The 72,089-nt window shown below is 46.1% G+C and overlaps 2 protein-coding genes across 3 annotated transcripts; both read right to left on the reverse strand.

Moving 5' to 3' along the window:
- Positions 1-19,955: 19,955 nt before the first annotated feature.
- Positions 19,956-35,465, reverse strand: LOC142922496 (fructosamine-3-kinase-like). 2 transcript variants are annotated; one of them, XM_076063306.1, is made up of 6 exons: positions 35,371-35,444; positions 33,934-34,325; positions 27,148-27,239; positions 22,886-23,008; positions 21,873-22,030; positions 19,956-21,132 (listed from the first exon to the last, which is right to left on the reverse strand). In XM_076063306.1, exons 4-6 carry the CDS (start codon positions 22,940-22,942, stop codon positions 21,114-21,116), a joined length of 234 nt encoding a protein of 77 aa, XP_075919421.1. In that variant the 5' UTR covers positions 22,943-23,008; positions 27,148-27,239; positions 33,934-34,325; positions 35,371-35,444; the 3' UTR covers positions 19,956-21,113. The 2 variants fall into 2 exon arrangements, 1 of the variants encoding a protein (XP_075919421.1); XR_012940096.1 differs by lacking the exon at positions 27,148-27,239 and having other exon boundaries at positions 35,371-35,465.
- A 24,628-nt stretch (positions 35,466-60,093) lies between these two features.
- Positions 60,094-64,074, reverse strand: LOC142922497 (uncharacterized). Its single transcript, XM_076063307.1, has 2 exons — positions 63,759-64,074; positions 60,094-62,202 (listed from the first exon to the last, which is right to left on the reverse strand). The coding sequence occupies exons 1-2, from the start codon at positions 63,884-63,886 to the stop codon at positions 61,485-61,487; spliced, it is 846 nt and encodes a 281-aa protein (XP_075919422.1). The 5' UTR covers positions 63,887-64,074; the 3' UTR covers positions 60,094-61,484.
- Positions 64,075-72,089: the final 8,015 nt, after the last annotated feature.

The raw sequence follows: 72,089 nt of genomic DNA on the forward strand, positions 1-72,089 counted from the left end.
CTGCTGATGAGACACTGAGAGACGAAGCCTGTTTCAGGGTGCTGCTTGTGTTGAGTTAATGTTGATGATGAGATGCACTCTTAGAAGCTTGTGCGGCTGAGTAGCACCACTCGCATTGTGTGCGTGGAGAAGTGGCGATGTGGAGGCTGTACAACTCGGATATCTTGTTCCTTGAGCTGCAGCAGCAGCTGTAGTTATGCGTTTGTCCACTAGAGGGCATCACGTGCCTTGTGGAGAACCTGCAGTGCCCCTACATCCTGTAGCCCTAACCCTATAGCCCTGACCCTATAGCCCTGACCCTATAGCCCTGACCCTATAGCCCTGACCCTATAGCCCTGACCCTATAGCCCTGACCCTATAGCCCTGACCCTATAGCCCTGACCCTAACCTAATACTTTTGGTGTCCTTCCCCGGCACCTCCGATTAGCACGGTTGGCTATGTACGGTGCGAAAGAAATTCAGCCTTCAATAGCTGCCCCCAGACATGAGTTATCATTTGTGGTCAATTGGCTTCTGAAAAATAAGCTAATACCTCATTGGACTTTACCTGATAATATTTTAAAAAATTGCTTAGTTTATTCTTTTTTTAGTGATTTGTTTACTTTTCCTATACCTTGCACTCCGATCTTTTTTTTTGTATTGTTTGTTGCTGTAACGTACAAAGCCGTCCCTACTGGACATCTCTGAAAAAAGCTTTATAGCTCATCGGATTCCTCCAGTATGATTACATATTCAGATTTTGATTCTCATATACATATCTGGGGCAGCTCGTGTTGGTAGTGAGCCCCGATGAAGGCCAGCAAGGCGCTCGAAGGGGACGGAATGGTCAGAACAGTGTCTGGTCCTCAGACTCACCAGAGACACTCACCAGGGACAGACTCACCACATATCGACACACTCACTCACCCACCCACTCATCCACTCACTCAATCTCCCACCCACCCACTCACCCTCACCCACCCATCCACCCACCTACTCACCCATCCACTCTGACTCACCCACCCACCCACTCTCACTCACCCACCCACTCACTCACTCATACACACACTCACCAACTCACCCAATCACTCAATCATTCAAATACCACTTACCCACGTACTTATTCACCCACTCACTCAATTACCCACTCACCCACCCACTCAACTACTCACCCACCCACTCACCCACTCACTCACCCACCCACTCACCCACCCACCCATTCAACCACCCACTCACCCAGCCACCCACTCACTCACTCACCCGCTCACTCACTCACCCACCTACTAACTAACCCACCCGCTCTCCCACCCACCCACGCACCCACTTGCCCACCAGCTAACTCACCCACTCACTCAATCATCTCCCCACTCACCCACCACTCATTCACCCACTAATTTACTCACTCACACATCCAACCACTCCATTACCCTCTCACACACAGACTCACGAACTCACCCATTCACCCAATCACTCATTCAAAAATCCACTCACCCCTATACTCATTCACCCACTCGCTCAATTACCCACTGACCCACCCAAGCACCAAATCATGTATCCAGTTCCCCATTCATTTAATTAGCCACTCAACCACTGATTCATTCAAACTAACTCACTGACCCACCCACTCACTCATCCACCCACCTAATCATTCACCAACTCAACCATCCACTTACTCATTAACACATTCACACATCCACCAATTTACACACTAACCCACTCATTAAATTACCCATCCACCCATTCAACCACCAACCATCCACTCACCCAGGCACCAACTAATCCAATTACCCATCCACTCACCCACATATCCACACACCGATGCACTCATTCATCCACCACCTACCCACCCACTTACTCAATTTCCCACTCACCCAAGCAGTAATGTGATGGTTTATAATGTGCAGTCAATGGCAACCGCGCTGAGACCATTAATTCACCAGACTTGAGAACCTGCTTTAATCGTAGGTGAATGCCTGGATTCAACCCCATTTTAGTGCTCTGACCTCTGAGCCACTGGACCATCTCTAAACAATCAACACCCCCCCCCCCCCATGTTAAATATATAAGCAGCCTGTTTAGTAAGAAGCATTATTGGAATACTTTGCCAAGACAATTGGTATTGTGGAGCAGTCCTGCAATTGCTTTCTCATGCCTCTGCTGGCAAGAAGAATTTACACAATAGAGACCTCTATAAAGGCGTTTGAACGATATTTTGGTCTATTCTTCCATACTCGTCAGATGATTTTGAAGAGGAAGGAGTACCCACACTTTTACCTACCACACGCAACTTGCCACTCGATTATGGTGTACCCAGTTGTACTGTTTGGCGGACAGAGGCAGGGGAACTTCAGATACTCGACCATTTGTTTCAACTGCTGTGCCAGAAGGTGGAACCAGCAATCTCTCCATTGCCAGTGAAGTTTACGAGCCATTGCATCACAGCAGCCCCCTCCAGTATGCAATGCTAAACGAGGGTCTCTCTCTCTGCGTGCACATCAGGGTAATATTTAATGAGGTGGTATGGACGTCTCGCTGCTTCGTGATGGATGTGATGGCAGTGGGAAAGTGGAGCAATGGAACAGCGGGGCATTAGGGCAGAGTGGCATCAGAGCAGTGGGGCAGCGGAGCAGAGGGGCAGTGAGGCAATGGGGCAGTGGGCAGAGGGGCAGAGGGGCAGCAGGACAGCGGAAGCAGCTTGGCAGAGGGGCAGTGGGGCAGTGAAGGGGTGGATGTGTCAGACGAATCGCCTGATGATCTTTTCCCACCACTGCTTGTACACGTTCTGAAGAAGGGCCATTGCCTGAAACTTCTCTCATGACATAGTTGTCATTGTACCGCCGCACACACAGCCGGGACACTGCACACGAGCCAAGGCACATTGAACCAACCCAGGCAGCGCTCACAAGCAATGCAAAGTTACATTGTTTCCTCATAGGTTTATGTCATAAAGTTTATAATAAAAACAACAATGATAATTATTACATAATGCATTGGATTGATGCTAACTCTTAACAGAGTTAGTCTGTTGGCAGCAGTCAGTGTCCAGTACAGTCCTGGCATCTGCTGCTCAGTTTCCTTCCCCGGCTGCGGTCCCAGTGGCACCTCCATCACCCCAACTGTGCGGTCGACCGGCCGCAACCAAACAGCATCATGCTGCGGAAGAGCGCACGGATCGCGTTCGCCACACGAGCCAGGCCCTTTCGTTCCTGCACTACCACCGCCTCCTGCCACTCGGTCTCCTCCTCTGTCTCCTCCTCTGTCTCCTTCCCCGTCGCCTCCTCTGTCTCCTCCGTCTTCTCTTTCTCCGTCTTTTCGACCTCCTGCATCACCATCTCTTCCACCACACCACCACCACCACCACCACCATCTTCTCCTCCATCTCCTTGTCGTCCTCTTCGTCCTCCACCGCTATCTCCTCATTTGTCTTCTCCAACTCCCTCTCCACCTTCTCCATTTCCTCTTTCACCTCCTCCTTCACTTCCTCTTTCATCTTCTTCTCCACAACCTCTCTCTTTTCTTCAACGGCCTGCAAGGATTGCTGCGCTGACTCCGCTCTGTGAAGAGACGCGCATGACACCGTTCAACCTTCCTGCTATGGCAGACATCGCAGTCGTCTCCTTACAATCTGTAGGTGGACTGTGTGGCGGATTAATTCGAATTTAATAACCACACAAAACATCACAATCAGTGAGTACGCTTGGCATTGCAGCTGTCATTCTCTCAATGCAAGGCTAGCACGAAGAAAGGTGCTGCTGAATCTAACACAGACTGCTGTAGTTTCACAGTAGTGGCTGGAATTGCTGTGTAAATCCAATGGAATAACTTGCAGTGACATTTGTATATGTGTGCTATAATTGATCCCTGGCACACAATGGCATACTAATTTCCAATGACATCAGGGGAGATTTTTAACGTGTGCTATGAAGGAGAGGGTGTGCGTGTCTTTGTGGTTTACGCAGCAGCACTAATACCCAGGGCAGGACGCCAGAGCTGAACTGTAAGCAGTGAGTGATGAACCCGCTATCGCTGGCCCGCTTCACCCATGCACGATTGTGGAAAAATATCCATGGTGATTTGTGGTCGACTAAGTTGCCCCCTTTGACTTTGATGGCATCTCAGAGCGCTTTACACGTGATGAGCCACTCACATCTTGCATTTCTCGTCTCAATGCATTTGAAAGGGGGCACCCCCCTCCTCCCAATGGCAGCTATCCTTGTGCAGTAAAAATACACTTGGTAGTTGGCCAGGAAACGGGCATTAGTCTGGCAACAATATAGTGGATGTAGGGTTACATGGTGAATATATTACCGCATTGTTACGTGGTCTCAACCAGAAAGCAATTATGAAGAACATTTCTATCGCCGAATGTACATGTGGGGTTTGCATTGTCTGTGTGTTTGTGCGGGTGGCAGAGCTGGAACATCTTTGCCTCATAACTAGAGGGATCTGGGTTCGATTCCCAACTGGGCCACTTTCTCTGTGTGGAGTTTGTTCTCTCCCCCTGTTCTGGGTGGGCTCTGCAGCTTTCTCCCCATAACTGAACCCACATAAGCAATGCAAATCACTCAATTAGGATCGCAAACAACAGTCATTTTGTTCCCGATTACTAACAAAACTTGGCAGGACCCTGCTGAAAAAAGGTCTTGAGACTCACTGATGCTTATCCTGCGTAAACAATAATAATAAATACACACAGGACACACGCAGAATTGCTTACCCTGGCTCAGCGGCTCCTTCTCTAAAGACATCTTCTCCAATGTGCAGTGTGATTGGGCCCTGCACAGGAGTGGTAGTGGTGGTTGTAGCGGTAGCGGAGGAGGTGGCGGCGGTGCTGGCGGTGGTGCTGGCAGCGGTGCTGGCGGTGGTGCTGGTGGTGGTGCTGGTGGTGGTGCTGGTGGTGGTGCTGGCGGTGGTGCTGGTGGTGGTGCTGGTGTTGGTGCTGGTGGTGGTGCTGGCGGTGGTGCTGGTGGTGGTGCTGGCGGTGGTGCTGGTGGTGGTGCTGGCGGTGGTGCTGGTGGCCGTGGTCCGGAGGCAGTGGTGCTTCAATTTGGTGAAGCGCTTCTCCTCCTAGAGAGGCTTCACCTCGCCGAGGTTATTCACCTCCCGAATGCTCCTCTGGTTCTTGGGGCGCCTACACTTGAGCTGCTTCTATTCGTGCAAATGCGCAACGATAAGCACAGGAACATTCAAACATGCACACACATGCACAAAATAATACCCACACGCACGCAAACATGCATTTCCACCCATACACAAATGCATACTCACACACCTATGCATGGACGCAAACATGTATATTGACTCATCCAAATATGCTGAGCACACACCAAATATGCTGAGCACACACATACACAATCACCCGATGTTAAAACAAACCTTTACCAATCAGTACTTTTGAACACAGCATTAATGTAGCCCTAACCACTAATTCACCTAAACCCTACAAACTAATGATACATGTTACACCCTCATATATTCCCACAGACACCTATCGACCCCACAGACCTCATGAACCCCATTGAGGCCTTGATCAACTGCGATAATTTAATGGCGATTGTTATTAACATTCATCACGGGCAATAGGTGCCACAGAATGTTCCATTGAAAGGATCTAGCTGCCCATAATCTGGAAAAATCTAACAGCAGCGCTCATCGTGGGCAACTGGAATAGCACCTTCCAATGAGCTCACAGACAGAGGTCGCGTCACTGCCTGAAAAAAAGGCCAATTGATGTGCATGCACGAGTGGGATATGGCGTGACATGGTGGCAAGATGGGGTGATGTCGGGAGATGATGTGGTGGTATTTAGATGTGATGTGTTGGAATGTTATGGAGAGATCGTGTCATGTGATGGTGTAGACACATGGTGAGGTTCTGTGATGGGTTATTGACTGGATGGTGGGGTGGTATGATGGGAAAGGTGGTGTGGAGAGATGGTTTGGTGATGTGATGTGTAGTCATGTTGTAGTTTTATCGTGTGGTGGCATGGTGTGCTATCGTGTACAGACGGTGTCCTTGACCCTCACCGACCACATACACACCTTTTGGTCGCCATTCTTGTCACCTTGGTTCGGGAAAGGGTCAACTCTGTCCATAATGTCCCCCCACGTGGTCGTTTGGAGCTGCGACTTCCGGACTACGGAGCACAGACATTTCATTCAAAGGATGAGTGATGGGTTAGAGAACGAAGCACATGGAGATTTCACAGAACTCATTCTGAGATCCCTCTAGTTACCTCTTATCACACTACAGGCCCTGCTATTGAGAAATATTCATCACATGGCATTAACACTTTACATGTCATATTTTTGTGAGCATGTTGAGATCATTCATTCCATAAACTTGAGACCCTAGTTTAATTATAGGTTGCTGAAACCCAGAGCTTAATAAACGTTCTCTGCCATGCTGGATCAGTGTCTAATCCCTTACCCACCAAGCCAGTTCTGCTGAATGCCATTATTATGGAGTTCTCCTCTGCATTTCCTAGTTATTTGTGAAAAGTAAGTTTATAGCTCATCAGAATTCTCCAGAATATATAAATATTCTGATTCTAACAAACTATTTTATGTAGGTATATGTAACTTACTCTCATAGTGCTCCAAGATATCAGCCCACTTAAGTTGTCTGTCCATGTTGTAGGTGTTGTGTCTGTTTGATGGTGGTGGCCTGGAGGGGTTAGAACAAGGATCAAATTTATCAACTCAATTAATCACTCATCCTCTCAATTATTACCATTTTCCACTCACAGTACCAGTCACTCACTCTTGTGCATGTTGATTTACAAGCCCCTTCATTTACTTGCTTACTGCCAACTCACTCACTTGTGCACCCGCTCACTCACTCATTCACTCACCCACTCACACATGTTTATTCCAATCCACTATTCCATTGAACATAATCGTCAGACTTAACCATGTTCATGTAGAACCCATTTGTATTAATCCACTGGTTGATAAAGGCCTCTCAATGCCTCATGGATGATGAGGGTTATGTAACCATACTTAAAAACGCTGGTCAGTGTGGGTTGGTGAAGGTCGGGGAGACTGCAAAAGAAAATATTTTTCTGCACTGCCCTCCAATGCTCACAATGACTATTACACCATTTATAGCACGTGGTGGCCACCCAATGCTAGGACATCCAATCACTCCCCAAGCTAGACCCTGCTTAGCTTCTGAGACCTGATGAAATCAGGAACATAACGGGTAATCTATTCAGAGGTCAACCAATCGAATTACCTGAGTAATATCCCTCGCCCAAACATCAAAATACTATTACTCAAGCATAACCCGAACACCTGATAGGCAACCCTAACCCGTCATACCGAACACTAACCCTTAATACACAAACCCTAATACACAACCGTAACTCTAAGTTCTAAACCGTAACTGTATCACACTTGCCCGTATGGCAAACTCCAACCTCTAATTATAACTGTGAACTCTAACCCTTCACTCTATCCCCAAACACTAAAACTCAGCCTGTAGCCCATAACCACAACTTTTCACCCCTAATTATTAACAACGATTCCTGATCATTTTTAAAACGCCCGTGTCGGGCTCACTTTTCAGATGTGATGAAGACCAGGCTCACAACTGACGAGATTAACTTTACTTTTATCACCGGTTGTGCATCTTTTAAAAACTAGAATGCGAAATAATTGCGTCCAGTTGCACATTATTTAATTGTAAATGCATTTACATAATTTTGCTTTACAAACAATGTTTTCCATCAATTAAATAATTGTTGAATAACAAGACAAAATGCAGGAGTATCTGCATTATTATGAAAAAAACTATTGTAACATTTACAATATTATAGAAATAAAAGAGAAAATAATAAATTGTGTCAAGCAGACGATCATACACTGTAACACGTAAATTAACAATTGGGAATTGTTTAATGATTAATGTTCACCTCTTTTGCATGCCGTTTCTATTTGAAACTAATTCTCACAACAATGTAAGAAATATCTACATCAATATTAATTCTACCGTCAAGAATCCAAAAATCACAATATCCACGACATTGTAGTTTGATTTTATAATAACATTTGTTAAAATTATATATTTAAACGTATTTGTTACAACACGTTACCATAAGCTGAGCTAAACCCCCAAACCCCTCATGCTCATGTAGTGAGTGAGACCCCCACACCCTTGAAAGCCTCAATGAAAACCCCATTAACACGCAAACAATCCTTAAACCACCCCTTTCAGGCTCACCGGTTAAATGATGTGCAGGCTGACAACTGCTGAGAATAATTTCAGTTTCATAAACAGTAGTGGAGGCTTTAATAACCACGAGGCTAAATAATCTCACGTTTATTTTAGCTGAGACAAGAAACACAGCGACCAATAAACACAGCTCTTCAATATGAATGACACGTGGTGCATGACGTCATAGATATCATGATGTCAAAGGTACCACCCACATGACTGTGACATCACAGACTGGAGACAACTACGTCATCAGCCAGGATCTGACCTGAACAGCAGACCCCTTCCTAATGTTAAATGTAATGTAACTCAGATTATTTCGGGCACAATTGTCCCAGTAATAAGAAAATGATGATTGTGTACATTTTATTCGTAATCTAGATGACTTAAACAGGCTCGTTATCAACGTTTTGAATGGTTACACGGTTACGGTCTAAACAATGTTAGAAACAGCAATATATGAAGTGATATTCCAAGTTACGAATCTAATTGTCTTAATTTGATGGCAGACAATCCAATTACCACAATATTATGAATATTTGAGTCTAGTTTGAGGTGACAATGTAAAATTATATTTTTAAAATGGCATCTTATGAAAAAAACTATTGTAACATTTACAATATTATAGAAATAAAAGAGAAAATCATAAATTGTGTCAAGCAGATGATCATACACTGCATTACAAATTAACAATTGGGCATTGTTTAATGATTAATGTTCACCTTTTGCATGCCGTTTCTATTTGAAACTAATTTTTACATCAATAATCAGTCACATAAAACGACGATGTCAGAAATATCCACATCAATATTAATTCTACCGTCAAGAATCCAAGAATCACAATATCCACGACATTGCAGTTTGATTTTCTGATAACATATGCTAAAATTGTATATTCAAAAGTATTTGTTACAACACGTTACCTTAAGCTAAGCTAAACCCCCAAACCCCTCATGCTCATGTAGTGAGTGAGACCCCCACACCCTTGAAAGCTTCAATAATAAACCCGATTAACACGCAAACAATCCTTAAACCAGCCCTTTCAGTTTGATTTTCTAATAACATTTGCTAAAATTATATATTTAAACGTATTTGTTACAACACGTTACCATAAGCTGAGCGAAACCCCCAAACCCCTCATGCTCATGTAGTGAGTGAGACTCCCACACCCTTGAAAGCCTCAATAATAAACCCCATTAACACGCAAACAATCCTTAAACCACCCCTTTCAGGCTCACCGGTTAAATGATGTGCAGGCTGACAACTGCTGAGATTAATTTCAGTTTCATCAACAGTAGTGGAGGCTTTAATAACCACGAGGCTAAATAATCTCACGTTTATTTTAGCTGAGACAAGAAACACAGCGACCAATAAACACAGCTCTTCCAATATGAATGACACGTGGTACATGACGTCATAGACATAATGATGTCAAAGGTACCACCCACATGACTGTGACACAGACTGGAGACAACTATGTCATCAGCCAGGATCTGACCTGAACAGCAGACCCCTTCCTAATGTTAAATGTAATGTAACTCAGATTATTTCGGGCACAATTGTCCCAGTAATAAGAAAATGATGATTGTGTACATTTTATTTGTAATCTAGATGACTTAAACAGGCTCGTTATCAACGTTTTGAATGGTTACACGGTTACGGTCTAAACAATGTTAGAAACAGCATAATATGAAGTGATATTCCAAGTTACGAATCTAATTGTCTTAATTTGATGGCAGACAATCCAATTACCACAATATTATGAATATTTGAGTCTAGTTTGAGGTGACAATGTAAAATTATATTTTTAAAATGGCACCTTATGAAAAAAACTATTGTAACATTTACAATATTATAGAAATTAAAGAGAAAATCATAAATTGTGTCAAGCAGATGATCATACACTGCTACACAAATTAACAATTGGGAATTGTTTAATGATTAATGTTCACCTTTTGCATGCCGTTTCTATTTGAAACTAATTTTTACATCAATAATCAGTCACATAAAACGACAATGTCAGAAATATCCACATCAATATTAATTCTACCGTCAAGAATCCAAGAATCACAATATCCACGACATTGCAGTTTGATTTTCTGATAACATATGCTAAAATTGTATATTCAAAAGTATTTGTTACAACACGTTACCTTAAGCTAAGCTAAACCCCCAAACCCCTCATGCTCATGTAGTGAGTGAGACCCCCACACCCTTGAAAGCTTCAATAATAAACCGGATTAACACGCAAACAATCCTTAAACCACCCCTTTCAGTTTGATTTTCTGATAACATATGCTAAAATTGTATATTTAAGAGTATTTGTTACAACACGTTACCTTAAGCTAAGCTAAACCCCCAAACCCCTCATGCTCATGTAGTGAGTGAGACCCCCACACCCTTGAAAGCTTCAATAATAAACCCCATTAACACGCAAACAATCCTTAAACCACCCCTTTCAGGCTCACCGGTTAAATGATGTGCAGGCTGACAACTGCTGAGATTAATTTCAGTTTCATCAACAGTAGTGGAGGCTTTAATAACCACGAGGCTAAATAATATCACGCATATTTTAGCTGAGACAAGAAACACAGCGACCAATAAACACAGCTCTTCCAATATGAATGACACGTGGTACATGACGTCATAGACATCATGATGTCAAAGGTACCACCCACATGACTGTGACATCACAGACTGGAGTCAACTACGTCATCAGCCAGGATCTGAATGTAATGCAACTCCTATTATTTAGGGCACAATTGTCCCAGAAATAAGAAAACGATGATGGTGAAAATTGTATTCATTTTCTAGATGACATAAACAAGCTAGTTAGCAAAAGTTTAAATAGATACACGCTTGCGGTCTAAACAAAATATCAGGGAATATGCGAAGCAACGAATCTAATTGTAATTTGGTGGCAGAAAATCAAATTATCACAATATCATAACCATTGTAGCCTAGTTTGTGGTGAAAATCAAATTATCACAATATCATAACCATTGTAGCCTTGTTTGTGGTGAAAATCTAATTATCACAATATCATAACCATTGTAATATAACCATAACCGTTGTTTCTCTTCAACGTGAATTTACCGAAAAAACTAAGAATATGAATTACTGCAGTCACGAAAGCTTTAAATCAAAATTCATTGTAGCCTAGTTTGTGGTGAAAATCTCACATAATTTTTTTTTCATTTTATTTTTATAGCACTACTGTAAAATGTACAATAATATAGAAATAAACGTGAGATCCTCAGAAATTGAGTCGAGCAGACAATCATACACTACAACACATAAATCAACAGTTGCAAATTGTTTCATAATTAACTGTAACCTTCTTTGCATGCCGTTTAAATTTGAACCTTTTTTTACATCAATAATCAGTGGCATGAAACGAGAATATAATAAATATTCGCAATAATATGAATTCTACCGTCAATAATCCAAACATCACAATATCCACGACATTGGAATTCGATTTTTTTTAAATAAAATATGCCAAAAAATAACCCGTACCCATGACCCAAGCCGAAACCTACAACCCCTCACTCTTATGTACTGAGAGAGGCCTTCACTTCTTTGAAACACTCAGCAACAGACCTCATAAATATCCATGAAATCATATTCTTTGGGTCTTTCGGTAGTCACGTAGATAAGTTGAAAGAAAATAATTTTTAAAAATAACAAAAAAACTACGACGTTTTGATCGTCATCAGGAGGAGAAAAGAGGAAAGCTGCTGAGGCAAAACAGTCTGCGACAATTCTGTAAGCAGCCAGGCACTTAAACGAAGGGCAGACCCCTTCCCAATGTTGAATGGAATGCAACTCGTATTATTTCTGGCACAATTATTCCAGAAATCAGAAAACGATGACTGTGGACATTTAATTCATATTCTAGATGCGAGTGGGGACCGGTGGCGCAGCGGTGAGCGCAGTGTGAGAATGTGGAGATTGGTGGCGTAGTGGTTTGCACATTGTGTGAGGGGGGAGTGGTGGCACCGCGGTTAGCACACCGAGTGAGTGGGGAGCGGTGGGCACGGTGGTTAGCTATAAATGCTCCGATACGTGTGGCATTGCCTTTGTACTGTTCGCCTTTTGGCGATCTCTGGTCTGACACTGGTGGTGAGACTGGGTCATAAAGAAGGCTGTCTCTGGTGTAGGCCAATCAGTTTCAAAGACAATGCAAATATTATCAGAGCATGTTTGTTTGCATATTCACCACAAGTACCGTGTGTGGTTAATGCAGACTTGATTCATTGCAACAGGTTTCTAATTGGTTGTTTGAACATTTTAACACCACTTCCTGTTTTACTGCCAGAAAGGGTAAAACCTTTTGTTATTTTTCACACTGATTCTGGAAAAAGGTCCCATGATACAGCTTGTTTGGCTGGATGGGGCTAAATGGATGTGTCATAGGCTAGAAGAGAGATGGAATGATGTGGTACAGAAGGATGTGGATGGAGCTAATTGGACTTTGATGACTTGTACCAACAGTGTCTAAATCGGCCTCTGTGGAGGAGGTTTTCATATAAAGTCTTATAACTGTTTTCACAAGATCCCTAATCTCAAGCAAAAAGCCACCAGACACGAACATGTGACACATTTCAATGTTTATTTACCCGATTGCTACTAAGCATGCATCAATTTCCAATTGCAGTCCACAGACACATTATGGTTTGATGTGGAAAATAGACTGTTGCAGAGTGTGAATACGATCTTCAAATATATATATTTTTGAGAGCAGCTTACAGTCTTTTACATGATGAAGGATCATTGCCATTTATCATCCCGACCAGTAAACCATCTTAACCAATCAAATATGCTATGATTTTTGGAATACCATGAAACACTATTAAAGTGTTCATTTTTGTACATATTTTCATGAAATGTTTCCAATAGATGTTTATATAGTTTTCTTACACGCGTCATGTAGTTCACTATAATAATGGTTTTGATATCACGCCATTTACACAGGAGCGTCTCAGATAAGGGGCGTCTCAGATAAGTGCCATGCAGCACATTTCATGAGGTTATCTAAATTAAATTTTTTGCAGGCTCCTTGTGCAAACCAGTCTTGTTTTCACGTCGTTAGTAAAGCAAAACTCACAAACTCATGGACTGTGTTGACCGGGGGAGGTGAAGATAATCACCAATAACCTTGCCATGGACATACTCTAAGACAACCTCTGTAAAGGACGTTCTCCCTGTGGAACTCATCATCCCTTCTGGATGCCCCGATCATTGCAGTGGTCCCCTAGAAGGCCAATAGACCCCCTCTGAGTACCCCGACTGCTCAACATCCATGGCAATTAATGTATGGGAGATGCGAGTTGATGACCCAGGTGAAAATAAAACAAGAATATAAATGTATCATACGTAGTTTGGAAAACACTCACTTTGCTATCATGTATAATCAGGTTGGGCCAAATATTTAGACAGTGCATTCATTGTCCATTGTGTCAGTTTTGAAAGAATTAAGCAACATTGAAAAATAGCAAGCTCTGTCTTCATCTTCTGCCAATGCCAACATCATGCTCATGTTTGCTTTGCCAGGCCCGTTGACATGTGTGGCAAACCCAAAAGTTAAAAACGCTATTGACAACGCATGTAAAAAAAAGACTTTCCTGATTTGACCCAAAATCCGTGTTCACTTGGAAATCATTTTTGCATTATGGTGCAGTTAAAATATAGTATTCAGCTCATTAAATTAACCTTTAAACATTAACTTTAAATCAGTTTTTGAAAAATATATTTATTGCCTTAATTAATTATTTTGATGTATAGTTCCCATAATATTTATATCCCTGGTCTATAGTATTCTGCTTGTGCAGAAATGTGTAAGAGACTACTGCATGTTCTGGTGAATCCAGTCCATGAACTTGGCGACGGTGCGCTAGACACCTGGCTGGTAAGCCCGTGCACAGCCAACGCCCCAGCTGGCGATTCCAGAAAGGAACCAGCGGCCGTTTGAGTCCTGGCAAACAAAGGGCCCCCCAGAGTATCCCTGCAACAGACACACACGACACCAATGTTAGAAGTTTACTGACTGACAAGGAGGCATGATGGAGCGCTGATTACAATGACCCAGTATAGGAAATGGCATGTCATGATACCAAAGAAGGCATATCAGAAGGTCCAATAAGTAGGTTTAAATGTTCAGTGCAAAGAGCAGTAGAACTGAGAGGCAGGCTTGAAATGTTGTGGGACTGGGATCCTGAATGAGGACTTTGTTGTGGAAGGCCCATTCAGGACATGGCATTAAAACTCCGCTCTCCTCTTACTTAAAAACAAACAAATGTCACAAAGGGTGATTAATGCACTCAGCAGTGACTTATCTGTGTGCTCCAGTTTCCTTCCACATATATACACTCACTAATTGGCTGGCAACATCTGGACATATATAGAAATGCAGGGCAATTGTTGGCGCAGGCTCACCTCCCTTGCAATATTCCAGCTTGGTCTTTGGCTTCTCAGCAATTCTGAGATGCAATTATCATGAACGACGCTATATAAAATGAATCGCTATATATACTTTTAAATAGCTTAGCAAATGTGCTAAATTATCAGTGACAATTTGCTTCATTCGGAAAAGCCACATAGATCAGAAGGCTGGGAATGCGTTCACGTCATGCTGAACAGGGAGCTGTGCGAGTGACTCGAAGCGTGGCTGCCCCTGTGGCGCCCCAGCTGATGCCCGCATCGCTCGTGCCACTCTCCTGGACCACCGAGTCGTGGAACTACCCGCGGGACCCTGAGTCAATGCGACTCGTGTCATTGAGGGAGTGGCCGCAGGGCAAGTGAATGTCGGGTGCCCACAACTTGATCGGCATTATTTTCTATTGGCAAGCTTTAGGCAACCCTGTGATGAATTTGTATGTTTGTCTATAGGATACATTCATCATAGTAACAGGACTTTTCTTACCAAAATTTGTTCTTAATTATCATGGGAACTCAACACGTTCGTAAATAACAATGACCTTAAAATTAAATAAAAATGGAAAAATGTAGACTTTTGGGCAATGGCCCTTTTTCATTGTACAAATGGGAGACGGACCATTGCCCGAAACGTTGCATATAATGTTGTGTCTATTGAGGCCACAACATTACTGACTAATGTGTTGAGCTTTTTAGTTAATTGTTCTTGGGCACCACTGCCAACGCAGCAACAGCATTGCCAAATAATAATGTATCATCGGGTTAACTTATTAGCACTCTATACTGCTCAGTCTGGGTCAGCGAAGCATTGAACCAGTTCAGATTTTGCTTTCCACTGATACTAGCCATGACTGGTTATCAAACTCATGTGGCTGGCTTCCACAGCAGAGCAAGCTGAACAACACTGCCATTGCCGTGAATATTACATGTTTATATTATTATTATAACATACGATACTTGTTTCCTACCACGTGTGTTGATTTCGATTTAAAGCTTTCGTGACTGCAGGGATTAATCTTCTTGGTTTTTTCGGTAAAGTCACGTAAAAGGGAAATAATAAAATAATAATAAAAAAAACATAATAAAATAAAATTATCACGACGTTTTGACCACAACACAAGCAGCCGTCCTCAGGGGAAGAAACAGAGCTGTCGGAAAGACAGTGCTCCAATGAACACTGCTAAGCTTGGCAGCGTATTTTAAGCTGGATGGGAGGAGCAGAGCGCCTTGACAAAGGAGTTTACATATCAACAGAATAATTTTGCATTGAAGTAGCTATGTTAATGTGAGAGATTAGCAGGATGTTAAAGTCAGAAATTAGCATGTAACTGGGAGATTAGCATAATGTTAATGTGACGAATTAGCATGTAACTGGTCACGGAAGTGGCTATGTTAAAGTCAGAGTTTACATATCAACAGAAGAATTTAGTATACATTGAGGGAAAAAAGTATTTGGTCCCCTGCTGATTTTGTACGTTTGCCCACTGACAAAGAAATTATCAGTCTATAATTTTAATGGTAGGTTTTTTTGAACAGTGAGAGACAGAATAACAACAACAAAAATCCAGAAAAACGCATGTCAAAAATGTTATAAATTGATTTGCATTTTAAGAGGGAAATAAGTATTTGACCCCCTCTCAATCAGAAAGATTTCTGGCTCCCAGGTGTCTTTTATACAGGTAACGAGCTGAGATTAGGAGCACACTCTTAAAGGGAGTGCTCCTAATCTAAACTTGTTACCTGTATAAAAGACACCTGTCCACAGATGCAATCAATCAATCAGATTCCAAACTCTCCACCATGGCCAAGACCAAAGAGCTCTCCAAGGAAGTCAGGGACAAGATTGTAGACCTACACAAGGCTGGAATGGGCTACAATACCATTGCCAAGCAGCTTGGTGAGAAGGTGACAACAGTTGGTTTGATTATTCGCAAATGGAAGAAACACAAAAGAACTGTAAATCTCCCTCGGCCTGGGGCTCCATGCAAGATCTCACCTCGTGGAGTTGCAATGATCATGAGAACCGTGAGGAATCAGCCCAGAACTACACGGGAGGATCTTGTCAATGATCTCAAGGCAGCTGGGGCCACAGTCACCAAGAAAACAACTGGTAACACACTACGCCGTGAAGGACTGAAATCCTGCAACGCCCGCAAGGTCCCCCTGCTCAAGAAAGCACATATACATGCCCGTCTGAAGTTTGCCAATGAACATCTGAATGATTCAACTCGCCGTGTTTGGAGGAAGAATGCTGCCTATGACCCCAAGAACACCATCCCCACCGTCAAACATGGAGGTGGAAACATAATGCTTTGGGGGTGTTTTTCTGCTAAGGGGACAGGACAACTTCACCGCATCAAAGGGACGATGGACAGAGCAATGTACCGCCAAATCTTGGGTGAGAACCTCCTTCCCTCAGCCAGGGCATTGAAAATGGGTCGTGGATGGGTATTCCAGCATGACAATGACCCAAAACACACGGCCAAGGCAACAAAGGGGTGGCTCAAGAAGAAGCCCATTAAGGTCCTGGAGTGGCCTAGCCAGTCTCCAGACCTTAATCCCATAGAAAATCTCTGGAGGGAGCTGAAGGTTCGAGTTGCCAAAAGTCAGCCTCAAAACCTTAATGACTTGGAGAAGATCTGCAAAGTAGAGTGGGACAAAATCCCTCCTGAGATGTGTGCAAATCTGGTGGCCAACTACAAGAAACGTCTGACCTCTGTGATTGCCAACAAAGGTTTTGCCACCAAATACTAAGTCATGTTTTGCAGAGGGGTCAAATACTTTTTTCACTCATTAAAATGCAAATCAATTTATAACATTTTTGACATGCGTTTTTCCGGATTTTGTTGTTGTTATTCTGTCTCTCACTGTTCACATAAACCTACCATTAAAATTATAGACTGATAATTTCTTTGTCAGTGGGCAAGCGTACAAAATCAGCAGGGGATCAAATACTTTTTTGCCTCACTGTATATATAAATAAATAGTGCATATTTAGTGTATCATTGAGTGCATGTTTACGTGCTCTAACCCAAAAATCTCGATTATGGACTCAAAAAACCGCTGGGAGACTTCTCACTCAGACCCATAGCAAGACGATATCTCCCCAATATTCAAATTGTTCAAATATCCCCCGAACCAGCCCAGGATAAATTTAAAGATCATACTCGGCATTCTGAAGGTCCACCGTGTCCTGACAATGATCACGTTGCCATGTTTACGCTTCTTACAAATATTTTTGCCCTGTTGAATCGATCACCAAACCCAAGTGACGGTAATGTTACGGTAAAAAAAACTCAGTGGGTGACCTCTGGGCACAGCATGACCTTGCAAACAGACGACCAATCGAGTGAAATAAACATGGGAAACGCACCTCGATGAACAGGCTGACTTCCCTGTGTGTTCGGACAAACTCGCAGGCAAAACGAACATGTCCCTAATGCCCACGTCCTTCAGGAACTGCATCTGGAGGTGTTGGCACACCAATTGCATCACCTAGCAAAAGAGGAAAACAGCAGGAACGACGTGAATACATCATCGCCATGCAGCAGTCTACGCCCGTCAATTTCTCACAGCGGTAGTAAGGTCCTTAGGTGTCTGGGAGCACAAGGCAGGTGCAGGTGGGTGAGTCATAATTTCCATCCCTGACGCCAAAACTTATTTCAGGCTGTGCAAGAGATAATGACATGGGTTAATTGTCACACAAGCCAATTAGAAAGCTGCCATGCTGTTAATGGTTAGTAAACTGAACTCACAGACCAGAGGTCGCTAAATGGGTACACCACAGTTAGCTGATCGGCAAGTCGTGTGTGATGCAGCAAAGTGTGGCTTTCAGCCGACTCTTCCAACACATCTGGTCAACGTGGAAAAGGAATATGGGACCTTCCTGGTGTGGACTAATCAGTTTCAAAGACAATGCATATATTATCAGAGCATGTTTCCATGTTCACCACAAGTACGTGTGGTTAATGCAGACAGGATTCCTTGAATAAGGATTCTGTTTGGTGTTTTAACATCTTGACACCTGTTGTATTGCCAGAAAGGGTAAACCCTATTGTTATATGGAAAAGTAGACCAAATACTCGTAAAGAGTTCGCTCTCATGAAGGTCTTTTCACCAGTGGTGGTGTGACCAAGCAATTGCAGAGCTGCACTTTTATATAAGTCAGGTCAGAGCCAGATACACATTGGAGGATAAACATCCCACGGTGGCTGGGCAATTGTTGTGCAATAATGTCAGGTCAAACTTACTTAGAATATTTACAGGTGCATTTTATTCATACCGTATATATTAATGCACACATTGTGTAGTGGTATTATTATTAAACTCACCTTTAATGACGATGACCATAAACATGATTAAGAGTGTGACTATTAATGAATGTGCAACTGTACGATGTGGACGTAGCGGAGGGGCCCCCCACGGTGAGCGGTGACGCAACGCGCGCAGTGGCCCGCGTCACGTGGTTGACACCTCACGTGCACAGAGCGAGGCAGGCAGAGCCAGAGGGGGGGGGGCATTGCCTAGGCGACGTTGGCGTCCTCGCGATCTACTCCACGGTCAAGCTGCGTGTCACTTGGTGACCCCCCCACCGCCTCACTGCGCAGTCAGAATTGGGTTACAAACAACTTGAGGGGACGCCGCCGCGTTACCGTCTCGTCTCGCTCAACCGCGCAGTTCAAGAAAGTAGTTCGGCGTCGACCGCTCACAAGTCGCCTTATGGCGGTGCGCGTTCCCTAAATGAAGGCAACCGCGTTATAGCGTGAACACGCGGGACAGACCCAGTTGTCGTGTGCGGGTCAACTCCCTGAGATAAACTTGCTGCCGACTTCATGCGTTGTATACGCCCAGTGCTCAGCCAATTGTTGTGAGTGTCGCTCCTCTGCCCTCTGTTGTTAATGGAGGGAGACTGCACCCAACTGCCAAGTATCATCCTTCGCGAGCCTCTTCAAAACGCTCATCTTGACACCGCTGCAAGCAGACATCGGCCTTGACCTCACCCCACAACAGTGCAAGTTTAACTGCTCAACATTAAAACACAACGATGGGGTCGCTTGCACCAATCGCACAACATCACAGCATTGACTCTCAACTGTTACTTGTGTAGAGGGGGTCACATGTGTCACCATAATTGTCCTAATCGTGCTGCGAAATATTTTCCTTGCCATATTACCTGTGACAAACAGAATGAGTACAACTGGTAAGTTAAATAAAACCAGAGGTGGGCAACCTGTACTTTAAAATATTATTCATAGCAGGCAATTTGAATACGACTTATAGAAACACCGATGCAGCTATACACAGGCCAGATTGTCCGGATATTCGGTTGACACTAATAGGGTTTATTTGCCAGTATTGTAGATTATTTGAATTACATTTGTTTGGGCGTCAGGGTGGTGCAGTGGTCACGCCCGTGCATGGCATCTTCTGAAGGAGTGCCTGGTTTCGCTTTCCTAATTCTGGTCCCTTTCTCTGCATGGGTTTACTCCCATAGCAAAACAACAACAAAAACATACACTGTAACTGGTACTAGCCAAACATCTGGGATTGTTTTTGTTATACTGCATTGCCCAAAATGGCATTTGGTGATAAAAAAATTTGGCAGGAATTGATGCACTAATGCAATTTGAACTCTTACATATTTTTATTTCATGACTTGCTTAGCGTTCATATTCTTGGTAAAGTCACGTAAATAAAGTCACGTAAATAGAAAACAAGAAATCAAATTCAAATTAAATAATTAAATACATAAACCAAATAAAAAATAAATTGAAAATAATAAAAGCAAAAAACCCAGGACGTTTCAATCGCAACACAAGCGGTCTTTATTTTATTGTTTTTTGTTTTCTATTTACGTGACTTTACCGAAAGAACCAAGAATATGAATTCCTGCAGTCACGAAAGTTTTAAGTCAAAATTTGCTTCGCGTTCCTTTACTTTGCCCTCCTATCTGTTTGTACTGTTGTTTGTTGTTGTAACTTTCTGACTCGCCCCGACTGGACATCTGTGAAAAAAAGAGCTTCATAGCTCATCAGATTCGTCCAGCCTAATTAAAGATTCTGATTCGGACATTAACTGACCCAGTTTTCGCGTGGAGATCACGGCCAGGATGTGGAACAAAGGGACCCCCGGTCACACTCACGTGGAATGCCTAGGGCATTGCACAGCATTTAAATGGACTAGTTTTGTGAGATTGAGTGGTGGCTTAGGGAAGGCCTTTATTCAACAATGTATATCATGGCCGATAATAATTTTTATAGTCATACACCATAGCCCACGATTTCCTGCACCGTTCATTCACTTGAGGAGACTGCGCATGGTGGAGATGGATGACCCTCGGTATCCTGTCCCAAAGTGATTCCAGTGGTTCAGGTAGTGGAAGAGTTGCTAGAGCTTCTGGCTCTTGCCGAAGCCTTGTGACTTTGGGATGAGAGCGTGGTAGGATGAGTGAAGCGTGGTAGGATGAGTGAAGCGTGAAGCTAAAGCTCCTGGAACATCCTGTACCCAAACAACACCAAACATTCAAAATCTTACAATGCTGCTGTTCCAGTATGAACAACATAACAATGAACAACATTTTCACAAATTCAACGTAATGCAGGAAATTGAGTGGCTCGAGGTTAATTTCAATGTCAGAGCACCGAGCCAATGCCATTGAGGTCCTCCGTTCAAAATTCAGTGAGCCATCTATCAACAAACGTTCCTGCGAATTGAGGGCAGGAATGCTGTGGTCTCAACTTAGTCACCAATGGCTGCACAGTAAACATCATGTCAAATGTGTTTTTGTTCACTGAAGCATATCCCAGCTCTGAGGGTTTGAATTCCATTTGACGTGTAATGAATTATCTTCAGCTTGGATTTCTGGTAAAGCACATCAGTGGCAACTTGTCTTCCTTGTTCGACAAACTGTGTTTCTGGAACATTCAAGCATCCTCAAGTGCCGTGGATAAGTAAGAGTTTTATCGTTCCACTAGTGTTTTGTGCACCGTATCAGCTTTAACAGGATTTGCCCAAAAAGCCTTAGCAAGGAAGGATGAGTCTTTGTAAGTTAGCAAATAGAGAGGGTGGAGACCTCAGCATGTAGACATCTCAACCACAACTCTACCTGGTCTCTGTTATTTATTTAATGAGCCAGCCCTTGCCACACTGAGGTTATACGAATGAACCTTGCATGCCACAGACAGGGCAGTGAACGGCAGTTGCTGCTATTGTTTTGGTTGTTTGTAGTTTTTTCTTACCCAGCGATGGCAAGCTCGTACTCCGAGTGCCCATAGAAGGAGGCTGGGTCAAAGATGACGGGCCCTTCATTAATCTCTGCAGCGTTCCCAGTCCATAGGTCACCGTGGAGCAGTGCCGGAACCACCTCTACGTCCCGGAAAAATTCCCCCAACCGAAGCTGCACACCACACAAAAAACAACACCACTTTATTCATGATAACGTTTTTTTAGAGTTAGATCGCATAAATTTACATGCGTCGTACACCCACTCCAATTGCCATTAGGCAATTGCCAGAAGTCAGAACGCTTCTGGCAATTGCTTGATGATGCTGGGTGTAATCACCAGCGAAAGGTCGTACTCGTTTGAAAATGTTCTGCGTTTCATCTCTAACACACCAGAGTGCCGAAGCAATAACATAAATGGCACGTTCTGTTCATGTCAGAAACATTACTAATGGGCTGTGTTGGGTGGATGTGGGTGTACGACGCATTTACACTTACGCGATCTAAGCCAAAAAAAACTTTATCATGAATAATATTGGTCGCGAAAGCCTGCGTGTGAAACACGTTACCTTTAAAGTCCCCTCGAAAACCCACTGCGATCAAATGGGTTTCCCATATGGCTGTGCACATGATGAGCTACACTGCTGCATGTATTAACTCTTTCCTGTTCCGAGATGACTGCAAGTTGCGGGGTGCATCCCGTTCACCGCTGAATCTCGTGTACGTCATCGGAACGTAATAGGAAGTAAATATTAAATAACTTTATCGGTACCGAGGATCCCACAAGGCCGTGCGGGAAAGTGTGTAGCACAGTTTGGTACCAGCTATAATAGAGTGCTGTCCTGTCGCTACGGTGCTCTGCGGCTAGTACAATGTCTTTAAAAACAACGGCGCTATGCCTCTCTAAATAAAATTACCGCTGAACCGCTTGCGCGTTCCGAGATTCGGTGGTGAACGAGACCCATTCTGAAATGAGCAGTCGTCTCGGAACGGGAAAGGATTAAGGGCGAGAGTGAAACAGCTTACGAACCTGAAGCCGAGACCAGAGCTCGTGGGTTTCCCGTTCACCGTAGTCCTTCTCTATCATGTCCAGCTGAAGCTGCAGTCGCTGCCGTGAGAAGAACGTCACCCAGTCCTCCTGCCACTCATTCAGCTGGTGGCATTAATATAGTTTTATTACGGACATTTAAAAACATAAGCAAATAATACCTACTTTATTTGGCCAATCCTTGACCTAAAACAGTGATATTCACTCATTTTCGGAGGGGGGCCACTTTCGCGAATAAGACATTATCAGTGAAAGAGCCATCTCACATTTGAAACCATTGGGGGGTTTGACAGCATGATGGGGTGTTTTCACTTGTGTGTATTGTCGGGGACTGCACGTCAGAGGTCGCAGTAAAAAGGACACCAGGGACTGCCACCGGCCCGCGGGCCTTGCAATGAAGAACACGGACTTAAGATGTCACCCAGAAACGTTGAATTGTACGTACAAATGGCTGGGTAATTCTTAAGACATAATTCGACACTCATGTTATGTACCGATTATCATGCTGTAGTCTTTGAACATCTCATTTCAGCCACCAATTGATATCCTCATAAAAAAATACAACAGCATTGATCCTAACGATAGGTTCTGCGCTTAATTCCCGCAACTCCGCTTAGCACGGTTGGCTATGTACGGTGGAAAGGAAGTTCAACATACATTCATACAAGTCTGTCAAACCCGGCTCTGAGTGTAATTGGTAATTAGCGAAAACATAACTAATTATGTGAACACTGGTTATGCAAGATCGATCTCTGAGGGAACTTCAGTGACATCTGGTGGTGTCAGTTGTAACTGTGTGCCCTGTTATCAATGGTACAACTGTGTGCAATGGAAGAAAATATATGCATTTTTTTATCAGATATATTGTTTTATAAATTTGTGTACTTATGCAAAATTCGTGATCTGATCCCATCCGTGAAGGATGTCATTCCTGATTTACAGTACCCCGGGGTTTACAAATTGAGTTGTACCTGCGGTTATTGCTACATCGGTGAGACAAAGCGACATGTCTCTGACCGAATTCGCGAGCACAAATCAGATTTGAAACACGGCAAAACGAATTCTTCTGCCGTAGCTGATCACTGTTACAACGCTGTGGGGGATCACGATATAATTTTTTCCGATACCAAGGTTCTTTGCAAACCCACGGGCTTTTATCAGAGATTTGTTCATGAAGCAATTCAGATCTACAAACACAGACACAATTTCAACCGAGAGGATGGTTTCAAATTAAGCAACCATTGGAAAGATATTCTAAATCGAACTAAACATTAAACTAATTTCAATGGTACAGTATATTTTTCGAGTAGTGGTACCCCAAACTTTCGCAGCTCTTATAAATTCCCATTTTCACACCATCAACGGGTAAAATCCCCCTCCCTCCTTTCCCCCCCCCCCCTCGCCAAACTGCAAGTCCACCGGCACGTACACCACCTCTTTGCTCGCACACAGGTCCGATGTCTGAGCGTGGTTGTGTTTCGCTAAATTCTCCTGTTTGATGAGTACTAGGTGCCTCGGTGAATGTATATACTCTGACTTTAACATAGCTATTTCTGTGACCAGTTACTAGCTAATCACTAAACTATTTAAATGCTAAATTCTATGCTAATTTCCTTTGTCAAGGGGCACCTCTGCGGATGTGTATACTTTAACTTAGCTATTTCAATGAGCCATTTCAATGCTAATTTATATGCTAATTCCTTTGTCAAAGCCCGTGGTCTTCTTCTTCTTCTCACACAGCTTAAATGTCGTGATCTAAGCGTGGCTACTTCCACTCCAGCGCTGTCCTCCAGACAGGCTCGTCCCTTCACCTGATGAAGGCCGCTTGTGTTGTGGCCGAAACGTCGTGATTATTGTTGTTTTATTACTTACCTACATGACTTTACCGAACAGAACCAAAGAGTATAAAATGTACGCCAATCTAGTTCTTCTTAAAATGTAACCTTAAACCAATGTTACCATCATCAGTGGTTAATAGACTATTACACAAAGGACTCTCATATTTCTACGATGTAATACTAATTAGACTGACATCTGAACAACAACTGATTTCACCGCTCCATGATAAAACTAATTTAATCAAGTAAACATTATTGCCGTTCCTATAAAACTTTGGTCACCTAGGCTGTCCTTCAACAAAAGGGTATATTAAATCTATAATATAGTTTTTCTGGGTTAGATCGCATAAAAATAAATGAGCCGTTAAACCCACCACCACCTAACAGCCAATTAGTAAGGTTGTCACGTAAACGGAACATGCCAATCCGCTACTTGTACAGCAAACCGAAGTGATGGAGAGAAAATCCACAACATTTACAATCTGAGTATGACGTTTCGCCAGTAATTACAACTATCATCATTAGGTGGACAGCCAAATTCGTAGAGAAATCCTCCTGTTTCATTCCTTGGAGGGATAGATGTGATGACGTCACTTGTGAGCCCTTCACGAATTGGAATGTTCTGTTTACGTGACAAACCTTACGAATTGGCTGTGTCGGTGGTGGCGGGTTTAACGACAGATTTATATTTCAACGATCTAACCCAAAAAAAACGATATTATGGATGATATTGGCCGCGAAAGCCTACGTGTTCAACGGGTATATTAAAATTTAAATGGGCTACAACCAGTTTCATGACTTTAAAGCGGAGATCACATGTGGGATGTAACCACAGCATATAGCCGTATGAAACCCACATACTCTACACCTCCTGCCCAGGGTCCATACCTGTTGGGAGAAATTAAAGACTGAAATTTTTATCAAAATCTGTAAAGCACATGAGAACCTTAATTTAGCAGTCTCAAACTGACTGGGAGCCCTGTCGTGACGGAGCAGCTGAACAATGCACAAAATCATCAACGCATATACAGATATATACCAAGGGTGACCAACTTTCCTGACCCTACCAGCAGCATATCATAATCTTCAGATGGCCGCGGGAGCCACAAGAGATAAAGATTAGCCATACAGAAGTTGACTCGTGTCGACTGGCTGTGGAATTTTGAGTTTAGAAATCTCAGTGCCCTGGGAGTACTCATGGCCTGCCTCCGATACCAGATTGTTCTCACTTCATATAAAGTTAAATTGAAGAGTTACAAATTAGCAGCACCTCTACAGAGCCACACTTGAACTGCCCAGGAGCCACATGCAGAAGCCGAGCAATGGTCTGGCCAACCATGGTATTTTCTGTACATTATAGACTTGTAAATCTAGCGTATATAAAAAATTAGCTGAAAACATTTATTTGAGCATTTACTCTATTGCCCTTTAATGAATGAATAGCAAAACTACAAGAACTCTCTCCTAAAGCCTTCTTTTGGCTAGCAGACCTTGACATTTATCTCCTGAACATATTGCGATTATATTCTTGGTTGTTTCAGCAAAGTCACGTAGAAGGGAAATAATACAAATAAAACATATAATAACATTTTCACGACGTTTCGGCCACAACGCAAGCAGACGTCCTCAGATGAAGAAACAGAGCTGTCGGAAAGACAGCGTCTTAATGAACACTGGGCAGTGAACACTGGGCAGTGTTCATTAAGACGCTGTCTTTCCGACAGCTCTGTTTCTTCACCTGAGGACCGCTGCTTGCGTTGTGGCCGAAACGTCGTGAAAATTTTATTATATGTTTTATTTGTATTATTTTATTATTTCCCTTCCACGTGACTTTACCGAAAGAACCAAGAATATGAATCCCTGCAGTCACGAAAGCTTTAAATCGAAAAATAATGCGATTAGCAAAAATATAAAGGGACGCAATGTTGAATGCTCTAAGTCTCCTTTGCAGAAGAGTTTGCCCTGATGGACTTAAATACAGATACTTTTAATAGCCATAATTCATATATTACCCAACATAATTCATATTCTGAAAAGTACATTGCACACACATGAACAATACAGTTCCCTTCATCACAAAGATGGCTAAAACAAAGAGATGAATGTGATTAGGTGTGGAAAATCATGACCGCTGGCTGGTTGGTTGTGTTCATGTATGAAATAATGACAGCATGTGTCTATCTCATTCACTAGCTCAATCACTTGATTTTTACGATTAATAAACAGCTGTATGAAATGTGTGTTTGTTTACACACACATCGCCTGTTTACACATATTCATTCGATCCGATTAGCATGCCTACTCTCAGTGCGAAGGAATGTCAACATAATACATAGTTGACATGATGCTAGGGTTGGATCGGTGGGCCTAGTTTTCCACATGTTTTACATTTTCATGATTCAATACCGATAGTTTTCTCTTCCTTGTGAAGCCTCTCTCCAATCTTCCTGTTGTGAAAGTGCATTTCAGCCAGATGCTGCCCCAACAAGCCTGAGCCCCTGTCAGAGTGTACAACACAATAGACCTGTCAAAGAAAACATTAACTTTATCATGCCAACAAACCCCAAGTAATAATTCATATGCAAACTAAAGTACATCATATTTGTCCAGGTGGTCTGTGGCCGAGAACCTCGCTTGAAAATACGAATATATCAGTTCACATTCTGGTTTGGGTGACTCAAAACAATATTCTTCTGGGGTTTATACAATGAGTGTTACTTCCTGGGAAGTCAATCCTATGTAGACTATAAATGAAACCATTTTTTATTTTACCAGAGCTATTTTTCAGAACCGACCTGGCCACAAATGATAGCCTAACGAAGTGGCTTATCACAGGGAAATTTATAGCAGCCAAATGCTCAAAATACTCATGTTTCTAAATGTGCAGGGAAAAACTAGAGAAACTGGAGAAAAACCTGCACGACCACGGGGAAAACATGCAAACTTCAAAAATACAGCAGGCGTCAAGGTCGGGATCGAACCTACGAAGTTCAATATACCAGGCGAGGTAGTTAACATCTCCTAGCCACCATGGCGCCCCATTCTCTGACTTATCCACCCACCCACCCACTCGTAAAGCCACCCACCCACTCACTCACCCTGCCACGTACCGAATCTCTAAACCAACAACTCAACCACCCACCCACTCATCCAACCTCTCACTTACTAAACCAGCCACTCACCAACCCACCGACCCACTCATCCACCTATTCACTTAAAATAGTTCAACTACAATTGAATTATTTAAAATTCACCAGGTAAGGCCCACTGAGCTATATAGATCCTTGTCGGAAACGACGTGGCAAACAAATGATAGCTCAAAGAAGTGGCTTATCACGTGGACATTTATAGCAGCCAAAGCCTCTAAATGTATATTTCTAAATATGCATGAAAAACTCGGAGGTCCCAGAGAAAAATCCATGCAACCACAGGGAGAACATGCAAACTCCAAATATACAGGCGTCACGATCGGGATCGAACCCACGATGTCTTATACAAATGGCGAGGGAGTTAACATTCCGCTACCCTGGCGCTCCACTCTGACTCAGCCTCCCACCCACCCACTCAAACACCCAGCCAAGCACTCATGAACCCAATCACCGTGGCACCCACTCAATCGCGAAACCCACTCACTCATCAACACACCCAGCCACTCACTTAACCACTTACCTACGAACCCACCTGCATACCCCCCACTCACTAACTCAACGACCCACTCACTCAACACTCCACTAACCCACCCAATCACCTATTCATGCCCCAAATCACACACTGACCCATTCACCCACTTAATCTATAACTTATGCACTCACCCACCTACCTGCTCACCAGCCACTTATCTACTCACCCACCCACTCATCCTGCCACCTACTCAACCTCTAACCCACCCACGCACCGAACTACCCACCTACCCAATCACCCATCCAATAAACTACAACTAAACTATTTTGTATTTTACCAGGTAAGCCCCACAGAGCTATATAAAACATTTTAGAAGTGATCTGGTTACAACTGATACGTGAACGAAGTGGCTTATCAAGCTGACATTTCTTCTAAACAAATCTTGACTCTAAATGCGGAGGGATAAATCTGGAGGACCCGGAGAAAGATCTACGAGGACACAGGCAAAACATTAAAACTCATAATATACAGGCAGCAGGGTCAGAATCGAATACACGATTTCCTGTATACTCAGTGAGGTAGTTAATATCTCACCATAGTGGCACCCCGCTCTCTGACCCACTCACCCAATTACACACTAACTCACCCACTCAACCTCCCACATTAACTTACCCACCCACCAGTCACTCCCCCATTCACCCAACCACCCCCTCACTCACCCAACCACGCACCAACTCACCTACCCACTAACTCACCCACCCATCTTCTCCCGCACTCAGCCAGCCACCCGCTCAATCACGTGCCGACTAACTTACTCACACACTCACAGACCAATACACCCATTCACTTACCCACCCACAATCTCACTAGCCAAGCCAACCACCCAGCCCCTCACTCACCCACTTATTCAATCACTCACTACCCCACACACTCACCCAACCACTTGCTCACTTACCCATACGCTAACCCAACCACTCACTCACCGAATCACCCACCCACTAACTCATCAAAATTAATTCTCAACCACTCACCCAACCACCCACGCAATCTCATACCCACTAACTCACTCACCTACCCATTTATGCACTCACGCACCCACTAACTCACTCACTCACGCACCCACCAACCAACCCACCTACCCATCTCTTCACTCACTCACCCACCCACACAGTCAATCACTCACCTACATACCTACCCACTAATACTCACCCACTCATCCAACAACGAACTCACCAACCCACCCGCCGACTCACTCACTCAGGTACTAACCCACTCAACTTCTAACCCACACACTAACCACCTAACCACCTACCCACACACTCACTCACTCACCCAAACACTCACTCACTCATCCACCCACCCAAACATCCACTCACCCACCCACTAATTCACCCACCCACTCACTCCCTCATCCATCCACTCACCTACTCGCCCATCCACTCACTTACTCAATGAGCCACTCACCTTCTCACCCAGTACTTACACATCAACTGACCCTGCCACCCACTCAATTTCTAACCCACCCACTCACCCAACCAGCTGCCCACTCCCTCAGCCACTCACCTACTTACCCACCCCACTTACACATCCACTTACCCTGCAATCCACTCAATTTATAATCCCCCACTCACCCAACCACCCGCCCACTCATCTACTCACCCATTACCACGGAATTATTCACCCACCCATCAGTCAACCACCCAATAATTCAACCACTCACAAACTAAATCGCCTATTAATTAAACCACCCACTACCTCAACCACCCACTAACTTAACCACAGAGCCACTCACCCACTCAGCAAGCCATCCACTACTATATCTCTAACCCAATATCTCACTCACCCACCGCCCACTCACCTACACACGTATGCACTCACTCACACGCCGCTCACTCACCTACACAATAAATTATGTTTATTTTACCAGGTTAGGCCCAATGAGCTACATAGCTCGTTTTCAAAACAACCTTCACCACAAATAAACCGACCATTAAAATTATAGACTGATCATTTCTTTGTCAGTGGGCAAACGTATAAAATCAGCAGAGGATCAAATACTTTTTTCCCCTCACTGTACATTGCGGGGGTCACAAAAATATCTCCAAAATCCTGAATAAACACAAGATCCAGGTCCGATTCAACACAGTACAAAAAATCCGTGATCTGGTTCCATCTGTAAAGGATGTGGTTCCAGACATACAGTACCTGGGCGTTTACAAACTAAAGTGCCTCTGTGGTAGCAGCTACATTGGAGAAACCATACGACATATATCGGACCCCATCCGCGAACATAAAGCAGACTTGAAACACGGTAGGACGAACGCCTCTGCCGTGGCAGATCACTGTTATAATTCAGTGGGCTCACATGACATTGACTTCTCCAAGACAGAGGTTCGTTGCAAGCCAACCAGCTACCATGAGAGATTCGTTCATGAGGCCATCCACATATACAAGCACAGAGACAATTTCAACCGAGAAGATGGATTCTGGCTTAGTAACCATTGGAAAGATGTTTTAAACCATTTCGGTTCTTAATTGATTGTATTTTATGGTGATTTTCAGACCGCAGCCCTTTCGCTGGCACTGCCTCTTAATACTTCTCACACCACGGTCAATGGTATGGTTTACAACATGTAGTATAATAATTAATAGTATAACATTGTAATGTTTAACATAACTCATAAGGCAATATATAGCATCGTAATTGCATAATGAATATACATCAGTGTGGTATATAGTTGGGTTCATAGAATAAGACATAGTGTAATATCACAAGTCTAATAGTTTATAATCTAAAGTATAGGGTAGTGTAAAGTAACGCATTGTATAATTCAAAAGTGGAATTTGTCTATGATGTGATGTTATACCATGTAGTTTAGATTGGAAGGTATAATATTGTATTATATAGTAGTCCAGTTTACAGCATAGTCATAAGGCAACTCAGGAAACAACAGCGCACCTTGGCTGTTGCACTTGCCCCTTTTCTTGTTTCCTCTCTGCCTGTGTTCCCAGCCCCCTCCCTCCTCCTCTCCGGAGGTGATGCAGGTAACATGCAAATTCATATTTTAACTCCGCCCACACAGCTTAATAGACGCGGTCCTTGCATGTCAGCGTTCATTCAAGCTCTGTCTTCCGGACAGACCTGTCTCTTCACTTGAAGAAGGCCACTTGTGTTGTGGCCAAAACGTCGTGATAATTTTATTGTCTTATTTTATTTTATTATTTTATTCCCATTCTACGTGACTTTACCGAAAGAACCAAGAAGATGAATCCTTGCAGTCATGAAAGCTTTAAACTGAAATTTACTTTTTATTTCACCAGGCAAGGCCCATTAAGCTATATAGATCCTTTTCAGAATAGACCTGGCTACAAATGAAAGATATACGAGTGGCTTATCACAGATACATTTATTGCAGCCAAATCCTCTAAACGCATGTTGCTTCTAAATGCAGAGGGAAAACCCTGAGGATCTAGAACAAAATCCAGGCGACCACGGGTGAGAACTTGCAAACTCCAAATATACAGGCGACAGGGTCGGGATCGAATCTACCACCTCCTGTATACAAGGCAAAATAGTGAACATCTCACCACCTTGGCGCCTCACTCTCTGACTCAACCATCCACTCACTTACACGCTAACTTACCCACTCAATTTCCCATGTTAAATTTCGATTTAAAGCTTTCGTGACTGCAATGATTCATCTTCTTTGGTTCTTTCGGTAAAGTCACGTAGAATGAGAATAAAATAATAAATTGATAAAATAAAATAACATAACACAATAATATTCTCACGACGTTTCGGCCACAACACAAGCGGCCTTCATCAGGTGAAGGGACGAGACTGTCTGGTAGGACAGCGCCACTCCAGCGCTGTCCTACCAGACAGTCTCGTCCCTTCACCTGATGAAGGCCGCTTGTGTTGTGGCCGAAACGTCGTGAGAATATTATTGTGTTATGTTATTTTATTTTATCAATTTATTATTTTATTCTCATTCTACGTGACTTTACCGAAAAAACCAAAGAAGATTCCCATGTTAAATTACCCACCCAGCCGTCACTCACCCATTCACTCACTCACCCAACCCGTCACTCACCCCTCCGCTTACCCACCCACTCACTCATTAACTTGCCCACCTATCTTCTCAACCACTCACCCAGCATCCCACTCAATCTCATACCAAACTAATCTACACACACACACCCACACACCCACTCACTGACCCACTCACCCAGCCACCCACTCAATCTCGTACCCACCAATTCAATCACTCACCCCCCATCCAAGCATTCAATCACCCATTCACTCACCATTTAAATCTCCCACTCATCCAATTACCCTCCCACTCATCCAATCACCCACCCACTAACTCAAACATAAACATCTATTCACTCACCCAATCCTCCGCTCACCTACTCAATCACATAACCACCAACTCAATATCTAACTCAAACACTCACCAACGAACTCTCAACCTCCCACACTCATGCACTCACCCACCTAACCAGTAACTCAACCACACAAATCCACTAATTCACCCCTTTGCTCAGCCAATCAATCACACAACCACCCACTCAATCTATAACCCATTCACTCACTCAACGACCCATCTTCTCACCCACTCAGACAACCACCCACTCAACCACACACTAACTGATCAATCCACTCATTTACCCACCCACCAACTCACCCAACCTCTCACCTCCACCCACCCAACCACCCACTCTCACCCTACTACTCAATCACCCACTCAATTTACAAACTCAATCACCGACTCCATCACCCATCCACCCATATTGACCCACCCCCTAACTCACCCGGACACCCACTCAGCCACCCAATAATTCACCCACTCACTCACCCCAATTATCCAACAACCTACCCACTCAACTCCCCCACCCCTTCACTCATTCACACACCCACTTAACTTCCCATGCTCACCCACCCATACAACCATTAAATTACACATCCACTCACCCCCTCAACCTCCCACAATCATCCACTCACCCACCCACTAACTCATACACACTCACTAAACCACAAACACTCATTCACCTACCCCTCCGTTCAACCATTCAATCACACGATGATTGATTAAATCACTAACCCGCCCACTCGCTCCCCCACTCACTCCCCCACCCACTTACGCACTCCCCAACCCACTCACGCACTCCCCAACCCACTCATCCTCTCACTTACCACCCATGCACGCACTCACTGACTCACCGAGCCATTTACACAATTAACAATGCACTTACCAAATCACCCACGCATCCACTCACCCACTCAAACTCCCCCACCCACTCACCATCCGTCTCACTCACCCAATTGACCCCCCTCACTCACCCACTCGACCTCCCACACTCACCCACCTACTCACCAACCCACTCTCTCATCCAACCATTCATTCACCCCCTCAACCTCCCACATTCACCCACTCGGCCACCTACCAACTAACTCAACCACATACACCCGCTCACTCAACATTACCCACTCACCCTCTACCCACGCAATCAATCAATGCCTCCTTCACTCACCCAACCTGTCACTCACCCAACCCCTCAGCCACCTACCTCCGTCTCAAGCCTCGTGCAGTCCAAGCTCCAGGAGGGCCTCCTCCTCGATCCCGCCGAGGTTGGGTCCCGTGTACGTGCCCTCGTGGCCCCGCACGCTCACGCGCACACGGGGTCGCGCGTTTGTTCTCGCCACGCGAACCTCGGCCGTTATCTCCCACCCGAGTCCCCGCCCACTGGGGCCCCATTAGGGTCCCCGTCGGGGGGAACAATGAGGTGTCCATCCGCTGTGTCTCCTCCCCTCTCGACCCCGCTAGGACCCCCTGCGCCGCTCACGATATCCCCCCAGGAGGACCCTGTCCCTCCTGATTCCATCTCGCGGGGTCGCCTCTCCGCACTCCCGCGCTTCAGCAGGCTCAGTGCTTGCACCACCATGCGGCGATCCTCTAAACCTGCGTAGGTGGACGAGGGTGGGGGGGATCATCATCGTCAGCAGCAAATGCAGCATCATTATTATTATAAGCAGCTACAGCAAGTCGCAGCATCATAATCATCATCTGAATTACCACCACCAGCAGGAGCACTATCATCACCATCTTCAACTTGCCAAGCCATCATCATTACATCATCACCAGATTAATAGATCTCTACCATCACCATGCGTAGAGACATTATCATTATATTCACTATCTCCTGCATATCCTAATCTCAACATAATTATCGTTAACATTATAACCAACATCATATCGATCAACGCACCGGTGTAAATTGTTCTAGTTGTATTCAATACAAATCAGTTAATATTTGCATCACTCGAACGTGCCACACCACTGCTCCACTCCCCACTGCCCTTCTCCATCCTCCCCCTTGCTCCTTGGCCCCTTACCATCTGCCAACTGGCCCCTTGCTGCCAGGGCTCGTGGGTACCCTCAGAGGATTTGTATTCAGCTGTAATATCGAGGCTAGAATACATTTCCGCGTGATAAGCCACTTCGTTGAGTTATCATTTGTGATAGCCAGGTCGCTTCAGAGAAACATCTATGTAGCTCAGTGAGCTTTACCGGGTAAAATACAAAATTGTTTAGTTTTTTTGTCTGATGGTAAGGTACCACGCAAACCACCACCATCATGACTGCTGTCAGGCTCCGTAGAGCAGGGTGCGTGTTTGTTGTCATCGTCTACAAGAGCTACACGTGGCAAACCGGGGATGCTGTCGCATGGCTCGGCGATTGCGCATTTGCAGAATTAATCTGGCAAGGGTCACATGATCAGAAAAGGGGCAGTCCAGCAACATGAACCCTTGCACTGTGCCGCTCCCCACACCTGCAACCAACCAGCGTGGTGAAGTATGGTCAAATACACCGCAACGATCCGCTAGGTTGTGGCGGTCCCCATACAGCAGCGGAATCGTGAAAGGGCCATAGCGTGGTCGCACATCCATCGTCCCACGTGATACCACCTGCGGGGCACGCCTCGCAACGCTCAGGTGAGCGTTACCTGCACTCGCTTCCTGCCGGATAGCTTCAACCACCTGCCAGCCATCGTATCCCGAGGGGAGGTCGGGTCGCTTCATTTGCTCGTCGCTCCACAATTGGAAGTTCCTGGCAAAGGTGCGCGAGGTGGATGAGCTGGAGTCCTGTCTGTGAGCGTGTGGGTTTAGCACGCTGCGCTACAATGAATCCGGCGACCCGAGCTCGATTCACGCTTACAGCCACCATCACCAGTACGTCCTGGATCTCGAGAGGTCGGTTCAGCCTTAAATTAGTATCTGGTACGATGTGTACACATCGCAACTCGGGAGAAAAAGGCAGCTCAGGGTGGTCCCGGCCACCCACACAGAACATTTGTGAAACCCAGAGATTATGGGTGAAAAACGTGCAGATCATTAGAAAAACAGGCAAATATCTTGCGTGATATCAAATATGGATCATGCGTAAAACACATACCGATCATACGCAAGAAACACACACTCAGGCAATGTATGAAAACACACTCATATGCTGTAGGATACGTTGGTTCAGCAGATGTACAGGGTGATGGATTACAATGGTAAGTTTTTTTTAAAATGGCGATGAAGAATATTGTCCATTCATTTGCAGTCCAGCCGTACACTCATTCATTCACGTGCTATATTTTCGTCTATGCATCGGTCAATCCGCAAGTCAATTATGCAAGAGGACTCAGTCCCCCCCTGCCCCGCCCCCCTCTGCAAGTAGTAGCAGCTCCCTGCACCACCCAGCTAACCCCACACTGCATGCCGCGTTCTGCGCGATGCCTCAAGTTCAAGGTCGTGTGTGTGACACATTACCGTGGTGATTATTTGAAATGTAACTTTTTGTTTTACCAGGTAAGTGAGCCATATAGCTCTTTGTAAGAAGCGATTTGGTCACAAATGTTAGATTTAACGGAGTGGCTCATCTTGTGGAAATTTATAGCAGTAAAATACTCTAAACCAGGGGTCTCAAACTCGTGGCCCGCGGAACGATATTTTGTGGCCCACTATTTGGCATCAATTTTTTTATTTTTTTTAATTATTATATTTTTTTACCATAGCTCAGGCTCGTGACAGCTTCCGGTGTTTGTTGACAAGTTAGCCAACGCGAATTAGCAACGTTAGTCACTTGGTTGAAACGTGATTCCGGAGTGACACCAAGTGGAAGGAAAATATATCCTGTCACCCTGTGCAAGGTACAGAGGACTTAGGAAGTGGGCGGACTCAACAAGTGTAATCAGTGACCTAATAAAGACAACAGAGTGTTGCAATAGGAAAGGGAAAATAATTACATGGATAGCAAATAGCATGAGATGGGTGGCAAGAAAAAAAGCCAAATGTTGGTTAGAACCTGAATATTATAAAGAAGTTATAGATTATTATTACAAGAGAAACAAAGAAAAGGAAAAAGGACAGATATGTGCAATCGCAAAAGAAAATAATTTACCAAGAACAATTTAATCAAAAAGAGCAAGAAATTAAAAGATATAAAACATGAGACAATGCACTTGATGTTAAGAATTAAGACAGGTGGAGTAACATGGACACCAGAGTTAGCTCAATGGCATCCAGAGAGATTCGTTAGAGCAGAAGGATATGTAGGATGTGAACAAAAAGAAGAAAATCTAGATCACTTTATTTATGAATGTGAAAGGTATAAACACCTGAGAGAGAACACGATTGATGAATTTAATAATGATAAGAAAAACGAAGTGCTCAAAAAAAGCATGAACAATGATAAAGTTTTCAAATACCTCTCAGAATATATAGAAAGGGCATACTAAATAAGATCCCAAATACTCAGGTATTGGGATAAAAACATGTAAATATATCACCCCCACCTTCCCTGAGCTTTCCAGGATGTTCAAGCGGACCATGTGCCTTTTTGGGAGCATATATCTGTGTGAAAAGCTCTTTTGCACCATGAACTTTAATAAGTCAAAGTACAGGTCCAAACTTACTGATGAGCATTTCAAGCCATACTGAGGGTCTCAATTGCTTCCTCCCTCAAGCCAAATGTGGCTCAGCTGTGTAAGAAGAGGAAGCGCTGCCAGGTCTCTGGAAGCATGGAGTAGGTAAGAGAAGCCTATGTTCTGAAGAACCGTTCATGTTCTGAACTGTTATTAATAAAGATTGAGAAGATTGGATTACTTGCACTTTTTTTGTAATACTTGATGCGGCCCAGCCTCACCCAGACTCTACCTCCAGCGGCCCCCAAGTTGAGTTTGAGACTCCTGCTCTGAACGCATGTTTCTAAATATGGAGGGGAAAACTGGAAGACCTGGAGAACAATCCACGCGACCACGGGAGAGAGAGAGACATGCAAACTCCAAATATACAGGCGTCAGGGTCCGGATCGACCACACGACCTCTTGCATACCAGGTGAAGGAGTTAACATCCCACCACCGCGGCACCCTTATGTACCAGGTTACACAGTCACGGACTCAAATGAAGACACAGTCCCTTCATTTAACAGTCTGTTCGATAAATACGTGCTGTTAGCGAGCACCTATTAAGGCTAGCATGCCACACGAGGGGGTGGGTGGTCAGTTTTACCCAGGATAGCCCTACTGGCTCTTTTCAGGAGGGTTCTACCACATTTCCCAGCAATGATTACTAGGCACAGTATATTCCAACTGGGTAATTTGCGGGCAATTGTATTTAATTCGGTTAATCTGGTCCATGACGCTGGGATCTTCAACGTCCACTGAAGCAGACGGCACATGGTGCCTTTGCGGTGAACACGCCTGTAGCATTAAACAGGGCGGCCGCTGGATTCAAACCGCGAACATCTACGACAAGCGGCACACGTACAACTGCTACAGACACACGCCGAGTGTGTAATCACTCAATATGTGAGTGATTACACGCAACATTGTTGTGTGATTAAACACAACGTTGTTGTGTGTGTAATCACACACAAAAATATTGATGAGACGCAACGACGTTGTGTTGAGTGTAATCACAAACAACAACGTTGTGTTGAGTGTAATCACTCAAAACGACATTGTGTTGAGTGTAATCACTCAAAACGACATTGTGTTGAGTGTAATCACTCACAACGACGTTGTGTTGAGTGTAATTACACACAACGACGTTGTGTTTAGTGTAATCACTAACAACGACGTTGTTTTTAGTGTAATCACTAACAACGACGTTGTGTTTAGTGTAATCACTAACAACGACGTTGTGTTGAGTGTAATCACTTACAACAACAACGTTGTGTTGAGTGTAATCACAGGCAACAATGTTGATGACACACAGCGTCCAACAGAGGGCGTCGTAGTCGTGCCATGGGGAGGTGGCGAGTGATGAACGCCACTGCGGCGCCGCAAAGAGATCAGAGCCGTGATATTTATTTATTTGTACACTGGAGGAGGAATCCGATGAGCTACGAAGTTCTTTATCACAAACGTCCAGCGTCTTGGCCGTCACGACAGAACGAGGCCGATAAACGTGGAGGTATAAATGAGGGTGATGCTAAGTCGGTGTGCCATGCCCTAAGTGAGGTTGCCATGGGCGTGTGTGTTGGCCGTGTCAGGAGCGGGTGAGGAGGACGAGGCAAGGGGTGAGGAGGACGAGGTGAAGGGTAAGAAGAACGAGGTCAGGAGGTGAAGGGTGAGGACGAGATGAGGTGTGAGGAGGACGAGATGAGGTGTGAGGAGGACGAGGAGAGGGGTGAGGAGAACGAGTGAAGAGAACGAGGGGTGAGGAGGACGAGGGGTGAGGAGGACGATGGGTGAGAAAGATGAGGGGTGAGAAGGACGAGTCGAGGGGTGAGGAGGACGAGGGGTGAGGAGGACGAGGTGAGGGGAGAGGAAGACGAGCTGAGGGGTGAGGAGGACGAGGGGTGAGGAGGACGAGCTGAGGGGTAAAGCGGATGAGCTGAGGGGTGAGGAAGACGAGGTGATGGGTGAGGATGAGGTGAGGGGTGTGGACGAGGTGAAAGGTCAAGTGGACGACCTAAGGGGTGAGGACGAGGTGAGGAAGACGAGGTGAGGAGGACGAGGGGTGAAGAGGACGAGCTGAGGAGGACGAGGTGAGGGGTGAGGAGGACGAGATGAGGGTGAGGAGGATGAGCTGAGGGGTAAAGATGACGAGGCAAGGGGTGAGGAGGACGAGGCGAGGACGAGGTGAGGGGTGAGGAGGACGAAGTGAGGGGTGAGGAGGATGAAGTGAGGGGTGAGTACGAGGCGAGGGGTGAGGAGAACGAGGGGTGAGGAGGACGAGGCGAGGGGTGAGGTGAAGAGGACGAGCTGAGGAGGACGAGGTGAGGGGTGAGGAGGACGAGGTGAGGGGTGAGGAGGACGAGGCAATGGGTGAGGAGGACGAGGTGATGGGTGAGGACGAGGTGAGGAGAGCGAGGGGTTAGAGAAGGACGAGGTGAGGGTGAGGAGGATGAGCTAAGGGGTAAAGATGACGAGGCGAGGACGAGGTAAGGGGTGAAGAGGACGAAGTGAGGACGAAGTGAGGGGTGAGGAATACGAGCTGAGGGATGAGAAGGACGAGGTGAGGGGTGAGGAGGACGAGGCGACCCGAGCTCGAGTCCCGCTTACAGCCACCATCACCACTGCGTCCTGGATCTCGAGAGGTCGGTTCAGCCATAAATTAGTATCTGGTACGATGTGTACACATCGCAACTCGGGAGAAAAAGGCAGCTGAGGGTGGACCCGGCCACCCACACAGAACATTTGTGAAACCCAGAGATTATTGCGTGAAACACGTGCAGATCATTAGAAAAACAGGCAAATATCTTGTGTGATATCAAAAATGGATCATGCGTAAAACACATACCGATCATACGCAAGAAACACACACTCAGGCAATGTATGAAAACACACTCATATGCTGCTGTAGGATACGTTGGTTCAGCAGATGTACAGGGTGATGGATTACAATGTTAAGTTTTTTTTAAATGGCGATGAAGAATATTGTCCATTCATTTGCAGTCCAGCCGTACACTCATTCATTCACGTGCTATCTTTTCGTCTATGCATCGGTCAATCCGCAAGTCAATTATGCAAGAGGACTCAGTCCCCCCCTGCCCCGCCCCCCTCTGCAAGTAGTAGCAGCTCCCTGCACCACCCAGCTAACCCCACACTGCATGCCGCGTTCTGCGCGATGCCTCAAGTTCAAGGTCGTGTGGGTGACACATTACCGTGGTGATTATTTGAAATGTAACTTTTTATTTTACCAGGTAAGTGAGCCATATAGCTCTTTTTAAGAAGCGATCTGGTCATAAATGTTAGTTTTAACGGAGTGGCTCATCTTGTGGAAATTTATAGCAGTAAAATACTCTAAACCAGGGGTCTCAAACTCGCGGCCCGCAGGCCAATTGTGGCCCGCGGAACGATATTTTGTGGCCCACTATTTGGCATCAATTATTTATTTTTTAATTATTATATTTTTTTACCATAGCTCAGGCTCGTGACAGCTTCCGGTGTTTGTTGACAAGTTAGCCAACGCGAATTAGCAACGTTAGTCACTTGGTTGAAACGTGATTCCGGAGTGACACCAAGTGGAAGGAAAATATATCCTGTCACCCTGTGCAAGGTACAGAGGACTCAGGAAATGGGCGGACTCAACAAGTGTAATCAGTGACCTAATAAAGACAACAGAGTGTTGCAATAGGAAAGGGAAAATAATTACATGGATAGCAAATAGCATGAGATGGGTGGCAAGAACAAAAGCCAAATGTTGGTTAGAACCTGAATATTATAAAGAAGTTATAGATTATTATTACAAGAGAAACAAAGAAAAGGAAAAAGGACAGATATGTGCAATCGCAAAAGAAAATAATTTACCAAGAACAATTTAATCAAAAAGAGCAAGAAATTAAAAGATATAAAACATGAGACAATAAACTTGATGTTAAGAATTAAGACAGATGGAGTAACATGGACACCAGAGTTAGCTCAATGGCATCCAGAGAGATTCGGTAGAGCAGAAGGATATGTAGGATGTGAACAAAAAGAAGAAAATCTAGATCACTTTATTTATGAATGTGAAAGGTATAAACACCTGAGAGAGAACACGATTGATGAATTTAATAATGATAAGAAAAACGAAGTGCTCAAAAAAAGCATGAACATTGATAAAGTTTTCAAATACCTCTCAGAATATATAGAGAGGGCATACTAAATAAGATCCCAAATACTCAGGTATTGGGATAAAAACATGTAAATATATCACCCCCACCTTCCCTGAGCTTTCCAGGATGTTCAAGCGGACCATGTGCCTTTTTGGGAGCACATATCTGTGTGAAAAGCTCTTTTGCACCATGAACTTTAATAAGTCAAAGTACAGGTCCAAACTTACTGATGAGCATTTCAAGCCATACTGAGGGTCTCAATTGCTTCCTCCCTCAAGCCAAATGTGGCTCAGCTGTGTAAGAAGAGGAAGCGCTGCCAGGTCTCTGGAAACATGGAGTAGGTAAGAGAAGCCTATGTTCTGAAGAACCGTTCATGTTCTGAACTGTTATTAATAAAGATTGAGAAGATTGGATCAGTTGCACTTTTTTTTGGAATACTTGATGCGGCCCAGCCTCACCCAGACTCTACCTCCAGCGGCCCCTAGGTAAGTTGAGTTTGAGACTCCTGCTCTGAACGCATGTTTCTAAATATGGAGGGAAAAACTGGAAGACCTGGAGAACAATCCACGCGACCACAGGAGAGAGAGAGACATGCAAACTCCAAATATACAGGCGTCAGGGTCCGGATCGAACCCACAACCTCTTGCATACCAGGTGAAGGAGTTAACATCCCACCACCGCGGCACCCTTATGTACCAGGTTACACAGTCACGGACTCAAATGAAGACACAGTCCCTTCATTTAACAGTCTGTTCGATAAATAAGTTCTGTTAGCGAGCACCTATTAAGGCTAGCATGCCACACGAGGGGGTGGGTGGTCAGTTTTACCCAGGATAGCCCTATTGGCTCTTTTCAGGAGGGTTCTACCACATTTCCCAGCAATGATTACTAGGCACAGTATATTCCAACTGGGTAATTTGCGGGCAATTGTATTTAATTCGGTTAATCTGGTCCATGACGCTGGGATCTTCAACGTCCACTGAAGCAGACGGCACATGGTGTCTTTGCGGTGAACACGCCTGTAGCATTAAACAGGGCGGCCGCTGGATACAAACCGCGAACATCTACGACAAGCGGCACACGTACAACTGCTACAGACACACGCCGAGTGTGTAATCACTCAATATGTGAGTGATTACACGCAACATTGTTGCGTGATTAAACACAACGTTGTTGTGTGTGTAATCACACACAAAAATATTGATGAGACGCAACGACGTTGTGTTGAGTGTAATCACAAACAACAACGTTGTGTTGAGTGTAATCACTCAAAACGACATTGTGTTGAGTGTAATCACTCACAACGACATTGTGTTGAGTGTAATTACACACAACGACGTTGTGTGTAATTACACACAGCGACGTTGTGTTTAGTGTAATCACTAACAACGACGTTGTGTTTAGTGTAATCACTAACAACGACGTTGTGTTTAGTGTAATCACTAACAACGACGTTGTGTTTAGTGTAATCACACACAGCGACGTTGTGTTGAGTGTAATCACAGGCAACAATGTTGATGACACACAGCGTCCAACAGAGGGCGTCGTAGTCGTGCCATGGGGAGGCGGCGAGTGATGAACGCCACTGCGGCGCCGCAAAGAGATCAGAGCCGTGATATTTATTTATTTGTACACTGGAGGAGGAATCCGATGAGCTACGAAGTTCTTTATCACAATCGTCCAGCGTCTTGGCCGTCACGATAGAACGAGGCCGATAAACGTGGAGGTATAAATGAGGGTGATGCTAAGTCGGTGTGCCGTGCCCTAAGTGAGGTTGCATGGGCGTGTGCGTTGGCCGTGTCAGGAGCGGGTGAGGAGGACGAGGCAAGGGGTCAGGACGAGGTGAAGGGTAGGAAGAACGAGGTCAGGAGGTGAGGGGTGAGGAGGACGAGATGAGGGGTGAGGAGGACGAGGAGAGGGGTGAGGACGAGGTGTGAGGAGGTCGAGGGGTGAGGAGGACGAGGGGTGAGGAGGACGAGGGGTGAGGAGGACGAGGGGTGAGGAGAGTGAGGGGTGAGGAGGACGAGGGGTGAGCAGGACGAGGGGTGAGGAGAGTGAGGGGTGAGGAGTAAGAAGAACGAGCTGTGGGGGTGAGGACGAGGTGAGGGGTGAGAACGAGGTGAGGGTTGAGGACAAGTGAGGTGGACGAGGTGAGGGGTGAGAATGAGGTGAGGGGTCAAGCGGACGACGTGAGGGGTAAGGAGGACGAGGTGAGGGGTGAGGAGGATGAGGAGCAGGGTGCGGTGGACGAGCGAGGGGTGAGGAGGACGAGGGGCGAGGAGGACGGGGGGTGAGAAGTAAGAAGAACGAGGTGTGGGGGTGAGGAGGACGAGGGGTGAGGAGGACGAGGTGAGGGCTTAAGAGAGCGAGGCGTGAGGAGAGCGAGGGGTGAGGAGAGCGAGGGGTGAGGAGAGCGAGGGGTGAGGAGGACGAGGGGTGAGGAGGACGAGGGGTGAGGAGGTGAGGAGCAGGGTGCGGTGGACGAGCGAGGGGTGAGGACGGGGGGTGAGAAGAAAAACGAGGTGTGGGGGTGAGGACGAGGGTTGAGAAGAGCGAGGGGTGAGGAGAGCAAGGGGAGAGCGAGGGGTGAGGAGGACGAGGGGTGAGGAGGACGAGGGGTGAGGAGGACGAGGGGTGAGGACGAGTCGAGGGGTGAGGAGGAAGAGGTGAGGGGTATGAAGAACGCGGTGTGGGTGAGAAGGACGAGGGGTGAGGAGGACGAGGGGTGAGGAGGACGAGGGGTGAGGAGGTGAGGGGTGCGGAGGACGAGCCGAGCGGTGAGGAGGACAAGATGAGGGGTAAGAAGAACGAGGTGTGGGGTGAGGAGGACGAGGCAAATGGTGAGGACAGCGAGGGGAGGGGAGGACGAGGAGTGAGGACGAGCTAAGGGTGAGGAGGACGAGGCGAGGGATAGGTGAGGGGTGAGGAGGACGAGGTGAGCGGTGAGGACGACGACGGGTGAGGAGGACGAGCTGAGGTGAGAGGTGAGGACGAGTCGAGGGGTGAAGAGGACGAGGTGAAAGGTGAGGCGGACTGTGGTTCACAATATCGTGCATAGTTTGGGTTGCATGGTCACAATCACACTGTGGCTTGACTTTAAATTTCTATTGCGTCGTTTCACGTTGTACGATCTGTTCTGGATGACCACAGTCAAACACTGGAGAGTTTTTAATTTTACATTTGTGCATCAGGTATCCGCATCTGCCATGGTTTGTGCAGATGCGGTTTAGGGGGACCATGATCTTCGTGGAATATCAAGCTCAGGGATCTTCTGCGTTGGGTTTTTCACAAGGTGTGTCAGTTCTTTTGAACTTACACTGATCATGTCGACTCTCTGCAGTGGCAATGTGAAACTATTAAAATAAAAAGGGATACAATTTTTCAAAAGTTGATTCTTACACGTGCAATTCAATACATGAATTGTCAGCTTAATAATAAATATTAATCGATTTAACCGATGTATCGCGCTGTTACTACTAACTAGCACAACTCTTTATTACGATCAGAGCATGTACAAAGTAAAATTTTAAGTAAAAATATATTTCCTGAAGTAATGATGGTTTATTCAAACTGTGTGCAATATCAAGCAACTTCGGAATGATTTCTGAAGCACTGCTGCAATGTTTGGTGCACTGCGATACTAACGCGGCGATCCGAGTTGGATTCCTAGCCATGGCTAACGTCAGTGGTGACTGATATCTGAACCAGTCCTGAACCTAATCCCCGCCCCCTTCACCAAGCGTGGTAAAGTTTGGTGCAACAACCCCCATGACCAAAGCAACGTGGCGAGGCCTTCATCAGGCAGTGGACTGCCAGAGGGGTGTAACACACACAATCATCAGTTTGTCTCGACAATCACTTGCATTGAACATTGAATCCTTAAGTTGCATTACCAATGGCATATTGGTGTGGCTCACTGACCCTTTGATGTGAAAGATTAAAGAACCCCAAGTGTCTGTCGCTGTGGCTCCAGATCCACCCAGGGCAGAGATCACAACCCCAGTCTCCTCCAACAGCTACCACAGACACAATAAAATCCGTCAACATCAGTTGGTTGACACCGCGGCGACCGCAAGGCAAACACCGGCTTAAAGCTAAACGATACGCATGGAGCTGCATCTCACAATGCAGTGCACGAAAACTGATTAAATATTACAGATTTAAGTTTGCATATTAAAACAAAATTCGCTCTCAATTTTAGTTTTCCAAATGCGCTATCGGCGTAATGTCAAGAGACAAATAAATCATCCATTCGTAAATCTCGCATAGCCGTGCAGGCCCTGTGTCATAAAATGCGGTGGGTGGCCTTTTATCTTGTACACAATAGGAGCCAACACTTTCACATTAGCTGTGTTATGAGATTGTGCGGCGCACGAGAGTCAAGCTGAAATTGTTATTCTCAGAGATGGAATTAGGAAAATGAAGTGCAAAACCCAAGTTTAATGAGACTGTAATTTTGTGCAGTCGCTGGTGAATGGGCTCGCACGATCGACTTGATAAGACTTGAGACCTCGGTTTCAACCCAAGCGGTCAAAATCCAGATTCAAGCCCAGAATCTCATTATTGCCAACACACCACTTTGATCTTTGAGCCACCCGTCCACTTTGCATATATAGTGTTATCATATATTTTATCTGAATGTCACCGCTGTACACTCAATTTTAACGGTGATTTTCAATATCTACCTTTGGGATGTTTGCCAAATTCACAGATATTTTTTAAGAGTGACAAGAGAAAACCCATGCATCTTACGTGACACTTTGTTGTGCTCTGCATTGGCAGTGATTACATAACGCTTAAACGTATTCGAGTTATCGACAAATGAGTTTTAAGTTCGTAATAATAAACTAATATTACCCCGCACAATTTTGGAAACAAACTTAACATTGAGCGCCACTCGGAGGCGGTAAGCAAACTCAAACTTTGCACGGGCAGTGTCGTACACCTACTTGCTGTACTGCCTCTTACCAGCTGGAGGCGGGTGGGCTCACGCACGCCACGTACGCACCTGGGCGTTGCGATGGAGGATGTCCAAGAAGGAGCCGAGGCCCAGGCTCGGGAGGTCGCGCGAGTCAAAAGCTCGGCAAGCTGCTTCTTCACGCGTGACAGCGCAGATAGGCTCGGGGGCTCTGCCATCTTACTTGCGTGGCTCAGCAGACGGACCAGATGCTCGGCTACCGCCTCTGCGAAGGAGAGAAGCAATGCCATTGTAGGAGAGGACAACGATGCTGTAACTCGCTCCAATAGGCTCAACAACTGCAACTCTCTCTCTGCCCCCCCACCCACCCCCACGTCTCATCTACGGCCTCCCGATACGTTTCATCATCACTCTCCAGATGACTAAAAAAACAAGTTTAACACGAAGGCCTTCGCGACCAATGATTATCCATAATTGAGATTTTTGGGTAACCATTCATATGAACCTTATGGCGGGACCCCGGGGTCCCATAAGTCCCCGCCTCCCGCATAAACATATTATATATAATATAATATATAATATAATTTAAACATTATATTATAATGTAAACATAAAGTTTGCTCTTTTTCACCAATGGGTTTGAAGGATGGTGGCAAGTGTTGTCTTGTTAAACTACGCCTTTAAAACTGGAAACTACTTACCTACAGTAGCTCTATTTAAATATACTATCGAAAATAAAATTTACTCCCCTCTGTCAATCATCGTGTTTCTCAGTGTGGATTTGTAAACACACTTGTTAAACAATACATAAAATAGTACGCGTTTTCAATGCGCTGTTCATATTGTAAAATGTGTTTATACCAATGTGACTCTACAGCAGTTGCAGAGCCGCACTTTTATATTATTCAGGTCAAAGCCAGATAAACAGTGGAGGATGAACATCCCATGAAGGCGGGGCAATTGTTGTGCAATCATTTCAGGTCAAATTTACAGGTGCGTTTTATTCATGCCACACAGGTAGAGAGTTGAGAGTGAAACCTGGCCCACTGGCATCGTGAATCACGGATCATGAGTCACCCGGACTTGTTGTGTTTGCTTATGGTTGCTATACAAGCCATCAAATCTACACCACGAAGAGAGTTGATGAACAAGTAGGAGAGTGTGTAACTGGATTACATTCATGTGCACAGGCGTTTCACATGTGAATATAAAATAAGGTCGACTCAAACGCTACTCTTTAGGATTTGGCACACTCAATAACATTTTAATTGATAAATAAAGACCAATAAACCACAATCAAATGGGTCATGCATCGATGTATCAATTGTAGCTACGGACTGCTTAAGAAGAAAATGATGAATGCAGATTCGAAGCGAGTTTAAACATGAATCTACACCATTTAAATATATTTTAAACAACCCGTTGCAAACATGACAGTAATTTGAAATGTAGCACTGTACATCAGAACAATTTGAAAGACGTTAGAGATTTGAAACTGTCCAAAAAGAAAGGAGGAAAATAAATTTATTTTTACATAATACAGGTTTTTTGCGTAAGATTGCGTAAATATAAAAATATGTCGGTAAACCCACCACCACCCGACAGCCAATTAGTAAGGTTTGTCACTTAAACAGAACATGCCAATGCGTTACTAGTACAGCACACCGGTTGTGTGTTAGAGAGCAAAGCCACAACATAAACAATCTGAGTACGTTGTTTCGCCAGTAATTACAACCAGCATCATCAGGAGACAGCCAGATTTGTGGATTTTTAAATGTAGATTTATTCAAATCTATATTTAAAAACATATAGAGAAACTGGAACATTATTATTACAGAATTTGGTTGGACATATGTCGAAAAGAGAATGACCCCAGCTTAGCTTGCAAGAACTAAGAGACACTGTGTGGCCATGTGGCCTTAATGAGAGAGACTGACTCCAGCTTAGCTTCTAATAACTAAGAGAGACAGTGTGGCCATGTGGCCTTAATGAGAGAGACTGACTCCAGCTTAGGTCGCAAGAACTAAGAGACAGTGGCCATGTGGCCTTAATGAGAGAGACTGACTCCAGCTTAGCTTGTAAGAATTAAGAGACAGTGTGGCCATGTGGCCTTAATGAGAGAGACTGACTCCAGCTTAGCTTGCAAAAACTAAGAGACACAGTGTGGCCATGTGGCCTTAATGAGGTAGACTGACTCCAGCTTAGCTTGCAAGAACTAAGATACACTGTGGCCATGTGGCCTTAATGAGAGAGACTGACTCCAGCTTAGCTTGCAAGAACTAAGAGACACAGTGTGGCCATGTGGCCTTAATGAGAGAGACTGACTCAAGCTTAGCTTGCAAGAACTAAGAGACACTGTGTGGCCATGTGGCCTTAATGAGAGAGACTGACTCCAGCTTAGCTTCTAATAACTAAGAGACACAGTGTGGCCATGTGGCCTTAATGAGAGAGACTGACTCCAGCTTAGGTCGCAAGAACTAAGAGACAGTGGCCATGTGGCCTTAATGAGAGAGACTGACTCCAGCTTAGCTTGTAAGAATTAAGAGACAGTGTGGCCATGTGGCCTTAATGAGAGAGACTGACTCCAGCTTAGCTTGCAAAAACTAAGAGACACAGTGTGGCCATGTGGCCTTAATGAGATAGACTGACTCCAGCTTAGCTTGCAAGAACTAAGATACACTGTGGCCATGTGGCCTTAATGAGAGAGACTGACTCCAGCTTAGCTTGCAAGAACTAAGAGACACAGTGTGGCCATGTGGCCTTAATGAGAGAGACTGACTCCAGCTTAGCTTGCAAGAACTAAGAGACACAGTGTGGCCATGTGGCCTTAATGAGAGAGACTGGCTCTAGCTTAGCTTGCAAGAACGAAGAGACACAGTGTGGCCATGTGGCCTTAATGAGAGAGACTGACTCCAGCTTAGCTTGCAAGAACTAAGAGACACGGTGTGGCCATGTGGCCTTAATGAGAGAGACTGACTCTAGCTTCGCTTGCAAGAACTAAGAGACACAGTGTAGCCATGTGGCATTAATGAGAGAGACTCACTCCAACTTAGCTTGCAAGAACTAAGAGACACAGTGTGGCCATGTGGCCTTAATGAGAGAGACTCACTCCAGCTTAGCTTGCAAGAACTAAGAGACACAGTGTAGCCATGTGGCCTTAATGAGAGAGACTCACTCCAGCTTAGCTTGCAAGAACTAAGAGACACAGTCTAGCCATGTGGCCTTAATGAGAGAGACTCACTCCAGCTTAGCTTGCAAGAACTAAGAGACACAGTGTGGCCATGTGGCCTTAATGAGAGAGACTGACTCAAGCTTAGCTTGCAAGAACTAAGAGACACTGTGTGGCCATGTGGCCTTAATGAGAGAGACTGACTCCAGCTTAGCTTCTAATAACTAAGAGACACAGTGTGGCCATGTGGCCTTAATGAGAGAGACTGACTCCAGCTTAGGTCGCAAGAACTAAGAGACAGTGGCCATGTGGCCTTAATGAGAGAGACTGACTCCAGCTTAGCTTGTAAGAATTAAGAGACAGTGTGGCCATGTGGCCTTAATGAGAGAGACTGACCCCAGCTTAGCTTGCAAAAACTAAGAGACACAGTGTGGCCATGTGGCCTTAATGAGATAGACTGACTCCAGCTTAGCTTGCAAGAACTAAGATACACTGTGGCCATGTGGCCTTAATGAGAGAGACTGACTCCAGCTTAGCTTGCAAGAACTAAGAGACACAGTGTGGCCATGTGGCCTTAATGAGAGAGACTGACTCCAGCTTAGCTTGCAAGAACTAAGAGATACAGTGTGGCCATGTGGCCTTAATGAGAGAGACTGGCTCCAGCTTAGCTTGCAAGAACGAAGAGACACAGTGTGGCCATGTGGCCTTAATGAGAGAGACTGACTCCAGCTTAGCTTGCAAGAACTAAGAGACACGGTGTGGCCATGTGGCCTTAATGAGAGAGACTGACTCTAGCTTCGCTTGCAAGAACTAAGAGACACAGTGTAGCCATGTGGCATTAATGAGAGAGACTCACTCCAACTTAGCTTGCAAGAACTAAGAGACACAGTGTGGCCATGTGGCCTTAATGAGAGAGACTCACTCCAGCTTAGCTTGCAAGAACTAAGAGACACAGTGTAGCCATGTGGCCTTAATGAGAGAGACTCACTCCAGCTTAGCTTGCAAGAACTAAGAGACACAGTCTAGCCATGTGGCCTTAATGAGAGGGACTCACTCCAGCTTAGCTTGCAAGAACTAAGAGACACAGTGTGGCCATGTGGCCTTAATGAGAGAGACTGACTCCAGCTTAGCTTGCAAGAACTAAGATACACTGTGGCCATGTGGCCTTAATGAGAGAGACTGACTCCAGCTTAGCTTGCAAGAACTAAGAGACACAGTGTGGCCATGTGGCCTTAATGAGAGAGACTGACTCCAGCTTAGCTTGCAATAACTAAGAGACACAGTGTGGCCATGTGACCTTAATGAGAGAGACTGACTCCAGCTTAGCTTGCAAGAACTAACAGACAGTGGCCATGTGGCCTTAATGAGAGAGACTGACTCCAGCTTAGCTTGTAAGAATTAAGAGACAGTGTGGCCATGTGGCCTTAATGAGAGAGACTGACTCCAGCTTAGCTTGCAAGAACTAAGATACACTGTGGCCATGTGGCCTTAATGAGAGAGACTGACTCCAGCTTAGCTTGCAAGAACTAAGAGACACAGTGTTGCCATGTGGTCTTAATGAGAGATACTGACTCCAGCTTAGCTTGCAAGAACTAAGAGACACAGTGTGGCCATGTGGCCTTAATGAGAGAGACTGGCTCCAGCTTAGCTTGCAAGAACTGAGAGACACAGTGTGGCCATGTGGCCTTAATGAGAGAGACTGACTCCAGCTTGGCTTGCAAGAACTAAGAGACACGGTGTAGCCATGTGGCCTTAATGAGAGAGACTGACTCCAGCTTAGCTTGCAAGAACTAAGAGACACAGTGTAGCCATGTGGCATTAATGAGAGAGACTCACTCCAACTTATCTTGCAAGAACTAAGAGACACAGTGTGGCCATGTGGCCTTAATGAAAGAGACTGACTCCAGCTTAGCTTGCAAGAACTAAGAGACACAGTGTGGCCATGTGGCCTTAATGAGAGAGACTGACTCCAGCTTAGCTTGCAAGAACTAAGAGACACAGTGTGGCCATGTGGCCTTAATGAGAGAGACTGGCTCCAGCTTAGCTTGCAAGAACGAAGAGACACAGTGTGGCCATGTGGCCTTAATGAGAAAGACTGACTCCAGCTTAGCTTGCAAGAACTAAGAGACACGGTGTGGCCATGTGGCCTTAATGAGAGAGACTGACTCCAGCTTCGCTTGCAAGAACTAAGAGACACAGTGTAGCCATGTGGCATTAATGAGAGAGACTCACTCCAACTTAGCTTGCAAGAACTAAGAGACACAGCGTGGCCATGTGGCCTTAATGAGAGAGACTCACTCCAGCTTAGCTTGCAAGAACTAAGAGACACAGTGTGGCCATGTGGCCTTAATGAGAGGGACTGACTCCAGCTTAGCTTGCAAGAACTAAGAGACACAGTGTGGCCATGTGGCCTTAATGAGAGAGACTGACTCCAGCATTGCTTGCAAGAACTAAGATACACTGTGGCCATGTGGCCTTAATGAGAGAGACTGACTCCAGCTTAGCTTGCAAGAACTAAGAGACACAGTGTGGTCATGTGGCCTTAATGAGAGAGACTGACTCCAGCTTAGCTTGCAATAACTAAGAGACACAGTGTGGCCATGTGGCCTTAATGAGAGAGACTGACTCCAGCTTAGCTTGTAAGAATTAAGAGACAGTGTGGCCATGTGGCCTTAATGAGAGAGACTGACTCCAGCTTAGCTTGCAATAACTAAGAGACACAGTGTGGCCATGTGGCCTTAATGAGAGAGACTCACTCCAGCTTAGCTTGCAAGAACTAAGAGACACAGTGCAGCCATGTGGCATTAATGAGAGAGACTCACTCCAGCTTAGCTTGCAAGAACTAAGAGACACAGTGTGGCCATGTGGCCTTAATGAGAGGGACTGACTCCAGCTTAGCTTGCAAGAACTAAGAGACACTGTGGCCATGTGGCCTTAATGAGAGAGACTGACTCCAGCTTAGCTTGCAAGAACTAAGATACACTGTGGCCATGTGGCCTTAATGAGAGAGACTGACTCCAGCTTAGCTTGCAAGAACTAAGAGACACAGTGTGGCCATGTGGCCTTAATGAGATAGACTGACTCCAGCTTAGCTTGCAAGAACTAAGATACACTGTGGCCATGTGGCCTTAATGAGAGAGACTGACTCCAGCTTAGCTTGCAAGAACTAAGAGACACAGTGTGGCCATGTGGCCTTAATGAGAGAGACTCACTCCAGCTTAGCTTGCAAGAAATAAGAGACACAGTGTGGCCATGTGGCCTTAATGAGAAAGACTGGCTCCAGCTTAGCTTGCAAGAACTAAGAGACACAGTGTGGCCATGTGGCCTTAATGAGAGAGACTGACTCCAGCTTAGCTTGCAAGAACTAAGAGACACGGTGTGGCCATGTGGCCTTAATGAGAGAGACTGACTCCAGCTTAGCTTGCAAGAACTAAGAGACACAGTGTAGCCATGTGGCATTAATGAGAGAGACTCACTCCAACTTAGCTTGCAAGAACTAAGAGACACAGTGTGGCCATGTGGCCTTAATGAGAGAGACTCACTCCAGCTTAGCTTGCAAGAACTAAGAGACACAGTGCAGCCATGTGGCATTAATGAGAGAGACTCACTCCAGCTTAGCTTGCAAGAACTAAGAGACACAGTGTGGCCATGTGGCCTTAATGAGAGGGACTGACTCCAGCTTAGCTTGCAAGAACTAAGAGACACAGTATGGCCATGTGGCCTTAATGAGAGAGACTGACTCCAGCTTAGCTTGCAAGAACTAAGAGACAGTGTGGCCATGTGGCCTTAATGAGAGAGACTGACTCCAGCTTAGCTTGCAAGAACTAAGAGACACAGTGTCGCCATGTGGCCTTAATGAGAGAGACTGGCTCCAGCTTAGCTTGCAAGAATTAAGAGACACAGTGTGGCCATGTGGCCTTAATGAGAGAGACTGACTCCAGCTTAGCTTGCAAGAACTAAGAGACACGGTGTGGCCATGTGGCCTTAATGAGAGAGACTGACTCCAGCTTAGCTTGCAAGAACTAAGAGACACAGTGTAGCCATGTGGCATTAATGAGAGAGACTCACTCCAACTTAGCTTGCAAGAACTAAGAGACACAGTGTGGCCATGTGGCCTTAATGAGAGAGACTCACTCCAGCTTAGCTTGCAAGAACTAAGAGACACAGTGTAGCCATGTGGCCTTAATGAGAGAGACTCACTCCAGCTTAGCTTGCAAGAACTAAGAGACACAGTGTGGCCATGTGGCCTTAATGAGAGGGACTGACTCCAGCTTAGCTTGCAAGAACTAAGAGACACAGTGTGGCCATGTGGCCTTAATGAGAGAGACTGACTCCAGCTCAGCTTGCAAGAACTAAGATACACTGTGGCCATGTGGCCTTAATGAGAGAGACTGACTCCAGCTTATCTTGCAAGAACTAAGAGACACAGTGTGGCCATGTGGCCTTAATGAGAGAGACTGACTCCAGCTTAGCTTGCCAGAACTAAGAGACACAGTGTGGCCATGTGGCCTTAATGAGAGAGACTGACTCCAGCTTAGCTTGCAAAAACTAAGAGACACAGTGTGGCCATGTGGCCTTAATGAGAGAGACTGACTCCAGCTTAGCTTGCAAGAACTAAGAGACAGTGTGGCCATGTGGCCTTAATGAGAGAGACTGACTCCAGCTTAGCTTGCAAGAACTAAGAGACACAGTGTGGCCATGTGGCCTTAATGAGAGAGACTGACTCCAGCTTAGCTTGCAAGAACTAAGAGACACAGTGTGGCCATGCGGCCTTAATGAGAGAGACTGACTCCAGCTTAGCTTGCAAGAACTAAGAGACATAGTGTGGCCATGTGGCCTTAATGAGAGAGACTGACTCCAGCTTAGCTTGCCAGAACTAAGAGACACAGTGTGGCCATGTGGCCTTAATGAGAGAGACTGACTCCAGCTCAGCTTGCAAGAACTAAGATACACTGTGGCCATGTGGCCTTAATGAGAGAGACTGACTCCAGCTTAGCTTGCAAGAACTAAGAGACACAGTGTGGCCATGTGGCCTTAATGAGAGAGACTTACTCCAGCTTAGCTTGCCAGAACTAAGAGACACAGTGTGGCCATGTGGCCTTAATGAGAGAGACTGACTCCAGCTTAGCTTGCAAAAACTAAGAGACACAGTGTGGCCATGTGGCCTTAATGAGAGAGACTGACTCCAGCTTAGCTTGCAAGAACTAAAAGACAGTGTGGCCATGTGGCCTTAATGAGAGAGACTGACTCCAGCTTAGCTTGCAAGAACTAAGAGACACAGTGGGCCATGTGGCCTTAATGAGAGAGACTGACTCCAGCTTAGCTTGCAAGAACTAAGAGACACAGTGTGGTCATGTGGCCTTAATGAGAGAGACTGACTCCAGCTTAGTTTGCCAGAACTAAGAGACACAGTGTGGCCATGTGGCCTTAATGAGAGAGACTGACTCCAGCTTAGCTTGCCAGAACTAAGAGACACAGTGTGGCCATGTGGCCTTAATGAGAGAGACTGACTCCAGCTTAGCTTGCAAAAACTAAGAGACACAGTGTGGCCATGTGGCCTTAATGAGAGAGACTGACTCCAGCTTAGCTTGCAAGAACTAAGAGACAGTGTGGCCATGTGGCCTTAATGAGAGAGACTGACTCCAGCTTAGCTTGCAAGAACTAAGAGACACAGTGTGGCCATGTGGCCTTAATGAGAGAGACTGACTCCAGCTTAGCTCGCAAGAACTAAGAGACACAGTGTGGCCATGTGGCCTTAATGAGAGAGACTGACTCCAGCTTAGCTTGCCAGAACTAAGAGACACAGTGTGGCCATGTGGCCTTAATGAGAGAGACTGACTCCAGCTTAGCTTGCAAGAACTAAGAGACACAGTGTGGCCATGTGGCCTTAATGAGAGAGACTGACTCCAGCTTAGCTTGCAAGAACTAAGAGACACAGTGTGGCCATGTGGCCTTAATGAGAGAGACCGGCAGAACAAAGTTGACGTTGGAATGAAGACAAATGGACGAGGAAGGACACGGACTGCGTTTCACGCATCGCCGAGTGCGTCTCGAAACCTTACCACGCCTACATCTATTAACGGACATCGATTAAAGTGGTCCCATTAGATGTACAATTAGTCTGCATCTTTAGTACACATTTAATGCCTAGGAATATAAAACATGTTGTAAGAGAATACAGGTCGTTTAAACAAATTCAAATATTGCTTACTACAACCAAAGCTCTTTGAAGAGTCGTAATTTAAAATCAAATGGCAGAGCAAAAGATTTTAATTAATTTCACTGCTCAAGAAAGTCGTCCGCTCAGAAAGCGCGTTGTGACGGAGCGCGTTCCGCGTTGTGCGAGAAGCGTTCCCTAACGTAAAGAAAACGCGTTGAAGTGAAAACGCGTTATCGTGTGAACACGCGGGACAGACCCAGGTGTTGTGGGTTAACTCCCCGAGAAAAAACTTTCTTCCAACTTTGTGTTTTATACGCCCGGTGCTCCGCCAATAATTGTTGTGAGCGTCGCTCCTCTGCCCTCTGTTGTTCATGGAGGGAGACTGCACCCTAGTGCCCAGTATCATCCTCCGCGAGCCTCTTCAAAATGCTGATATTGATACCGCTGGAAGCAGTCATCGAGCTTGACCTCACCTCACAACAGTGCAATTTTAACAGCTCAACATCAAAACACAATGATGGGTCGCTTGCATCAATCGCACAACATCCCATCATTGACTCTCAGCTGTTACTTGTGTAGAGGGGGTCACGTGTGTCACCATAATTGCCCTAATCCTGCAACACGTGCTGCGTAATATTTTCCTTGCCACATTACCTGTGACACACATAATGAGGACAACCGGTAAGTCAAATGAAACCAGAGGTGGGAAACCTGTTCTTTATTATATTATTAATAAGCAATGTGAACACGACTTTTATAAACACTTATGCAGCTATACACGTGCCACATTGTCCAGAAATTCGGTTGATACTAATAGGGTTTATTTGCCAGTATTGTAGATTATTTAAATTACATTTGTTTGGGCGGCAGGGTGGTGCAGTGGTCACGCCCATGCATGACATCTTCTGAAGGACTGCCTGGCTTCGCTTTCCTCATTCTGGTCCCTTTCTCTGTGTGGGTTTACTCCCATAGCAAAACAACAACATACAATGTAACTGGTACTAGCCAAACATCCAAATTACTCCTGCGAAAAGTTGGCAGGCCCCTCCTGAAAAGGAGTCTTGAGACTCAGTGAGATTGCTTGTGTGGCGATCGAAACATCGTGATCCATTATTATTTTTTCTACCTACGTGACTTTACCGAAAGAACCAAAGAGTAAGGATTCCTGCAGTCACGAAAGCTTCAAATCAAGATTAATGAGTGTTTACATGTGGGAAGAAATCGGAGCACCTGGAGAAATCCAAGCAAATGGGGGGGCCAACGCTCTACCACAAATCTACAGATGGAACAGGCAGAGTCCACATTATTCCACACCGCCTTCTCTACCTCCTTGACGACCAAGGGGTGGGAGTTGTCGCAACATTTTTGTAATCCACCAACCCTCACCTCCACGCAGTCGTGGATTACAAGCATACATAGCCCCCACAACCACCCGGCTAAAGTAGCTGTAATGCACATCTAAAATTCTGCAAAAGTTGATGGGGCAAAGGTCGTAGGTCAATTGGTTTGATTTCTATGCACATTTAGATTCGCATTCGGCCGCCAATGGAACAGGTGGAGTCCAAAAGCAAAGTGGATGTACTGATTGTATCTTCATTGCGGGACTCATCCAGCAGTGGATTGACATGGGCTTCAGGTATCCACGTGTGGACGGGTAATAAACACTGGGGCCACCTGGCGGTAAATGTTTGCCGGTGCACATTGACACCGACTCACACGTCACTGGCCCCAGGCAGCCCCCAGCCACTGGCGTGCAACACAGCGAAGGGAATCTCCCACCAATGAGAACCACGCACAACCCAGGGTGCAGTCCTATAACTTGGACTCGCAAACACAACAAAACCCATGGCCGCCAACCCACACGGTTTACCCGTATTCTGTTGGGGGAAAGTGAGTTGTGAGGTCCATACGGCAGACGGCCGTTTCAATACGGGCAACATTTTTGTTAAGTTTATTTGTGTGTTTCTCCCTTGTCATGGGACTTATAAGGGGCACGGGGTGACCAACAAGGTCTGAATTGTTCTGTAATAAGGTAGGCACTGATGAGGGGTTGACAGCAATGCAAACACCACACAATACAAAACGCCAAACGGCCAGTACCAATAAAAAATAATAATACATAACTGTCCAATGAGTAATAAGATAATTAAGATCAAAGAAACGCGTTCCTTAAATTGATCAAGTTTATTGTTGCAAGAGTTTGGGAAAACAGGAAGACCGGGTGTGGATTCCAGAGTGGAGCAGTGGAAACTGATAAATCTGAAAAGAAGAGTGAGGTGACCTGCATGGTGGTGAGCGGTTGGGTGAGTAAATGGGTGAGTGTTTGAGTAAACGAGTGGAGGAGTGTGTGATAGGGTGATTGAGTCAGTGACCGGATGAGTGGGTGACTGGATGCGTGGGTGACTGAATGCGTGGGTGATTAGATGAGTGGGTGATTGAGTGGGTGACTAGATGAGTGGGTGACTAGATGAGTGGGTGACTGGATGCGTGGCTGATTTGATGAGTGGGTGATAGGGTGATTGAGTGGGTGACTGAATGAGTGGGTGACTGGATGAGTGGGTGACTGAATGAGTGGGTGACTGGATGAGTGGTTAACTGGATGAGTGGGTGATAGGGTGATTGAATTAGTGACGAGATAAGTGTGTGATAGGGTGATTGAGTTAGTGACTGGATGAGTTAGTGACTGGATGAATGTGTGATAGGGTGATTGAGTTAGTGACTGGATGAGTGGGTGACCGAGTTGTTTAGTTGAGTGCGTTGTTGTGAACTGCAGTGAGGCGCGGTGGTTGAAAGTGGAGTGGATGAGACGAAGCGGTCAAAGTGTCTGGTAGACCGAGTCCCTTAACGTGGGTGGAGGGGAGAATCAACGAGGTGAAGTTCACTGCAACATTCACCATGGTGGTGCTAGTAGTCGCAGCGAAAGAAAGTGATACAGGGCTGACTGAATGAAGGTTGAGGCAAGGATGCAAGGTGGTGTAGAGGAGGCGAAGAGGAGGGTAGAGGAGGTGAGGTGGTGAGGAGGCGTAGAGGAGGGTGCCCCGCTCTTGGCGTTGATCTTGGTGAACACGTGTCCACGCCCCGTCTCGTAGCTCTGCCCGGTGCTGATGCAGCCTCCACCGGCCGCAGCGTCCAGCGGCCTCGCCGAGTCCGTGCCCAGCTCCGTTCTGAGCAAGCTCTCCATTGCACGCTGTCTGCTCGCAGCGACAAACACAACGTTAAACTTCCCCCCCCCCCCCCGTCCCGTGTGGCCTCTAACACAGGGGTCATCAACCCCCGGGTTGCAAGAGCACTTGCTTCAAGTACATTAAAACCCACTTTTGGTGTAGATATGTAGATGACACTTTGGTTGTCTGGCGACATGGTAAAGATACTTAATGAATGAATGTCTAAATCATCTCAATTTACAAAAACCGGCCATCCAGTTCATCATGGAAATGGAGGTGAATAACACACTCCCTTTCCTGGATATTTTGCTCGGACGAGGCCTAAATGGTAAAGTAACACACACAGCGTTTACCGAAAGGGAACACATACTGATGCCTATCTGAATGCAGATTGGCATCATCACCCCGCACAGAAATCCTTTCTCAACGAGATGCTCATACATCTGGCTAAAACAGTGTCAGATGGTCAAAGTTTGAGGAGAGAGATTAAACATGTCAAAGAAACGCTACGATTGAATGTCTACAATAATGCTCAAATTAACAGAGCAATGAATGCTAAACCAAGATCAAACAGCAATACTGCTGAATCAGGTTATTAAACAATTAAAATACCATATATCGTGGGAGTAACTGACAAATTAGCTAGTAGTCGCAGCTAAAAAAAAAGTGATACATTAATGACAGGGCTGAATGAATGAAGGTTGAGGCAAGGATGCGGGGTGGTGTAGAGGAGGCGAAGAGGAGGGTAGAGGAGGTAAAAAAAAAGTGATACATTAATGACAGGGCTGAATGAATGAAGGTTGAGGCAAGGATGCGGGGTGGTGTAGAGGAGGCGAAGAGGAGGGTAGAGGAGGTGAGGTGGTGAGGTGTTGAGGTGGCGTGGTGAGGAGGTGAGGTGGCGTGGTGAGGAGGTGAGGTGGCGTGGTGAGGAGGTGAGGTGGCGTGGTGAGGTGGCGTGGTGAGGAGGTGTAGAGGAGGCGAGGAGAAGGGTAGAGGAGGTGAGGTGGTGAGGAGGCGTAGAGGAGGTGTAGAGGAGGGTGCCCCGCTCTTGGCGTTGATCTTGGTGAACACGTGTCCGCGCCCCGTCTCGTAGCTCTGCCAGGTGCTGATGCAGCCTCCACCGGCCGAAGCGCCCAGCGTCCTCGCTGAGTCCGTGCCCAGCTCTGCTCTGAGCAAGCTCTCCATTGCGCGCTATCTGCTCGCAGCAACAGACACAACGATAAACTCCCCCCCCCCCCCCCCCGGTCCCGTGTGGCCTCTAAATACTTATTTCCTTTGGAGAGGTGATTTATCGGACGAGGCCTAAATGGTAAAATAACACACACAGCGTTTACCAAAAGGGAACGCATACTGATGCCTATCTGAATGCAGATTCGCATTATCACCCCGTACAGAAAACCTCTCTCATCAAGATGCTCATACATCTGGCTAAAACAGTGTCAGATGGTGAATGTCTGGAGAGAGATTGAACATGTCAAAGAAACGCTACGATTGAATGTCTACAATAATGCTCAAATAATTAACAGCAATGAATGCTAAACCAAGATCGAACAGCAATACTGCTGAATCAGGTTATTAAACAATTAAAATACCATATATCGTGGGAGTAATTGAGAAATTAGCTCGAGTTTTGGAAAAGCAAAAAGCTAAACATCTAAGTAAGATTTGGCACGGTACACAAAATTAAAAAAATAGTATCTTGTACTTAAGATGAATTGCCTAAGTTGTTAACGGATGGTGTGTATCGGATTAATGGCTTATGTGGCAGATGTTATATTGGACAGATGGGACGTAACATTAGCGTAAGACTAAAGGAACACCAAATAAATATTAAACACTCTCAAACATAACTGTCGGAAGTTGCAGTACATGCTTGCCAACAAGAACACTTAATGTATTTTGATAACGATGAAGTGTTGTGTAAAACTCATTATTACTGGCCAAGACTAATTCGAGAATCCATTGAAACTGAGAAAATTTGTATTATTTTAACCTCTCTGACAGCTACAGGCTTAGTGCGGCCTGGAAGCGTATTATTAAGTAATTGTGATTTTAAGATGAGGAGATGAAGGCAGAAGAAGACGTGGGGCGATGTGGTGATGCGGTCGAACGTGGTGGCCCGAGGAGCGGAGGGAGAGATGGCGCGGGACGGGGCGGTGTGGAGAAGGTGGCAAGGACGGCGGACCCCACGTGAGTGGAACAAACGCGTGTAGGAAGAAGACATCTTACATTTATCATTACTTATAGAGGAAACATAAACACCTAACCCTTTAAACCCCTTTAACCTTAAAACCCTAACCCTCTAAACCCCTAACTCTAGAATCCCCTAAACCCCTAACACTCTCAACCCCTAAACCCTATAACCCTCGAAATACCTAAACATATAAACCCCTTATCCCCAAAATACCCCAAAACCTCTAAACCCATAACTTTATAAATCCCTAACCCTCTAAACTCCTAGCTCTTTGTGTAGTGTGTGGTGGGTGTCACGGGGTGGGTGGGTGCAGGGTGTGTGTGGTGGGTGGTGGGTATCACAGGGGGGTGTATGTGTGGAGTGTGCATGTGGTGGGTGTGGTGATAGTGGTCGTGGTTCACAACTATCCATGACCATCACCTCTACTGTGTGGTGGACCGGCCACCACACAGCAGCGCGCGTCGGAGGAGTGAACGGATGGTTCTCCCTATGCGGGCCAGGCCCCCTCGCTTCCTCTTCTCCTGCATCACCATCGCCTGATCCTCTTTCCTTGTCATCTCCTTCTCCTCCACCACCATCTCCTGCACCACCATCTCCTCCTCCTGCTCCTTCTTCGTCTCCACCTCCTCTGTCTCCCCCCCCATCTCCTCTTCGTCCTGCACCACCAGCTCCTCCACCCGGGTCTCCTCCTCCTGCACCACCAGCTCCTCCACCCGGGTCTCCTCCTCCTGCACCACCAGCTCCTCCACCCGGGTCTCCTCCTGCACCACCAGCTCCTCCACCAGGGTCTCCTCCTGCACCACCAGCTCCTCCAGCAGGGTCTCCTCGTCCTGCACCACCAGCTCCTCCACCAGGGTCTCCTCCTGCACCACCAGCTCCTCCACCAGGGTCTCCTCCTGCACCATCAGCTCCTCCACCAGGGTTTCCTCCTGCACCACCAGCTCCTCCAGCAGAGTCTCCTCTTCCTCCTGTACCACCAGCTCCTCCACCAGGGTCTCCTGCACCACCAGCTCCTCCACCAGGGTCTCCTCTCCCTGCACCACGAGCTCCTCCACCAGGGTCTCCTCTTCCACCACAACCGTCAGCTTCCATTTAGAGGCCAGGGCAAGCGCGGAGGATGGGGGCAGCACCGGCTCCGCTCTGTGAAGTGATGCGCACGACACCGTTCCAACTTCCTGCTATAGCAGAGATCGCAGTCCGTCCCCCCCCCCCCATCGTCTGCGTACGGACTAACTGTGTGCAGAGATATATTAACCAGGTTAATAACGATGCTGCAATAATGCAGCATACCATGCCCATCGTGGGTCTGGTTACAAAATGGGCATTAGTCTTGCGATATCACACTGGATGAAGGGCTAAATGGCAAAGATATGGCTGCCTCATTATTTGTCCTCACCCAGGAACCAATTATAAAAATACATCCGTATATAACCGAATGTACACGTGGGGTTTGAACTGTACATGTGTTCGTTTGCGGGCGGCAGGGCTGGAACTCAGTCAAAGAGGGACCTGGGTTTGATTCCCATACTTGGGTCACTTCTCCGTGTGGAATGTGGAGTGTGTTCTACCCCCCCCCCCGTTTTGTCCTGCATTGGTTTCCAAATCAGAATACATTATTTAGACTGGATGAAGAGGAATACGATAAGCTATGAAGCTCTTCCTTCACAGATATGCAGTCGAGGCACAGGGTAAGCAAGTTACAACAACAAACAAAAGGAGTGCAACGTGTAAAAATGTAAGCAAGTCACAAAAAATTGAGCACATAAGCACAAAGTACATAAAATCCTGCCAGTTTTCAACACTAACTGTAAATTTGGGCAAGGCAGCAAAACATCAACAAAAACAGCCCCAGACCCCACCAAGACAACACACAGTCCCTCAATAAAATTGTACATTAAAATGTAACTTTCATTCCTTTGGGTTTGGCATTTTCCTCCACGTAACTGAACCCTGACAAACGCAATGCAACCAGTTTTGGATGGACATCCTCGTCAGTGTTAGAAATTGAACCTCCAAATCATTCAATCGGGATCGCATAGCAGCAGTAGCAAAAGCAAATTTGTTCTGTACTGCAAACAACTTGGCAGGACTCTACTGAAAAAGAGTCTTGAGACTGAGTGAGGCTCATGCTGGCTAAATAAGGGTAGTAGTAATAAATATAAATACATTAACAGGAGCAGAGCCGTCCCCCGGGTACGGTGTACTGGGGAAACCGCCCCAGGCACCGTGCTTTTGGCGGCCCTGTGCTTCGATGTCACGGTGTCAGACGTAAAATGTATTTTTAACACGCAAGCTTTCGCACCAGATTGGCTCACAAATGATGACATCACATTCACATTTATCACTATTTAAGACTGAAACAGGAGTATTTCTCCACAATTCTGGCCGTCACCTTATGAGGCTGGTTGCAATCCCCGGCAAAATGTCGTACTCGAATAGTAAATGTGGTGGGTTTACTTTCCAACACACTGGTGTGCTGATCTAGTAACTAATTGGCACATTTTATTTACATGATACACCTTACTAATTGGCTGTGTTGGGTGGTGGTGAGTTTAACAACACATGTATATCTATGCGATCTAACCGAAAAAACCCCTGTATTGTTGCTAATACTTCCGATTTAATTGTGACTTGCCCCGGGCCCCACACCTCCCTATGGACTGCCTTGAACATTGGACAAGCAGCTCGTGGCTTACCGTCGCTCAGCAGCTCCAAAACACTGTACCCTGCCAGGAGCAGCAATGGTGGTGGCGGTGGCGTTGCTGGTGGTGCTGGTGGCCACGGTCCGGAGCCAGCTGTGACCCAGCGCCTGCGCTGGCGTCATGCGACAATCCGGATCCCATCTGTTGAGAGACGCACCGGGGTCACACACAGCGCACGTGGTGAGAGAGGCGTGGTGAGAGGATTGACGTTCCTTCCCTTCTCCCACGAGGTCCAGGATCGCACGGCATCAGCGGTAGTCTTGGTAGCAGCGGCAATCCTTCATTACGCAGTACTCTAAAAATGCCCTGAGCCTCGCACTGCCGAGGATCATCTTTAACGGACCTCCAAAGAGGGCGATCTTAACAAGGGTGGTACTGGTTATCGGCAGGTTAACTCAGCTCCACATCTTCCTGGTGATCGGTGGAGGGCGATCGTTGATCATCTTGGTGGGAGAAATCCTCATGGGGAGGGGGGAGGGGGTGGGGGATGATTCTTACCGCAGGCAGGAGCTGACAAAGTCAACAAACTCCGGGTCGTGGCTTCTGAGTGCCCTCTGAAGTGACAAGCTCCCTGGCACCCTTCTCTTGACTGGGGAGAACATCATGCCCAAACGATCTGCAGGAGACATGCACAGCAGGAGCGACACACAGTCACCATTCACCACTTTGCCCACCTACCCACTTGCCCACGCGCCCAATTAGCCACCCACTCACCCAAGGAATTGAAAATACAAAGAGGCCCCCCCCCCCCCATGGCCACCCCCCCAAAAAGAACTACAACAGCTCCAGGCCACACCCTAACACTGAATCCGGCCGGTTGCTCGCCCCACCCTTCAACTCACCAAAGTAGTGCATTCCGTCAGGAGCTGCATCCATCATGCATCTTGGAGGCAACCCGAGGATCTGCACATGGTTGAAATAAAGGCAAAAGTCACCCGTGTAGCCGCAGCAGACTGTAGGGGCAAGTGCTTATAGTAGTGAGTAGAAACAGCAGCAGCAACAGTAGCGGCACCTGTTGAGGGCCAGGACTGTGGCACACACAGAGAGGGGATGGTTGGCTATATTGAAGCAGGTACACACGGCACCAGGTACTCATTTGAGGCTGATTTGTACTAGGGGATGCCCAGTACCGGTTCAGATAATCGTCACTGATGTTGGCCGTGAATTGGAATCAAACTCGCATTACCGGGTTTGTAGCTGAGCACGCTAACCGCTACACCACTGCTCCCACAACACGTACAGGACACACACGTGTACACACATACAACATACGATGGCTGCCATTCGCCAGATCACCAAGTAGCCAATCGCCCCCCTCTCCTGGCTCCCCACCCCCCCCCCCCCATAGCCTACAACTTCAAGAAAGGAGGGGGGAATCACGAGCGGGTGAACGTCCAGTTGGAAATACCTCCATGCAGCACGGGAGGTGGTCGTCGCGGCTGTCCGACTGGAATAATTCCCTGCCGGTCGCCAACTCCGCCACTGTGCAGCCCAGTGCCCACATGTCCACTGCACACGTTAATCTGTAGCCCAGCAATACCTCCGGAGAGAGGTATGGCAGGGTCCCACCCACATACAGAGCTGCACAACAACAACAAATATATATGTACGTGTGTGTGTATACTCACTGTGTCATGAACAGCATCGTTATCACACACTGTCACATGTACAGACACTAAGAGACTTACACACACACACTGGAACACAGACACACCCACATGCAGAAACTCACACCCACACGCAGAAACTCACACCCAGGTGAGGTTACTCACGTTGCCTTTTCACAAAACAGCTGTTGCCAAAGTCCGTGACCCTGACGGTGCCGGTCACGGTATCCTTGAGTAGAACATTTTCCTAAAGGAAGAAAGGCAGAAGGAATTCACACTCGGAGGTTACGCCGATAGCATTCAGCCAGCAGTGGATCAATCACGTACCACGGTACAAGCTAAACAGGGGAACTAGGTGAGGCGTAGCGCCGTCATCAACCTTGAGTCAAGTGCAACATTCGCTGTTTTCTGACAGCTGCCACTGGGGGTGCCCCTTTCAAATGCGTCAAGATGAGCGATGTTAGTCGAGGCTCATCATATTTAAAGCTCTCTGAAGCACCATCTAAGTAAAAGGGTGCGGCTCTATCGACAACTTATCCTAGTTGCTCACAGCTGCCCGATAACGAGTTATGGACCAAAAACCACACTCAAGGGCGCACGGATTTCGTGACGCTTTCCACCGCTCGTGTGTCTTGGGAAGTTTTCCATTCACAGCATGGAAGCTGACAACGGGCAGCTGTCAGTTCAAACGCGTGTTTGGCACGTTTTGAAAATCATTCTTTTCGGCTCCGGTTTGTGTTTCTCAAAGTTTGGGGCAACGCTGTGATCTACATTGCTAGTTTTCTCTTTGGTGAGTCCCCCAATAGCGACACGACTCTACACGACAGTTTAATTCATACCAGATCATCACCAGAGGTAACGTGACCCTGCCTCCTTCCAGATAGACGGACAGAGCTAACACATCGACCCTGTGACCAACGTGGTCGGTTTTCTCTATGGACCGAGTCCCCAATAATGACACAACTCTGGAACAAAGTCACGCTGATTGCTGTGTCCACTCACTGGCTTGATGTCTGCATGGATGATGCTCCTGGCCTTGGTGTGGCAAAGGAACTTGAGGATGCCCCTGGTGTAAGTTTTCACCATCCCCATGTGCAATTTCCGGAGCCCCGCTTCCATAATCACATCATAGAGGCTCTCCCTGTGAAAGAGGCAGCAGCAGCAACAACAATGACAACAACGAAGCAGCGTCAGTGTCATACCCTGCAATACTGCGTGGATTCTGATAACGACAATATTAATATTCTATTTGCACATTCACGACTAATATGATTCATAGCTCAGTGTGGGTTTAGGTCATCGGTTTGCTGATAAACCAAATCAGTTAGCACATCTGTCCACTTGCTTTCATTGGCTCTGTTTCCGGGTGGTGGAATTATCCATTAGGAGATACAAACTCCACAGAGAATGGCGTCCGAGTTGAGAATCGAACTCAGGGATTTTCACCGAGGGGCTCAAGCATTACCACTGCGCTGATCGAGTGGAGGCGTGGCTATATAAAAGTGGGCGGGGCTTATTGAGAAAAGAGGCGTGGCCTCATGCACCCGGGACACATGACAGCTCCACAGTATCACAATGCGTGGGTGGCACAGGAATCCCAAAAGTAACATCTAGCTCCGGTGGTGTGACGTTATCACCCTCCCCTGGTGTGGAAGAGATCGAGGCTTTGATCCCGACCGTGACGCATGTATATTTTGAGTTTGCATGTTCTACCCCTGGTCACATGGCTTTTTCTCCGGGTTCTCTGGTTTTTCCCTCCACATTTCGAAACATGTGTTTAGAGTATTTGGCTGCTATACATTTCCACATCAGCCACTTTTTTTAGCTATCATTTGTAGCCAGGCCGCTTGTGAAAAATAACTGATAGGGCAGTGGGCTTCACCTGTTAAATAAAAGTTTTAGTTTAGCTAATGAAGTTAATCACGCTATGGGGGGGGGGGGGGGGGGTGGGAACACATGGTACGTACTTCAACAGCTCCAGGACAATGCAGTGGTGTCCTCTGAAGTCAAAATGATTCAGGACTTTGACAACGTTGTAGTCCTCATCACTGCCCTCGCCCTGAAGTTCCAGAGCCATCTGGAGCTCCTTTCTCTGAAATTTATCACGCTTGGAGCTGTGCAGAGAAAATCCACAAATGAATCATGACTTAGACTTGCTTAAGGAATGACCAGAAACAAATTCTATTCAGAAATAAATAAATAAATATACGTTCCCCAAGTGTAATGGCATTGTGAGTTCCGGTAGTGCGCTCATGGAAGGTTCCAGAAAGGATCGGGAAGAGGATCAAATAATCAAGGGATAGAAGGGGGCTTGGGGTGCTGCCTGAACGTAGTGATTCCCTAATGTGTGAATTGAGCCGACTCCGAGCATGGCCCCAGCCACATTCAGGATTCCCAGGAGCTGAGCCAAGCCACGGCTGAGCCACTCATGTATCTTTAAAAGCAGCTGAGCGGCTCAAGCCTGGGCCAAACCACGGCTGAGCTAGAGCTGAGCCTGAGTTTTACGAGACTGAGCCACAGCTGAGTCGTGATTGAATGTGGCTCTCACAGAGCAAGACATTATAACGTGGAATATCATGGGACCTCCTTTGCCAGTACCAAAATATCAGAATATATTTTGTCCTTTTTTCTAGCAAGAAAACAGGTGTTAAGATGTTAAAACACCAAACTGAAACCTTTTACAAGGAATCATTACTGCATTAACCACAATACTTGTGGTCAGAATGCAAACAAAAAACATACTCTGATAATATATGCATTGTCTTTGAAACTGATTGGTCCACACCAGAAACAGCTTTCTTTTGAGCCTCGTCTCAAAAACGGTGTTAGACCAGGGACGCCAAAAGGCGTACAGCACAAAGACAAGCGTTATCAGAGTAATGAGAGCTCGGGGTGAATGGCTACATCATGGGACCTCCTTTGGGAGTATATTTTGGTACTGGCAAAGGAGGTCCAATGATGTAGCTGCTATAGCGCAGAACGCACACGTTATAACACGGAACACGCCCGTTATGACATGGGACAACTCCATTACAGTATGGAACATGCCTTTTATAGCGTGGAACGTGCCCATGATAACGTGGAAGGCTCCCATTATAACGCGGACCGCACCCATTATAATCCGGAATGCTTCTGTTCTAATGCAGGAAAGCGCCCATTATAACGTGGAATGTGCCCGCTATAAAATTGCACGGCTGAGCGGTATGACACAGTAGGCGGAATGCGGAATGATCACGTGACGTGACAGCATGCCCTCCGTTATTGGTCTCTTCACATCACTGTGTGCGTGTATTATATCTTGCAAAACTTTATCGTTACATTATATATGGGGATATTATGTTTGCTTAATGTGCTTTCCCTTAACGTGGCACTTTTCAGGAATGCCTCTACTAGGTAAAATGAAGACTTAATGTAATGTAAGCGTGAACTGATCCAGAACAGGGGGAGAACATACAAACTCCACACAGGAGGGCACCCGAGTCAGGAGTCGAACCGGGGACCCTCTACGTGAGGCACGAGTTGTCACCACCTCATCACACGGCCGCCCACAGCACTGGACGTAACAACAACGTCGTCCTTGTGACGACACCACTCTGAATTCTTACCTCAATGGTGATACCAAGATCTTCACGGCCACCAGGGTGTTCATCTTGTGGTCAAGGCACCGGATCACCTGGCCTTGACCTCCGCGCCCAATCTTCTTCAGCACCTCATAGCGGTAGTGAAGGTGCTCATGGTGGACCTGCACAAAATTACACAAATTTAGACTGACTATATTTTGAAAATCACAACATGTGAGCATTATTTTACGAAATAATTGCTTTTTTAAGTGTTTGGTTTTCTTAAATCTGTAATTGTGGAATGCTCTGATGTCTGCTGGCCGAGTCACCCTAAAAAAAGCTCTTTAGCTCAATGGGCTTAACTTGGGAAATAAACTTCTGATTGTGAAGTGTGTGGGAGAGTGCACGTGTGCTTTCTCTGGTTGGTTGCTGCTTAAATTGCAATGACAAGAAGCCACGAACCCCGCGACCGCTGCGCCCTGTGACCGCCCCCACGGCGGGGGCTTTGTGGCGAGTCTCACCGGAATGTAATGATGTTCGTGGTCGTCGTATCCATCGTTGTTGTGTCCCCGGGATCTGTTACGGAGCGCAAAGTACCATACTTTCTGTATGGCGACAAGCTCCAGCTTCTCCCGGTGGGTCATTTGTGGGCCAAAGAGAGCCAGGATTGCTGCAGGCAAGAGAATAACAACAGCTGTCAGTGATCTTTCGTTTACGCAGCACAGCCTCAAAAAGTCTCAAGATTCCTTTTCAGGAGGTTCCTGCAGATGATTTACAGAGAATGGGGGTGACGCTGCTGCCATTACGTCTGCTGTGTGATCCCAATTTGAGGAATTTGCAGGGGATTTGGATGTTTTGGCCAATACCAGTTATGTCCGTATGTTAAACCGTGCTTCGGCAGCCCTGCTAATCAGAAGTGAGGGGGAAAGACAACAAACTAACAAGTTCGCAAAAAATATTGATTTAAAAGTGCATCGCTCCAGTGGCTGCCTAATGTCAGAAGAGCATTCCAGATGACTGCAGAAGCACATCTGAAAGCGTGCCATGCAGTGACCATCTTTGTTTGATGTCCAGCTATATGCAGCTCTGAGGACATCTTAGGTTGCTTGAGTTTGACAACAGGGTTAATGAATTAGATAAATATAACACAGATATGCCATGAAGGATTTTATGAAATAAGAATAGCTTTTACCCTTTCTGGCACAAAAACAGGTGTTAATATGTTCAAACACCAAATAGCTACCTTTTGCAAGGCATCAAGTCTACATTTACCACACGTACTTGTAGAAAAATATGCAAACAAACATGCTCTGATAATATATGGGCATTGTCTTTGAAACTGACTGGCCCGCACCAGAGACAGCCTTCTTTATGACCTTGTCTCGTCGGTGTTAGACCAGAGAACGGCAAAAGTCGAACGGTACATCACCCATGCAACATGGCCACCATGAAGTCCCCCCATGCATCATGGTCACTGTGACGTCCCCCTTGAAACATGACCATCGTGATGTCCCACCATTCAGCGTGGCCATCTTGACGTCACTCATTTCTGTTCTTACCTTGTGGCGATTTGCTGCGGATGGAGCCGGTGCGTGCTGAGGACAGCGCACTCCACGTGGTGCAAGACTCGCCGTTACTCCGAGCCTCTCCAGCTCGGCTGATCTACACACACAAAGACGAAGGTCCACCACATGGGCTTGATTAAGATGTTGGAGCAAGTGCAGTGGGCGAGCACTGAGCCAGCATCTCTGACATCCTGGGCTCCACATTCAGGAGGGTCCTGCCGAGATGTTGCCAGTTCTCAGCGTTGGGATATTTGGCCAATATCAGTTGCCATGCTTGGATTTACAATGAAAGACGTGTGGATTTCGAGGTCACAGGCAGGTCAATGGGATCGTTCAAACTGTTAAGAGGAGTGAGTGGGACTCGGGCCGGACGAGCCATGGCTAGGAGGGACAACAATGGCTCACGGTCAAGAATAATAACTGAGCGACAACCAAGGAACAGAACACATCAGAGAGGAGAGCCGCCAGAGAGATGGTGCGACGAAATCGGCGCTTGGCGGATTATTCCATCACAGGATGTGAGGGGTAGTAGGGTCTCAGGGAGGGAGGCGTTCATCCATCAGTGGATAGATAACAGCGCTGTAGATGCTCACGCGTAGACGGGCACGTACACCAACAGGATCTCAGAGAGACACTCTGATAGACGCGCACACACTTAGGCGGGCAAGGAGAAGCACACCCAGGTATACAGGTGACAGGTAGGCATACGCAGAGGGGAGAACACACGTCCACCCATACTTCACCACACGAGTCAAGGAGCCACATGTACCTCCATAGTTGCAACTTGCAGACGAGGGTGCTCAGAGCTCACTGTGTCTCTCGCGCGGTCCGGGTCTCTGCGTGGAGAGCGGGAGACAGAGGTGAGGGACACGCAGAGTTGAAGGGGCGTGACACACCCACGTCTAAACGCACGTCACGTCACAATGCGGACTCTCATCATCAACACGGACTCACATCCTCACCAGTCACCCACAATACGAAAAACACAAAAAACAACAACTGCCATTCGCCACTAAGTAGCGGTGATGTGACCACGGCGCCTGTGCCAGGCCAGGTGCACTTTGAGACCACGTGAAGTGCCGAAGGCTCACTGACAGGCGGTCGCAGGTCAGACCCAGGTGCCATGAGTTGTCTGACTGAGATGACTGTGCCAACTTGCTGCCTTTTAGATGCCCGGCTCAAAGGTTGTTGTCGTGAGCGTTGCTCCTCTGTTCGGACACCACTACTAACACTACTCCTAACACCACCAACACCACCACTACGAACACCACCACTACGAACACCACCACTACGAACACCACTACTACGAACACCACTACTAACACCACAATTAACACCACGAACAAAGACAACGATCCCCCGTTTAGCCTTAACAGACTGTTGGGGCAAGTGCTGTCCGCGAGCACCTATGAAGGCCGGCACGGCACACGAGGGGGTGGGTGGCCAACACCACGCCCGGCCGCCTTTGTCTCCCCAGTGGCAATGTTTGCACCTCGCACCAGGTACTTATTTAAGGCTGAGTCGATCTAGGGTGAGGCCCAGGACCAGTTCAGATAATCATCACCAATGTTGGCCGTGAGCGGGAATCAAACC

The sequence above is a fragment of the Petromyzon marinus genome, unplaced genomic scaffold (assembly GCF_048934315.1).
Source record: "Petromyzon marinus isolate PM22_M1 ecotype Great Lakes invasive population unplaced genomic scaffold, UKy_Petmar_22M1.pri1.0 PM_Scaffold_1, whole genome shotgun sequence".
Lineage (NCBI taxonomy): Eukaryota > Metazoa > Chordata > Hyperoartia > Petromyzontiformes > Petromyzontidae > Petromyzon > Petromyzon marinus.

Coding starts and splice junctions, on each gene's coding strand:
- LOC142922496 (XM_076063306.1), bottom strand. CDS start 22,942: ATGATAGAGAAGGACTACGGTGAACGGGAAACCCACGAGCTCTGGTCT. Junction 22,031..22,885: donor AGCTCTGGTCTCGGCTTCAG/GTTCGTAAGCTG, acceptor TGTGGTGTGCAG/CTTCGGTTGGGGGAATTTTT.
- LOC142922497 (XM_076063307.1), bottom strand. CDS start 63,886: ATGACGCCAGCGCAGGCGCTGGGTCACAGCTGGCTCCGGACCGTGGCC. Junction 62,203..63,758: donor TTTGGAGCTGCTGAGCGACG/GTAAGCCACGAG, acceptor ATCACTTCACAG/AGCGGAGCCGGTGCTGCCCC.